The 71,556-nt window shown below is 42.3% G+C and overlaps 2 protein-coding genes across 3 annotated transcripts; both read left to right on the plus strand.

Moving 5' to 3' along the window:
• Positions 1 to 21,741: 21,741 nt before the first annotated feature.
• LOC103755045 (neuropeptide-like protein C4orf48 homolog) lies at positions 21,742 to 31,351 on the plus strand. 2 transcript variants are annotated; one of them, XM_008920942.2, is made up of 5 exons: positions 21,841 to 21,916; positions 22,127 to 22,180; positions 24,280 to 24,422; positions 26,213 to 26,301; positions 30,822 to 31,351. In XM_008920942.2, exons 3-5 carry the CDS (start codon positions 24,299 to 24,301, stop codon positions 30,891 to 30,893), a joined length of 285 nt encoding a protein of 94 aa, XP_008919190.1. In that variant the 5' UTR covers positions 21,841 to 21,916; positions 22,127 to 22,180; positions 24,280 to 24,298; the 3' UTR covers positions 30,894 to 31,351. The 2 variants fall into 2 exon arrangements, with proteins under 2 accessions (XP_017944150.1, XP_008919190.1); XM_018088661.1 differs by lacking the exon at positions 22,127 to 22,180 and having other exon boundaries at positions 21,742 to 21,916.
• Positions 31,352 to 41,028: 9,677 nt separating this feature from the next.
• On the plus strand, positions 41,029 to 54,587 carry LOC103755044 (neuropeptide-like protein C4orf48 homolog). The gene is made up of 4 exons (XM_025896209.2): positions 41,029 to 41,032; positions 41,209 to 41,357; positions 48,383 to 48,471; positions 52,300 to 54,587. The coding sequence occupies exons 2-4, from the start codon at positions 41,225 to 41,227 to the stop codon at positions 52,363 to 52,365; spliced, it is 288 nt and encodes a 95-aa protein (XP_025751994.1). The 5' UTR covers positions 41,029 to 41,032; positions 41,209 to 41,224; the 3' UTR covers positions 52,366 to 54,587.
• The last annotated feature ends 16,969 nt before the right edge of the window (positions 54,588 to 71,556 follow it).

Here is a 71,556-nt window from a genome sequence, read left to right on the forward strand (position 1 = left end):
ATGTTGAACATCAAATTGTTGAGAAGAGTTGGAGCTACAAAATAGATGAGGGGGAGACACCTTAGATTCACTTACTCAGTTGTAGCAGTATTCGAATAAAAGCCAGACATAGGCAAGGATTCATTTCTTTGATTCCAATTTTATAATTGTTTTAAGAAAGGTGCAACTTTGTCTCACACCAAACCCAGTGCTCCATGAGTTTCCGGCCTGCAGTTTTACCTCATTACCTTTTGAAAGATGTACCTGTGTACGCTGGGGTGAATTAGTCCTGTCACCTCTCAGATTCAGGATAATCGTGTGTAGTCAGGAGGACATTCCAGGGGTAGAGCCTGGAGCTGTCTTGGTTTGGGGGAAAGCAGGATGGCATCTCAGCTGGGCACCCACAGCGAGGAGTAGGACACTGAGAGGCAGAGGTCTCAGATTTGTGTTGGCATTGTGCTCTCAGTGAACAAGAAGCTGCTCTACTGAATTTTGGGAAGCACTGAGGCCTGTGCAATGAACACAACGTTGGCATTAGCAGTGACACTGAGTTCCCACTGGTGTCTCATCCTGCAATGGAAACTGTGGCAGTGCCTGAGCCAGCAAGGCTTTAGGCTGTGATTCATGCCACGATGGCAGGGGCCAGCCCAGGAAGGCAGACAAAGCAGTAGATTGTGTATTTCTGTATAATGTACCCTCCTGCCCCCCCAGCATTGCCATCAAGATTGAATAACTGAGCTTTTCTGCAATTTTGTTTTTACTTTCATGTTTGTAGCTGGTGTTCTAAACACCACCTCTCCTTAATACATTCAACATGATATTAAAGTGTAGTTTCCTAGGTTTTCAAAGTGTAATAAGAGGATAAATTTTATCCTGTGGTATCAAGTTGGCACATAAGTTGTCTGTGGGGTTAAACCTTCAGAGCTGTCAGGGGCACTGATGGAATAACTGGTAGTAGTAACAGGCTAATATCCTTTGTGTTAACTGATAACAGAGGTTTGTCACTGGGTCTAAGGTACACTATTAGTAATCATTAAGCAGTAGTTGGTTTTATAAAATGGTATTTACTGTCAGTGTTAACATCTGTCAATACATTGTACATTTTTATACTAATTCAATTCCTAAAACGCTGCTTATTATGAGTTCATGAATTTGTGTGGGTGTATCATTTTGTGTGGGAGTTTATTTGACCCATTTTAAAACTTTGGTGTAGGAATGTGATCTGAAAGGAGACAATGGCTGAGAATTTACTCAAACTAAACCAGATTATCCCACTTCCTCCTGTCAAATGGAAAGCTTGTTTGTGGCAACCTCTTGTGTCGGCTGTGGTGTGTATTTATCCATGCATGGTGCTTTGAATTGTCTCTGCTTATGATAATATGGCCAAATGTTAGAAAGACCTTGCTTTGTAGGTAAGGGATTCAAGGGAATTAACTCAGGATCATCTGTTACTTGACATCTCATGCATGTACTGTATAAAACATCATATTGTTGTTTTGAGAGAAGCATAATGCTTTCAGCAGCCATCACAATGAAATTGTGCTGTGAAATGAGGGGTATTAAAGGTTAAGACATCAGGTCGTGTTGAGACAATGTTGGGATCTCTGACAAGGAAGTCACCAAGTTTTCAAGGAAGATTCCTTCCCTCTTCATTACCTCCAGGGACTTTGTTTGCAGCACTCACATGTTTCTTTCCTCTTTTCTCTCCCTCTTTATTATGTTTCAGAAACCGTTCTTTTATTTTCCTACATTTTTTATCACTCTACATGCATGTGGAATTCAGGAATGTTGGATTGGATGAGATGTCCTACATGACCAGTTGCTGTCACGTGCCACGTTATTACATCAGTCTTTCTATAAGCAATTAAGCTCCATGTTGCAACTGGCTTGATTGTTTTATCCTGCTTCTGAAGGTAGAAAAGTATTCCAGAAGCTCATTGCTCTGGAATTGCTACCTTCTAATTTCCCAGCTAGACTACACCCCTTTTTATGAAAAGGTTCTCCTTTCTGTGCAAACTGGATGAACACTTAGAGTAGAATTTGTTGGCCTCTTTGAAAATTCTTTGCTCCTAATTTCTCTGTTTTGATGACTGTGGGATAATACCTTCCCTGGTGCCCCTCTCTCGATGGAGTCCAGGTACAGTTGGCTTTATTTGCAGTGAGAATGCACTGTTGGCCTAAATGGGCTTGTGCGTGGCCTGGCATGACCATGACTCCTTGGTCCTTCTCCTGGGCTGATGCTCAGCCAGTTCCCACTTGTCTTGATGCCTGGAGTTCTTGAGACTGAGGTATTTGTTGGCCTAATCCTCAAATTTTCAAACCATCTGACAGACTGGCAGCCCAGCCCATGCTTTCTCAAAAAAGACCATTTTTTTGTGTCACTGTATAAATTAAAATAGAAGATAACTGAATTTTTTTTGGCATAAATCCCGCACTGAGCACTTGAGAAGATTTAAAAGCCCAGGGGACACAGAAAGGACAGTAAAATATCTGGATGGGAATTGTGGTATCCAAGTCTTACCATATAGTTGTATTATGTGTTATAATATTATGTGTTATATGCCTTATTCCACTGTTTGAGATACTCCATGTGTGATACAGCTGGATGTTCTAGGTGTGATTTAGGAGCTGTAGGTATCTGGGCATGAAACTCCATATTTATGAATCAGCGGAGAACCTGAATTTCACGGCCCATCTCTGCTTGCTCTGTATCCTGGTTATTGTCAACATAGGTAGCAACACAAGATAAAAGTACTTGAATTTAGAAGTTAGTAACTCTCACAGGCAAAATTTCCTGCTTTTAGTGGTAGCTCTTGATGCAGTGAGCTTTCCAGAGTTACTGCTGATATATTTCTTATTCTCATAATTAAAAGGGAGATTGTTTATGGCAGTATTTGCCTAAGTTCTGAACATAAATACAGAGAATTCACACAATATCATTTGATGGAAATCATTAATCAAAAAATTATAGAATTTCACCCACAATAAATTCCAAATGCCCATATGCTGCCAAATGGCCAAATTAAGTGTGAATGTCAGTTAGTGCCTGGAAGTTGAGATCTCTGGTATTAGTTCAGACACGGCTTTAAGGACTGGAGTATTTTTTGAAAATCACAGTTTACAGCAGGAAAAAAATTACTGAGACCTCTAAAGACCATGACAAGATTTACATAACTGAGGAGTCTGGCTGAAATCAAAACATTTCTCTTAGTTTAAGGGATACTGTGAACTTGAACTATAGTCTCTTAAAGATAAAATTAACTGGAAGCCTTTCAAGTTTTTTTAATGCCAGTGAATTCTCTCAACCCGTTTTTATGTTCTTACAATGACACTTCAAAATTTATTTTTGCTATTTTAATTGCTGTGAGAAAAATCCAAATAAGCAGGGGAAAATTACTGGTTCACTACACAGTTTTAGAGCTATGTAGAGAGCGGTGTAGATTAGTATAAATCTTCTAATTTTTTTCACTTGTAAATTATCTTAGGCTTTATTGACTTTGCTGTACAAGTGTTTCTTGTAAATGCTTTACTTTTAAAGTAATACTTCTGTAATCTATAAGAAAGGTTGGGCTTGTAGAAAAACAATTATATTTTATCAGATATAATTGAAAAAATAAACAAGCTTTCAGGATTACAGTCCTTGTATTTGGTCTGATTTCATCTAATAAAACATATTACCTCTCCTTCCAAACTTTCTTTTCTCAGCATGGCTAGATTTCCTCCAGAACTGTAGTAAGAACTTACAAAGTTGCAGGTTTTGCAGGCAAACTTACAGTATTTGTATGTGATTGTTTATGAATTATTGAGGTGTTGCTACTCTCTGTGCAAACTGATATTGCATATCCATTGGAGACCCAGCAAATTAACTCATTAAAAAATTTTTCTTTTTCACTAATTTTGGATTACTATGATCTGCTGAGTATTTGCTTTATTTAAAAAAAAAATTATTATAACTTTAGCAAGACTTTTACTGTCTTCTAGTAACTGAGGTGATGTCCTGATGGACAGATTTTCAGGGAGCTTCAAAAGGCATAAATCTGGTTTACATGTGCTACTTGTATCAGTTGGTGTGGTTCTAATCGCCATTGGATTGTATGGACCCAATCCCTGATAAAAAGGATTCTCACCATTTTGTGAGATTCATACATATGTTACCCTGTTTAACAAAGAGGCAGCTAAGGACTAGGATAGATGGAATTCTATGCTTAGGGCCAGGTAAGAAAACTAGACAAGGCAGGTCTTTAACTCGATTCTCCAGCATCTCACTGGTGATTTTTACTCTATATTTTTCCCTCTTCAAAGAATCACAGAATCATAGAATGGTTTGGGTTGGAAGGGACATTCAAAATCATGTAGTTCCACCCCCCTGCCATGGGTAGGGACACCTTCCAGTAGACCAGGTTGTTCAGAGCCCTGTCCAACTTTGCCTTGAACACTTCCAGGGATAGGGCATCCACAATTTCTCTGGGCAACCTGTTCCAATTCCACCCTCTGGAATTTAACTGAACTCTTCTGAAATTTAACTGGGCTAAACCAAGGAGGAGAAACCTGGAGATAAAAATAATGTTGCACTCTTCCCAATTTACAGTTGCATTAATGAAGGGGATGTTTAAATCAGCTTAGTCTGTTAATCCCTTTCTTGCTGTTGGGCGATGTAAATTAGGTTGAAGGAAGATGTTCTGAAATGGGTTGTATTGACACTTTCATAGAGGAGTTTTTGATCTACAGCTCTCAAAGCCCTTTTTAAAGGCAACATTATGGACTTAGGTTTTCAAATTGATGGAGAAGGGCAGTGAGAAGAGTAAAAAGAGGAAAGACAGAACAAGGAGAAAAATGAAAACAAAATCCCCAGAACACAAAAGAATAATTTCAGTAAATGTTTTGGAAAAAGTAATTATGGCAATTTTTCACATTATTTCTTAAAATGTCTTCAAAGCCTACTTAGGAGACCATCATTGAATTTAATGGGAAGGAGATCAGGCATAGTAGGGAGACACTGAACATGGAGCAGTCTGACCATCAGGGATAACAGACTCATTGATTCTGTGCTGTTTCATAAGGTAACGATGAGTGTGTCGTTTACTGTGACTAAATGGAGTACATTGTACCCCAACATGTGAAGAGCTTGGTAGTGCAATTGTACCTTAATTACTTATCAAGTGCTACAGAGCAAGGAAAGCAACTCCAGCACTGAACTGGGTACCCAGCTTCTTTGGGAACTGCCAATGCAAAGCTGCCAGGTACCATGCAAAGATCTGTTTAATCCTAGCACTTAAAACGCAAGCCTTGAAAATTAAATAGAAACATCCCAGTCCTAACCCTCCTAACCTTCAGGCTACACAGAATCTTTCCACAGTAATTGGGGGAATAACATTTTAAAATGCTGATGCTGGTGGGGCAGAGATAAAACAGTTCATTGAACATTTGACAACATGGTGGGAAAATGCAGAACAGGAAATGAGCAAGCAAAGGGAAAGCTGATCCCAGCCAAGAATGGGGTGGTGCTGAACCCGAAAACTGGTGGATTTAAGTTTTTCTTGTTTTACTAACATTTGCTATTTGTCTTTCCACTGTTAAAGTGTTCACAGATGAAATTATAAAGGTCCTGATCATTCACATACAAACCTTTACAAAATTGATTCCAGAACCAGCTTTTCAGAAGTGCTTGCAGGAATCCAGGGAGGGCAATTCAGTCACATGTGCAGAGATGACAGGATTATTGCATCAAGTGAATTCACTTAAAGTTCTTTGGAAAGCCTGTATCTGGCAGCTGTGTGAGGTATGAAGATGGATGAACAAGGACATAGGGAAGGATCTGCTGTGTAAAACCATAAACTTGAAAATTCCTACTGTTCTGATAGCTGATTTACAGGTGTGATCCTCTCAGCTGATGTATTGGGATTGTGTTTTACCCCCTACAGCTTGAATTGAAGAGGCAGGATCTGTTACTGACAGCTCAAAAACCCGTGTTCTGATGAAAATGGAGCAGAAGCTGCAAGACCAACCTACTGCAGCGTCACAGACCCAGGGCCAAGTCAGCTTTATATGCAGAAGTGTGGGACACAGTCAAACCTGTTAGCTACAGGTGTGATTTCATCAGTGTAGTGTCCTAGAGGGAATAATTAGCTAAAATAGCAAAAAACCCTATATTAATTCATACTTTATCTCTTTAAATGTCTCTCACATTGTTACCTTAAGTCTGTTTGTACAGAGTTGCACTTCCTTGCTACAGTTTGACTGTAGTGTAGTTGCACTTCCTTGCTACAGCTTGGTTCAACTAGTTCAAAATTCTGTAAACCTTTTTAGAATTCCAGTATTATGATGTAGCTTGCATAGATTTAAACTAATCCACAATAATCAGGGTCTTAATGCACTTTTAATCTACAAGGATTCCTCTTACATTCTTAGTGCTTTGTTTTGCATAACCTATCTTTAAATTCCACACAAAAAAATCATATAAAAGTCAAGCATTCTGAAGTTAGAAAATGCCAGAATTTGTGTTGTTTGCAGAACTTTGCCTCCCCTTGTATTTGATTGCAAGGTAGTAATTAAGGACAGAAGCCCATTCAGTGGACAGAAAGGATGGTAGTCACTTAATGAGCTATTCAATATTTTGTTCTTTTTTGATCCTTGGTGTGGACTCCATGCCTTGCTACTTACTGTTCAAATCCTGCTGTGAAGGCAGACTTACCAATTTTGTTATGCACTCTTCAGCAGTACAAAACAGTGTAGGAGCTGAGAGTTTCACAAACAGAATTCAATGTATTTTGATAACATTGTCATTATGTAAGCAGAAAATAGCATTACAGCTAATTGCATTATATTGAAGCTACATTTTTAGCCATAAAAGCACAAGATTAGAATTTAGGCTTTCAGCAAAACCCTGCACCCAGTTCATGGTCAGCCGTGAAAAATGGGTTTTTAAGTGGCTAATTTAGTAGTCTGTGAGAAAGACAAAAATAGAATCCAGTCCTTCTGAGCCGCATACAAATGCCTTCGTCTGCAACCACTTTTTTCCTCCTGCAGTCATTGTGTTCACTTTCTGCAACAAAAGAGCCAGGATTCTCTGGACAAGATCTGATTCATCACACAATCCTGACTCATCTCCATACCACGGTCCGTTCTGTGCACTGTGAGCTACATACAGCTCTATATGAACAAACTGGATACACTTCCCTAAAAATGATGGAAAAGTGGCAGCAGAAGAGAAAAGCAAAGAAAAAAAAAAAAGGCTGTCCCTGCAAGTATTTCTGGCAGGCCCAGTGGTCCTGGTATGCCTCTGTGTCTAAACTGATGTGGCTTCAGTAACTGCTTTGTACAGCTGTGTGTCTGTGCTGGTGCTGAGCCTGTAGGGTAAAGGGATAAAAAAAACTTCCTTTGAAAGATGGGTTAAAAACAGTTTATGAGGTGTGTGGACTATGAGTGCTGAGATGGAGGGAAGGAATTCTGGTTGCCAAGGGGCTTAGGGAAATTTACGGGCAGGAAAAGGCGGCCTCATTTAGCTCTGGAAGGATGTGTCTTGCTGTTTCCCACCACTGGTGCAGATTGTTACCTGTGAAAGGTAACAGGATGCCCCTCACTTTGAGAGGCTAAGCACTGTAAATCAATGCACCACTTCCCTCCTTAAAAAGAGAAAGATAAAATCAGTTCCTCTCTTCCTTTTCCTGATGGGTCATGAAGCTAAACTCCTTGAAGAAGTGATAACACATAGGGGAGGGGTTGTTTTGCTTCCAAATCTCTACCAACAGCCTTCTTGCAGGTCTCCTTCAGCTTCTTGATTTTTATATGGCCGTGTCTGTGGAGCTGTTGAGTGCCTCTGCTGGGACTGTCAGTGAGTTATGAGTGCATTAGCAAGATATTTCCTAGGGTTTTTTTCGTGTCTGTGGTCATCTGGATACTTTTCCAACTGGCAGGAGAGCCTAGAACTCCTGAAGGTGCAGTGGAGTGTGGTGCAGCACACAGTGTAGGGTGACACCATTGATATATTGCAGGTCTGTGAGTCTTTCCTGAGACAGGGACATTTTGCATAAGCACCCATGTGTGAAGTGTCACAATGGTGTGGTGTGGCAGGTGTGGCACCAGGGCCAGGTTCAGGTCTGCTGCACAGCTTTGCTCATGGCTGGGTGACTGTGGCCACTGCAGGTGGGAGCTGCACCCAAGTGCTGCATGAGCAGTGTCCTGTAAGGTGATCTCACCTGCAGACACCCTTAGATTATATTGTCCTGGTGTTCCACTCCAGGGATCCTCAGCACCCTCAGCTCCCAAAGCAAGATCTTGCTGACTATCAAGGGCTTCGGGTCTCAAGAACCCATGTGTCGCTGGAATAGGGTATTACAGGCCTACCAACACAGCTTTGATGGTGGTTAGAGAATTCCTGTCCCTTCTGCAGTATAGGCAGACAGGAGCCCCATTTACATTACCCTTATGTCAGGAGAACTGACTGAGAACTCAGTGCCAACACTGAGAAACAGGAAATCAAGTGTTTGATGGATTTTTGTGCATGAGCATGGGGAACACTCAGTGAATCTGTATGTGCAGTAAATGTAAAGATCCTCTGGCTCATGGGATCAGAGAGTTACAGAACATTCATGAACCTGAGCTCAAAAGCTCCCATAAGTCTTTACAGAACATATTTAAACTGGGATTTTCAAAGGCTTATCACTTGGCCCAAATTTGTGCTGTGACTCACAGGAGCAGTGAGAAGCACGTCTGATACAGATAGTTCCTCTGTTAGAGTTTGAGGCTCTGCATCAAACTAGAAGATTCACAAACTTTTTAACAGAGAAATCTTGCATTCCTTTTATTAAGTAAGGCATTCTTCCATCTTTAATTCTCATAGGCAGCTGAACCAATATTTTATTAAACAAGCAAACATAATACCTTTCAGGTCTTCAGCAGTCAGCAAGCACAGAAAATCTTATTCAAACAGTTAAGGCTAGAATTGTAAAGTAATGATAACAAACCTAGTAATGAAAAGTGTCAGGCTGCTTTAATTACCTGTGTCCATATAAACAGCCCAACAGGAGATACAACACGCAGTCACTTACCTTTACAAGCTACTAATATATGAGATTTTGTACCTTTTATTTCTGCAGCTCTGTTCCTCAAACCAGTTTAGTGATGCAAAGCAGTAGTTTTAGGAGAGAAAACTCAACCCTGTATGTTTTAAATGAGATAAATTATTAATTATTGATTGATAATTATTAATTAGCTCGAACAAGACTGAACAAATGTGAAATATGTGAGCTAAGCTCATAGCAACAGCTCAGAACATGAAGGGACGCATCTTGCACCATATGGACTTTCAGGTGGTTTTATTGCAGAAAACAAGCATAGATGTCTTAATTTCCACTAGATAGATCTGTCCAGATAATAACTGTTCTCATTTCTTTAACCAAAAGGTGGCAGCATATTGTCTGCTTTCCCTTTCCATCCATCCCAGCTCTAAGCTCCTAAATAACCTTATTTGCTCAGTTTGTCTGAACGCCAGGAAGTCCAGAACAATCATGCTGACTAAGGAACGCTGATGGGATCTTATGTAAAATCAACTCTTTATCACCTTTAAATAGAAACAGGAATAGTTCAAGGTCTGGTGATTTTATTCCATTGTTTCAATAACAGCCTGACTGACTTTTGGAAATGTGAAGAAGGGTTAAATTTCACCTCAGTGGTGTAAATTCAGAAGGGACACATACCTATAGAGCACAACATTTTTATTAACAGTAATGACTGTTAAAAAGCCAAAGCCAATAGTATCTGCCAGATACTTTTGCTGTGTCAGACTTGAACTCAGTTTTGTTCCTACTTAGGTACTTCCTGCATTGGTAAATAGACAAAAGGCCAGGGGCATCCAAAGGATCAGCGAAGGTGAGGCAAATACTTAATGCAGTGCAAATACCAAGGTGAAAAGGACATGAATATACCCACTGAGTTTTGCTGCATGAAGGTGTCAGCTCAGAGGCTTCTGGGAAGATGCCCAGAGATACCCATTTCCCTTTTGGCTGGTAAAGAGATCTGGAGATGGAGGAAAGCATTCTGAAACACAACCTGCTCTCAGATCTACAGGGGTATTGTATACTTGGCACAATGCCCCAGGTCCTCAGGAAACACAGCGGCTACAGAGCACTGCAGTGCGTGTCCTTAACCACTCAAAACACCCACGTGCATGTCAAACTGATTCTTGCTCTCAGCACTGGCTTCCCATACTCAAACTCCAGGCCTCAGTCATGATTTCCCAGCTGCTCCCTGTCCTGGCCTGGGAGCTGTAAGTGCCACTGCTCTGGGGTGTTGGCTGGAGTTAACAGTACTGTTCCTGAGGCACTGTGGAGCTTTTTACCACAAGGGTAAACAAAGTCTTTCAGCTCGAGAGAGTTGAGAACTTACTTCTCTTAGCCCCAGATGGACAACAGGTGTGCAGAAAGGATAAAAACAAGTCTGATAATTAGAGAAAACTTAGGGTCACTTTCAATCTCCAACTCATTAGATGGCTATAACAAAGTGTGCTAAGTACAGGCCTCAGCAGACATCCAGTGTGAGTCCAGAAGTTATATGATATACTTGGTACATCAGAGTACTGCAGCTCACGAATATGGACAGTGGTGAGCAGCAATCCCACGTGGCACTGCACCTCCTGTCTTTCTGTCCATAACTAGAGATCAGACTTAATGGAGAAAGACAACTTGTAGACAGGGCTGGATGGAAGATTAAGGAGAACGATGTGGAAGCTGGTGCTGACGAGCAAGATGCAGATGCAGGGAAGGTTGCTTAGGTGGCTTAGAGCCAACTGGAAGGTCGGTTTTGGCCTGATTTCTCTGACACAGAAACATCATTCATTTAGCTAAAAAGGCTCCCCAAACATCACATTCCCCCTCTTAAGAGTAGAGGAGGAATAAAAATGCTTATATGAAAATTTTACGTGATGTTAGCCCAGCATGTGAATGCAAGGTACTAAAATACACTTAGCAATGAGGACATGTAAAAGCACATATGGAGGAGGATTTCCAGGCAGTGGTCTGAGTCTGTCGTAAGTACAGGTGCCTTTGAGGGAGGCTGTCGGATTGTGATGTGGTGACTTTAAAGTCACTTCCAACCTAGACTATTCTCTGATTCTCTGGTGAGCCCCAGCCACTGGAAGTCTGTTACTCAGAGATCAAAGATGCCCCTCACTAATCACACTTGGGTTTATGTCTATCAATCATCAGAGAGACAGAAAAAATATACTGTAATTAATATTCTTTTATGTACTTAAAAATGCACAGGTGGGAAAGCCCTGTGTGAATTGTCTTATATTTTAAATGCTTTCAGCCATGTGATGAGTTAATGCAATTCAGCCATGCCAATATGAGCAGATTTCAAAGCTGCTTGTCTGTTGCTTCCTCCATTTCCCACCTCTTGTTGAACAGCTGGTCTCTAGAAACAGAGGAAACACTTCTGTTTTGGAGGTTTCAAAACCATCTTGAAAGATAAAGGACAGAGAGCACCTCAGTATTCTCCCTCTCCTTCAGTGTTAGCACAGCTGGAAAATTGTATGACTAGCAAATCTCAGTGCTTTTCAGACCTGGAATAGCCACTCAGCACAGGTTCTATTTTGAATGGGAATCTACTTTCCTCTATACCGTATTTTAAAAGCATCTGTAGTTCACAGCTACGCTCAAAGCTGACAAGTCTGCGTGTCAAATGGAAATGCCAACATAGTATGGTGTGACATGAACAGCGTCCAAACATTTCCTTACGGCTTTTTCTTTTTTGCTGGTGCAATAAAGGTATTTTTTTAACATTTGTCTGTCTCAGATGAACATGGGGTCTAAAGACAATATTTTCTTTATTCTGAAGAGTTAAGATTTCTGCTACCTTTATACCCTCCTCTTTTTCTCCAGTGACATTTGCAATTTAACACTGGTTAGAAGACAGAAGAGCCGTAATTCACTGATTCAGAAATACCCCCTACACAATATCCAGTCTCTTTTCCACCTAGATAAAAAATGCTAGCAAAAAAAGTGCAACCTGCACGAAATTTAAATAGCTGATCTCAAGATAAAATGTGACTCATGGCATAATCAATCTTCCAAGCCCATTTTTATGCAAAAGGTGACAATTTAATCCTCTGTTAATTTCAGTGTTTGGAAAGAGGCAATTTTCAACTCCAGCTTGGAAGAATTAACAGCCAAGTAGGGAATTCTATAGCATGAATGTGAGATCTCTAAGTATAGTATGAGCCTTTGCTTTCCAAGATAGTTTTACACTTAGATCTAGGTCTGGTCTATAAAAAAAACCCCTCTTTGTTTTGGTAGTTCCTATTAGTTAATGGGAAGTAGCAGACTTTTTGAATAATCTAATAACTCCTGACTCTGCTTAATTACAGCCTTTAAAAAGCATACATTTGACACTTCCTCCAATAAATAAAATAGTTGACTATTTTAGCAAAAATTTTCTTCTCTTTCAGAATTTTTAGATTTCAGAATATGCACATGCTTTTATTTATTTGTTTGTTTGTTTGCTTTTCAGCAAGCCTGAAGCAGAAAAGCAGCTTTGCAGGTCTAAGTGATAATGATGAGGAGAGGCATTCCTGAAGTTCAAGATAAAGAGGGTTACACCACTGGTCTGGAAGTGCTTCATTTTTCTGTCCTCAACAAGAGGGTATGTATTCCTGCACAAACCTGGCTTGGAACCTGTCTCTCAAGGAAACAAGGTGCTGCTCCTGGTTGGCTAATGGGTGGTACTTTGCCTCTCTGGAAGGCAGGAGCTCTTGCTGAGCTCAGAACTCGATTTGAACTGGGAGCCGACAGCCACTGCCTCCCCCAAATGCTTCTGTAAGGGAGCTGTGGCTCCTGGCCCTGGCCCAGCCCAACATCATTTTGTCTGCCACTGGCCATCCTGGGTGTCCTGCATCACCGATCTGGCTTCTAAATCATGCATAAAGCCCCTCCAGTAACATCCACACAGCAGGGCAGTGAATCAAATTGTGCACATCAAGAGAAAAATGTTAAATACTTCTAGCTTTAAAACAGCCAAACAGATGTTCTTTGCTTTTGACTCAAAACCATTCAAATTTAAAGACAAAAACAGCTGAGCCAAGTGGGAGCATTTCAGGCTCAAAAAAACCCACTGGAGCCAATGGGGAATGGTAGGCTTGTTTTGTTCTCACACCAGTTCATAAATTCTGTTTCAAGTGCTTTGCCTAAATTAACTTCTGTTCTGGAACAGTGTAGGAAAAAATTAGCAATTGGAGAGGTTAAGTGAGGATCACAATAAAAGTTGTAATTCAGCTTTAACAACCCAGGACGCTGCAGCCACGTTTATCTGCTGTGCATAGTGCAGGCTTTTTCAAACACTCTAGAAAACCCTGGTACCTCTTTGTCAAAAGGATACTTCATCTAATGTTACTAGAAAACCTTTACTTGCCTCAACTATATTTCAAAGTTGATACAAATCCACTAGAATTTTTTTAAATCTTGAAAAATATTTATTTCAAATTGCTTACTAAAAAATCTCTTCATATAACAGCCACATGTCCTAGATGTGAACCCACTGCCCCATAGTGATTCAGGGTCATATTAGGTTAAACAGTAACTCTTGAGAGGTTGTTCATGTTAACAACATCAGCTTATCACAGGTGCACCATTAGCATAGAAATTGCAGGAGTTTATGCTTTGCAAAATTGGATCTTTCAACTCTCACATAATCTCCTTTTTCTCCCTCCTGATACAAGTTCCAGAATGTAGTGGGAAACATACCTGTTTTCTGAAGAGAGGATGCTGCTTTCCTGGATAAAAATGCAGGATGCTTGCCCAGAGAAGATTCCTTGGCAAGAGAAAAATATTTATGCAACTGAGAGCTCTGCCTTGCTCTTTGCTTTTTTTGGGATGTGGAGATGAGAAGTAGTTAGTTCATTATCACAGATTCAAACAAAGCAGTTAAAATAATGCAGGCTGGTACTGTGGACTGCCCACGTTCCTGGGGATAGGGTGGTTGTCCCAGGTGCAGACTGCTCACCCAGAAGCAATGAAGAGAAATAACTAGGTGGTTACTGCCTTGTCTTTCCTGTATTCCTAAAATTATGTAGAAAGTTCTAGAAAAGGCAATATGGGCTTCAGAGTGAAAAAGGTGGAAAGCCTTTAGTCAGGCCTTCACAGCACTTGTACAGTCTCCTGCTGATGGCTGAGGGCTCAACTTGAAGCCAGCTGTTATTTTTTGGGAGATGGATTGGGCAGCTTTTTCTCTCAGCCCTCACCTTGCCTGTAACATTCCTCTTCTAAAAAGTGTATGTCTGTCCCCAAATAGCTGTTAAACACTGACTCATCACAGTCCCAGTACCCATACTGATTTATTGACTATCTCAGGGAACCTGTTATACCCTTTATCTCTACAATATTTTGAAAGACTTCCATGCACGTCTGAAGCTCTCAGGGTGGTTACATGACTTTTAAAAACAGGAGTCTCTCTTTGTTTTATATTCATTCAATCTTTGTTTACAGTCTGCACTAGCTGTGTTTGGAGCAGCAAGCCAGCTGAGCTGATGCTAATTCTGGCAGATGGGACAAGTGCAGTCATTCAGTGACACTCCACAGTGCCCTTTACAACACACCCTGTGATCCACTGTGGCATAGGATGCCAGACTATCAACTGCAAGGGGATGAGAAGCCAATGTGTTTGTTCCAGCCATCTTCCTACAGAACAGTAGCATCCTGGCAGAGGGATAAGGGAGTGGAGAGGTGCACAAGGAACTATTTCTTTGGAGAGTTGTTAAACAGCACTCAGAGAGCTGAGTGCCCACACCAGGGTCAGCATTCACACACTGCAGCTGAGCATTGGATTGCAGGGGAATATCAGGGGCTGAGAGAACAAAAAATGTCAAATGGGGACAAAGAACTAAAAGCGAGAATGAGTAATTACTGCAGAGGTTGTATAAGAGAAAAGAGCAGCATAAGAAAGGACCAGAGGCAAAGTAAGAAAAGGAAGACCTTGGCTGACAGATATCTCTTTATCTCAACTGCCACACTGTCCTATGTGCATCTCTAAGCACCTAGTAAAATATCTTCTGTGAGTTCTCTTCCTCTTCACCTTGAAAATTTGGCTGCACTGCAAATAACCTGCTCCTGCTTTTAAGCATAAGCACTGTTTCAAACTATTAAAATTGTATAAGCACCTGTCCAACTCCCACTCAGGCCGTGCTGAATTTTGGAAGAAGTGTTCATCTGTTTTGGCAGGCAGATTCACCTCTCAGACAGGCTTATGACTTCCTGACAGTTCTGGGTTCCAACGTAACAGTGAAAATCCTGTTTTTCTTGGTTTGCTGAGGTTTAAATTTCTTAAACCAGTAATCCACAGAAGTCATGGCAGTGGGACATGACAAAGTGAGCAACACTTCGTAGTTCATGGAGTCATAGCATCAAAGTGTTGGAAGGGACATTTAAAGGCCATCTATCCCAACCTCCCTGCAATAAGCAGGGACATCCTCCACTAGATCAATTTGCTCAGAGGCCTGTCCAACCTGACCTCGAATGTTTCCAGGGATGAGGCATCTACCACCTCTCTGGACAACTTCTGCCAGTGTTTCACCATCCTCATAAAAAAAATTTCTTCCTTATATTTAATCAAAATCTACCCTCTTTTAGTTTAAAATCATAACCCCTTTTTTCTGCCTCAGGAGGTCCTGCTAAGAAGTACCTTTAGGTACTGAAAGGCCATCTGTTTTAGAGTTTTTTAATACACCTGTCACCGTGGCATATTTGTTTTCCTTCTATATCCTCACCCCCTTAGAATACACTTTTTTTTCCTCCCATGGTAGGGATTTTTGTTGCTTTTTAAGTGGGTGGATATGAAGATCAGAAATTCAGGAGAAAAAGAAGCATTTCAGTGGAACATTTCAGCGGAACATTTCGGCATCTCAACCTCCTGGGAGGTTTCTCATTATTGAAAGGAATTGAGAGGAAGATTTTGCAGCATTTTCTAATTCTGGCCAGACTCTGCATTCACCATATTTCTTCTGAAGCTCCTTGTGCAGAAAAATGTCCTCAACAGGATTGGTCTGTTCTCTGCTCTCTTAAAGTGCATTCTGCATAATCTTAGAGCTGCAGAACTTCCATTGTGCTTTATAGGATGAGTTTGATATTGCTGGGGCATGAGATACTCAACTGCCTTGTGTATTCTAGCAGTTGTTGGAAGTGGACAGGGAATGAACAGCATTAAAGCAGAGCTACCCTGCATTTGTCTGCCTAAAACCAGGTGGGTATCTCGACCCTGGACACTATCTTTCTGCACACATGTGATTTACAACAGTGTGCAGTGAAACACAATAGCATAACCAGGAGGATGAGTGTGGAAGAAAGCCAAGATATTTCCCTGGGTGATAGAAATGAGAGGACACATTGCTTAGAAACTGAGACTGGATGTCAGAGCATAGGAAGGCAATCACCTCCTGTGTGGGACATGTCCTACAAGGCATTTGGACAGCATTAGGGGTGCTAACACAGGTTGACAGTAGTTACTACTACTAACTGTAACTTAGTAAATAAGAAGACTAACATAGGATTCTTCATAATCTGAACCTGATCTGTTGGTTTGAGTGTTGTAGATTTACACTTTTTTGGTCACAGTTAAAAAAAGTTCTCCAAGGAACAGGTAACCCATTCTACCCTGTGTATCCCTCTAGAAAGCCAGATGAGCTTGAGGACTTGGGGATTCTAATCTGTTCATGAGTGTGTGTTAGAATTGATCCCTGCCTAGATCAAGTTATAGACCTCCTAAGGGTGGGAGTCTGACCCAGCTCTGATCACTGATTTTTGACTCGGTTACTCCTACTCTAGTCATGATTTTAACAGTGGTGGTTCTGGTCTGTGTTCCAGGATTTCAGCCAAGACTATGGCCACTATAATGATACTTAAGGAATATTAATTGCTTATTTGTCTTTGGCCTCAGTCTAAAAACATCCCTTGATCACAAATGAGGAATTAATTTACAAGATATTTTGAAGGCAGACATGAGTAAGCTTTTAGCTGGAAACTGTGCAGTCACAGCTAGTGCAGCATCAGGGTAGTACTGCACTAATCAGTTTGCAATTTGTAGCACTGTCACTGTAGAAAGGAGAAAAAAATTGCAAAAAGGAGAAGTCATATCTGTCAGCTTGCAAATCTCTCATAAACATGATCCCAGGTTAGAGAGGCAGTTTTCAAACATAAATATATGAAGGTGGATCCAACTTTACAGCATTAAATCATAGAGATTATAATGTCAGAATATTGATTATCAATGAGATCCAAGTATCAGTGTCATAAAAGTCATCCTGGATCAGTCTCCTAGCTGTGGAGGAGTTGATTCCTAGAGCAGAGAATGGATCTGGAGCCCTCTGAATGTGGGTCTTCTGATTTCTGAAGTTTGGGAGCCCTTATACAGACTTTGGATAATAAACATCTTTTGGTGAAAAAAAAGGGTCAACAATAAACTTCCAATGTTAGCAATCTCACTTCCTTTATTTTCCAAGCAGCCTTTGCCAGGAACCTGGCTAACAGTGCATTGCTTCTCAGCTGAGAGATCTTCTCTTTACCTTCCTAGGCCACTTGTGTTAGAAGAGACCCCTGGACTCTAAAGTCTGTTCTAGACTGGGAAGCTTGGGAAGGTAGTGGTTTGTTCCCCTCCAGTTCAAAGCCCATTCGTGTGCCTATATATTTGTCTGGTTGCTGCAGAGTACTCAAGACATCCCTGTGGACTTCCCAAACTAGTTAAAGTTGCAACTCTTATGTACCCTGAAATAGCTCAAGCACAGCTTGGAACGCAGCTTTTTTCCCCAAAGCTGTGTGTGCAGGAGGATGGATAGGGACAGTGCAAGCCAAGGATAGCTCAGCTAACACTAACCCTTCCTGAATATCGCCATGGGATTTTTAAATGCTACTCAGCTCCTGCAGAGATGCGGAAAGATATGACCCCGGTTCAACATCTCATCCAAAAAGCAGTAAGTAGTTCTGACAGTGCAGATCTCCCTGAGAGCTGTATGGAAAAGTCAGACTTGGATGTGAGCCGAGCCTTAGTGTTGTGCTGAAATGCAAGATTTTTGGGTTCTAAAATGACTTCAGGCAATCCATACCCTGACAGATGGGAACCGCAGGATTTGGAGTTCCCGACAAGGAAATTATTCCTAAAATTACTGGTGGGGAAAATGGAAGAAGGAACAATTGTGATTATTTGCTGCTACCAAAGTAGGTGAGACCTGTTCAGGGAACAAATGCAGACTTCATTTCTTAATCTGGTTACTCTGACACGTCCCAAGAGCTTTACATTGTGAGGAAAAGAATAAGAGGCTTGCTCTATGAATAGCTCATATATCAGAGTGGGGGGAGAATGAGATCAGCTTTAGGTAGTTTGTCTTTATTAATTCATCACATCTGCCCGGAGGCCTCCATCAACACTCCAGCCTTGTGGTGCTGTGCCAACAAGTGCAAACACAGCCCCTGCCCTCGAGCTATCTCAGCTTGGGATTACTGCAGGCTCAGGAGCGGGGGACTCATCCGGAGGTGTGAGGCAGGGAGATACTGGTGTGACAAACACATTTGCATGCCACCCGAAGCCCCAGCCAGATTCCTCCCCAGGCTCTGCCGGCCAGCGGCACTTCCTGGGATTCGTGGCAGAGGTAAAGCATAAAAGAGGATTTGATGGAAGACAAGATGGCACCTTGCGGGGAGATTTTTACCATGATTTAGAGGGCAGGCTGTGAGAAAACATAAAAGTGTCTCCAGGAGAAATGACAGGATCTGTTATCTTTAGTGAGGGAAGAAAGTTTTCTGCTGTGACAGAGTATTAGATTTAAGAACCAAGGAGATACCAAGCAGTGAAGAGGCTTAGAGGTAAAGGCTTGAGCTTTTCTCCCAATCCCACAGAAATATTTATAGTATCAAAACGTGTGCTATCAAGATGAAAAAATGAAATCTCAGTAACAGCGCTTTGATGTTTTTTAGCTGGTGGGAATCTTGAAAAAAAATCCATTGTGTTCAGCTTTATTATAGAAAAGAAGCTATAAATTCTTTCTGCTTTCCTCATGAATGGTCCCCCAGGGCAGCCGGGGAGCCAGCATGTTCCAGTTTTCACCCAAATGTCACTTTTCATGCTCATCCCATGGATTCCTCATACCCACCACTGCAACTTGGGGCACACCAGTGAAATCACCACTGAAGGCTGTTGTGCAGGTGCTGTGTAGTCCCAGTCCTGGTCTGTACTTCCAGTTTTCAGGTGCCCTTGGGCTAGCATCTGTATGACCCATGCTTTGTGCTTGAGGGAAATAAGAGAAGCAAAGATTTTTTTGGGGTTGTAATGTTCTGTTGGAGATGTACCTAAATATCTTTAACACAAGAGCTGCTCCCACTCTGCAGTCCCATGAACAGACTATGTAATATATTTTACTCTGTTAAGCTTAGTTTAAAAAGGAAATAATTCTCAAGCAGAAAGCCAGAAATTATCAATCTGAAAATTGTCCAGATAATATTTTTCAAATAATTTTTCAAATAAAAATTTAAAAATTTTCAAAATTTCAAAATTTTCAAAATAAAATTTTCAGTGTACCCTGGCAGCCAGGAGGGCCAACCATGTCCTAGGGGACATCAGGCACAGCATCACGAGCCAGTTGAGGGAGGGGATTGTCCTACTCTGCTCTGCACTGGGGCGGCCTCACCTTGAATATTGTGAGCAGTTTTGGGAACCACATATAAGAAGGATATGAAACTGTTAGAGATTGTCCAAAGGAGGGCCACGAGGATGGTGAAGGGCCTGGAGGGAAAACCGTGTGAGGAGCAGCTGAGGTCACTTGGCTTGTTCAGCCTGGAGAAGAGGAAGCTGAAGGGAGACTTCACTGTGATCTTCGACAGCCTGACAAGGGGAAGTGGAGGGGCAGGCACTGATCTCTTCTCTGTGGCGACCAGTGACAGGACCTGAGGGAATGGCCCAAAGTTGTGTCAGGGGAGGTTTAGTTTGAGTATCGGGAGAAGGTTCTTCACCCAGAAGGTGGCTGGGCACTGGAACAGGCTCCCCAGGGAAGTGGTCAGAGCACCAAACCTGACGGAGTTCAAGGAGTGTTTGGACAATGCTCTCAGGCACGTGATGGGATTCTCAGGGTTGTCCTGTGTAGATCCAGGAGATGGACTTAGATGATCCTTGTGGGTCTCTTCCAACTCAGGACATTCTATGATTGTATGAAAAATATCCCAAAATGGGATCTCTAACTCTTCTGTGGAAGACCTCCTCCTTGGTGAACTGATATTTTCCAGCTAAGAAAATTTTAACTTCAGTGAAGAGAAAAAAACCAGTGCTTAACATAGTGCAGAGTGGAGAAAAGTGAATGAAAAGGAAATGTCTTTAAAACACTAAAATAGAAGTTGTTCCATGCAGGATTTAAGACAAGGCTAAAGAAAGGACATTCTGGTACCTTATATGAGATGCTTAGAGCAAGCAATTTGACATCTGAGAATGGCAGAAATGGATTTTTATAATTTTAACTAATGGAGTCAGAAGCCCATTGCACATTTCTAGAAGAATGAATCCATGATAACACCCGAGGTACCAGAGTTGACTGCTTGGTGTTACTGTTGTGATAGAAAAAGGACAGGATTCAGGAGAACAGAGTAAGATTTACTGGGAATGATCACATTACAAAAAGACATATATATAGAGAGAGAGGGGTGTGCATGTCTGAGGGGGGGTGTCTATATGAATATCTATGTTATTTATCAGGAAGAGAGGCCAAGGTGTGAGATTAGAGGGCAGAGAATGATCATGAATAAAGTTCTGCACTTGTAATTTGTGTATAGGCAGATACTAAATCAGACCAAATCCTTTATGGTTATCTCTGCTAGAGCAATGCTAAATTTTGTTTTCCCAAAAGAACAGTCTCTAAAAATTATTTTACCCTGCCTTCTGTTTTTTGTGATGTATAAGGATACCAGTACTATAATTAATTCCCTCTTGACTCTGCTCATGGATGCTGTAACTTCATATAGCAGCATAGTTACACACTGAACAACCTGACATTTTAGCTTCTTACTTACTTGAGTTAATGGGAGCAAACCATTCCTCTAGGGCTGTACAGGAGAGACAGGTTATAGAGCATGTTGAAAAGAAGAATGTTAGCCAGCAATTTAGTCATAATTCTGCGAAAGACTTTCTGATCATGAAAGAAAAAAGGTTGTGTGCCTGACCTTCCTGGACATGGAGTGCCCTCAACTTTCACTGTGATGGCATTGAAGATTTGAGTCCCCACTGAACCTGCTAAAGCAAACACAGTGCACAGTCCCTTTGAAGTCCTGTGCATGCTCCTCAGTGCTGTGCCTGCCCTCAGCTGGGTTCATTCTCTCTGTAACAAGAACTGCTAGTGTTTAATTTGTGATGGGAAATGTGGGTTTTTTTTTTTTTGGGGGGGGGGTGATGCAACTCCTGAACTTAGCTTTGCTTAGACAAAAGCACTTTTATAATCTGCACTTCATTATATTTTTGCATTCAGCTCAAGTGCTGTCAGTGTTGTCCTGGAGCACAGCTCATGGGGCATTGAAAGGGGAACAGAGGTGCAGGCTGGAAAATAGGGGTGAAGTTTACTCTGAGTTCAGACTCAAGTTCCCATTTAGAGTTTAAGTGCCTGCACTCCTGCATGTGCTCCTAACAACCCTGGGACTGGAATCACAGAAATTCCCAGGAAAGCAGGCAGGAGTGCTTAAGACCCCTGTAACTCAGAACCATTCAAACGACAGACAGTGCACCGAACAATTCCTGAGTGCAATCCCATGGTTTGTCCTCATTTCACATAAAGCAGGTGTAGTTTGTCATGGTTATTTTCAGGCTCTAGGGAAGCAAGTTGCTTGAATCAGACACGACATCCAGCTGCGCAGACTTCAGGAAAGCCATTCAGCAGACTTCAGCAGAGATGGATCAAATGGCTTGGCTCTAAAAACCTTCCCCAGAGCAGGTAGGTCGCTACTGGATCTTGCATGTCAAACCAGAAACATCCTTCCCCAGACCTGGGAGACACAGCCTGTGGCTCTTTAAATCTGCACTGTGTGCTGCAGTGCTCTGCATTGTTGCCATGGCAGAAATCTCCCCGTAGTAATAACCTCTTTGAGGGAAGGTTAAAAAGAGACAGTGCACATGCTCAGAAATGCTGCACTTGTTCTCTTAGCAGTTTGCAGCGGCCATTTCAAAGAAACCATCACAAAGACAAGAGAAAGATCAGGTACTGATATTTTTTCCTTTGTTAGAGGGGATGACTTTTCTCTTTCACAGTAGTCCATGCACAGATCTATCTCCGTTCCCAGTTGCACTGCAGAGAGAGACCACCCTTGAAGCCTGTCATGATTATTCCTTGCAATTTTTTCGTGGAATAACTAAGAGGCAGGAGTTAGATGTGATTTAAGGTGATTGCTGCACTAGGGGAGCAATTGTTTTGCTGTGGGGCTCACATACAAAGCTGAGCTGACTCTGGGGTGGGTGATGTGTAAAGGTACCCTAAAAAGTTTACCAGCATGCCTGCTTTGTTTTGATGAACCTTTGTAGTACTCAGTCAACTATGAGAATAGCCTCCGCTCCTACTGATCAGGAGGCTTCTTCATCAGGTACTTTCAAAAGAGGCTGGTATTATCCTAGTTTACTGTTACTTGGAGACACTCTGCTGCATCCTGTTGCAAAGACTTTGGTTCTACTGGTTTTGATTGCAGATCACCATTAATTAAAACAGAAAACCCAAGCCACTTGTTATAATTTCAATCCCTTTATTTTAATGATTGTAGAAATAAGAAAAAGGATCATATCAGATTTAAATAGTGAGTGGGGTAGGAAACCCAGTTATGAGGTTATAGAAATTACATTACCAGATCTTTTTCTTTCTGTGTGCTCAAATACATCTGTGACTCTACGCATACATGTTTGTCTCTTGCCTCTGAACCACTCCCTGTCTTATGTTTAGGTTGAGGTGCACAGGAAGGAGATGTGTATAAGGCTGCTCCTTTCCTGGATGAATTGCTGGTTTGCACATGCTGCAAGTATTTGTGCAGAATTTACAGTTTCAGAGTAGCTGCATCTGAAAAGGTGGATCGCATAGATCGAAGAGCAAGCTTTTTCTGTTCTGTGTTTGTGGCAAGATGGGAAAACCCTTTCCTTTCCTGCCTCCCTCTATTGCCTTTCTAAATGTGAAATACAATCTGTTCTAGGGAGTGCTGTACTCTCACATTCAGTACATGCAGATTTGGTGCACTTACGCAACATCTTTTGCTTAGTGTGCACCAGCTTAAAAATCAGAAAGAGGCAGAACGTTGTCCTGCTTTCTGACGTTTAGCTGAAGATATTTTTCATGTGACTTTTATTGTATTGCCATAACTTAAGTCTTATTTGATTCTTTCTTTCTTCCATTTGAATGTACAGGAATGAAAGGTACCTAAGGACCTCTTTAGCAGTTTGCCAGAATCCTTGAGGCGTGGATTGAAATCTCTAATAGACTGTTGCAGCTTGAGCCAGGCCCTCTTGATCTGAACGGTTTACCTGTCAGGTCAAGAAACTACTTAATTTGAAACCTGTGTACTTTTAAAAAAAGTTACCTCTGTGTGAAGGGGAGCTGTTGCTGAGACAGATTCTGCCAGCTTCAGGGCATGGTGTGGCCTGGCTGTGGTGTCCAGGAACAAATGGATGGCTGCAAATAACAGTCTGAAGCCCAGATTAGGAGGGGAAACAGAAGGTCAAAGAGTTTTGATGTGTTTGCTGTTAGAAGTTCTACCTGTGAATTTGTGGAGGTTTAACAAAAGGCTTTTCTTTATCTACTTTTATAAAGGAGTAAGTTTTTATAGTCAGTGTGGTGTGTAATGCTAATGGTTACCTTTAGTTATACTTGTGAAAAAAATGGTGCATCAGTAAAGCAAGCCAGAGGGTAAAGAGCTCAGTTCCAGGTTTTGGTCTGCTTCAGCCAGCTCTGTAATCCCTGCAGTTTTGGTCTCCAAGCCCACCTAGTCTAGCTCTCCAGACCAGCTAGTCTAGGACCGTGTAGTTAGAAAAAAGTCACAGAGCAGGCAAAGTTGTTGGCATCCCGGCTTGCAAATGAAACCAAAAACTGTCTAGGGACTTCTGATCTTGTCCTTCATGTCTAGGGATGTTCTTTCCCAGTTGGGATTTATTTGCACTGCTGGAAAAGTACAGAAAAGTACTTTTGGTCTAGATCTGCTATTTTGTTTTCTTTCAGATGATGACTGCCAATGCTTTAACCATCAGGAACATTAATTTCTGTGTAACAAAACCCTTGTATCCACAGTGTTCCTCACTAACTTGTTTATGTCTCTTGATAAACAGAGGAGCACCCACTCCCAAGATGCTGCCACCCTGCCTTCTGAGAAGAGCCATCCTTACAGTTCCTTTAGTTTTTGTGGTTGTACTACTCTTCATGGAGCCTGTTAGAGCTGATCAAGAAGCAGGAACAGCCATACCAGCTGAAAGTATGTACCACCCTGCAGCCCTCCCCTACAGCCCCTACTGTAGTTTCCATGTTGCAGAACTTCACATCACTGAAACTTGTCCACATAATTCAAACTATTTTGGACATGTCTTGTGTATATTGTTTTAAAACCACAGCTTGATAGCATACCAGTGCTGTTTTGCTCTTGCATCCAAGGCTCTCCACTGTCTTATCCTTGTCTTTTGCCTGTTGCTGTCTTGCTTCTACCTGAAATCTGCCACTGTTCTTCACTTTTTCTTTTGTATATCCCTTTCAATGTGTTAGCCCTTTCTATGCCAGGAAACACCTTGTTTGCTTTTCAGAGACATTATTGAGAACTTGCTCTTTTCCAACCAACATTGGTTGTTCATTATATTTCATTCTTGAGAATGTTTACTATATTAAAGTAATTATTTTTATTTAAAAAATCCACAATGAAGATGCCAAGAAAACATTTTTTAAACACCTTTCCTTGTGGCCTTCAACACCTAATTCTCCTTTGTTGATTTGTATTGAGTTTATTTTACATCATAAACATAATGACAAGTCTTTGCATCAAGTTGTTGATGTGAAAGCTGCTGAAATTGTCGATGTGAAAACTTCTTTCCTTTTGTCCAGTACGAATATAGTAACACTAAAGTTGGGTGATGGTACAGCAATGAGAGAGTAGGTCTGTAATACTGCTCTGTGTTTTTTTCTATCTCTTTTTCTCTTTTTTCATAGCTGGTTAAAGAATTTGGCAGGCTCCTTTCCTCCAGCAGGCAAAATTTCTGTTTGCTGGTTAGCACATAGATCATGAGCTGGAAGCTCATACTCCAGCTTGTTAGAGGCATGTAGTAATCAGTCCAACATCAAGTGTTTGCAAAATGGGCTGACACTGCAGGATTTTCCAGCATCAGTCTAGGTTTCATCCCTTCTTCCTTACCAGACCTCAGAGAGCAAACTAAACCCGCGCTCAGAATTTCTCACTTGCACAGTATTTCCAGTGAAGTTGTCAGCAAGGCTCAGCCACTGAGAGGGAAATAAGAACATATGTACAGCCTGATGATTCAAAGACGTTTCATCATGTCTATATTTGTTCTGTCTTGGTACTGCTATCTGTTGGGGCACAGTTTTGTGTTACATGATGATCCACATGATGATGTGGCCTTCAGTCTGGGTGTCTGGATCTGGGAATGCTCTCTTAAACAGTGCAGTGAGTCCAGATTGCAGCAGTTCTGCTTATCAGCAATGCCCACTAATGACAGGGCATTTGTTTAGACTAAGCTGTATCATATTCAAAGTTAGAGGCTAAGTGGTCTGTCTGTGATATTGCAGACAGTTTTATTCCATTAGCTTTCTATTTAGAACTCAAGTTTGTGAGATTAGGAGATAAGATTTTCCAGGGAACAGGTTCATGGCTTCAGAGGTCTTTTCTGAAAAATCTGAAGATAAGGTTGAAAATGTGTTTGAGGTTAGTGAAGCAAAATGAAAAACTCAAGTTATGGGGTTAGTGTTTTCATACTATGAACTGTGACAAGGAAGAGTGGCACAGCAATAAAGGAGAAAGAAAAATTTTAGTGCAAATTTGTTGAAGTAATTATTTTGTTATTGAGAGACTTGGTGGACCATCCTGATGGACCATTTACAATAACCCAGATTGTTCAAGGGTACCTACACCAGTATAGACTCTGTGGATTTTTTCCTGTAGCTCTTTCAGATACTCAAAATCACTGTTTAATCCTTCTAGTTAACTTTTCATGCCATATAGTCATGATTCTCTACTAAATGGTCTACCAAATGCTCTCCTAGGCCGTCCCTGTGTTGATTGCCATGCATTTGAGTTCATGCAGAGGGCTCTGCAGGATTTAAAGAAGACAGCATATAACCTAGACACACGGGTAAGGAAACATTAAATTTCTTTCTTTTTACTTCTTTTTTTATATAGAAGAATATGCTGTGCATAAAAGTAGATAAGGTGGATGGATTTTGCACAAGCACTCAGTGAACTGTACTGTCCTGTCTTCTAAGGTGAGGATGGTTAATTACATTTCCATTTCACCTCTCTATGAAATAATCTGTGGAATTCTTCTGCTTGGGGGTTCCAGGACACCAAGAAATACAGGAAGGAGTGAACTGACCATCCTCAGCCCTCTATCCTTCACATGCAAAGTTACAGCCATTAGTGCTGCTCTTCTCATTCCAAATGCTGAGCACACACCTTTGTTTTTATGTTAGGGGGCATAAGGTGAAAGTATCATTTATATTTATTACCCAAAAGGAGGGAGCCAAACAAAAAGTCTACTAAAATAAAATACTCCCCTGCACATGCTTTTACCCCTGGGGAGAGGCTAAGGAAGGAAACATCATCCGTAGATAGTTTTTACATTTCTCCGATTTCATAATGATGAAAAACGCCACAAAGTAGAAGAGCATAGGGAATGAAACTTGTTTGGCTTGCAGTCAGTGTGCAGAATTTGCCAAAGTTGGTATCTTCCTTCTGTGAGAGAAGTGGAATCTTTTCTCTTGCTGCTGCAACCTGCAATCTGTGCGTGGCTGTGTCCCAGCTGCTGTCAGATGGAGGTGTCCCAGGAGGGTGGCTTTGTCCCCACCTCCTGTGTACCCTTTAGCTGAAGTGCTATATCTACACTCTTGCACAGATTTTTCAACAGAAGGCACTCAAACTTTTTTGTTTTTCTAATCTATGGTCAAGGTTGTTCACAGTTCAAAGCCTGTGAACTGCATCTTTGAAGAACAGTTTGAAGTAACTTCGAGCAGGGTCCCTGACATTTAGGTGAAAATGTAAGGGCAGGAATGAAGATGCCTTGAATTGTGACATACTACAAAAAGATAAACAAACATTCCAGCAGAACCAGATTGGTATGTAACACATTTACAGTTAAACAAAATCTGTTCAATAATTACAGGTCAAATATATTTTGGGTTTCATGAAGAAATCTTGCTAATGAATAGATCTTCTGAACACTGTATACAGCCCAAACAAGATGTTCAGATTGTGCTGTAAAGTGGGTCTAGTACATCTTTTCCTTCCTTTACAAACCTTTGAACTTTTCACCAGGATTTCTTCAACTTGATTCAAAAATATCTCAACTCCTAAAATCTTCTCTGGCTCTCTGGCTATGGCAGTGACCTTTATAAAACCTTCAGATTGTAGATAAGAAAGAAACTTCATGAAACACAGATATCCAAAGTAGGAGTAGCCATAAGAACCCCAAAGATAGCAACTCTATTTTAATACTTTTCAAAAAATAGAAGTAAAAGAAGGCAAAAGAGATAAAATGAGGATAGAAAAAAAGTCAGTTGAGATGAATGTCCTATTAACTTTCACAGTTGTAGATTTGACAGCAAGCCTGAAAATGTGGCTCTATTATATATTCTCACCAAAACAAACCTCTCACTTTCTTATAACTTTAAAATCTAAGGAGTTGAATCCATATTGAGCTCCTTCAGTTCCCCTGGACTAGGACAGGCCTATTCCAGTCATTAAGCTAGGAGTTCTGCCTACATCTTCAAAAGATATGGAAACATTTAATAGTTGAGGACTTCTTGGAACAGCCTTCTAGGGTATTTTAATTCTTACTTTTATTATTCAGCTGTGGCCCAATTTGATGCAAACTGAGAGTTTTAAGACTGTTCCTTTCAGCTACATAGATATTTCACATTTGACTATTTTAGTCTGTTTTGTTGCTTTGTGGGGCAAATATTTCTGTCCCTGAAAATACAATTCTCTTTGTTAATATTCCCACTGGATACACTAATTTTCTGAAAAACCCTCTTTTGTTTGCAGGCAAGATTGTTAGAAGATGACTAAGCAGCTTCTAACTGTGTTGGAGGAACAAGGATTGCCAAAAGAGAGGAATTTCTCATTTAATTCCTCCTGCACATCTCATTCTGCAGTTCTGTACATATAGTTTTATTGCACAGCTCAAGAGCTTTCACACTTAATTTGGCCCTGTGTTGATCTACATGGTGTCTCACAAAGCAAACTGTGTCACACACCCACACACCCCTTTAGGGAGGCCATAGGCTTTATCTCCTTCCTTTTACAAAACTAGATGTGTTTGTAACCTAAACTGATGTGAAGATCCCTTACTGATTGTCAGGCTGGCTGGATTTTACTCTCTCAGCAAGAGAAGGGTCACAGACCACCTTTGAGAGTCTGGCTTCTACCCATACATATACCAGACCTGTTTACCCCTCTGTGTAACTGTTCTCCACCCTTTCGTTGCTGCTGGCCCCTTGGAGCAGGCTGCAGGCTGGATTAGTTGTTTTGGCAACATTTTTTGGGGATATCTGTGATTCACCACTTGGCCAAAGTGCCGTATGTGGCAGGTGCAGCTCTGATGAGGAACTGGGGAGAGGGGTCTCATACTGCTGGGAGGAAGCTGCTGCCATCACAACCATTCAGCCAGTTCACAACCAGCTCCCCACAGCAACTAAAAGCTGCTCAAGACAGAGCCCAGCAGGGAGACGGCCATAAAACAAATCCTGGAAAACAAATCCAGCCCATGGGCTGCACAGTTCACTCTAAGTCTGCCCTGTAGACAGTTATTTTCAGAACTCCAGCTCATTTTTCGGAGTTAACCAGTGGACATGGCATTACAACTTTGAAAAGCTCAGGAACTGCATTTTTAGCTGCAACTTAACAGATTTTTTGTAGGTTTAGAATCTGGAACCTGTTTGACTTTTTTGGTGGGTTTGGTTTGGTTTTTTTCTTGTTTGTTTGTTTGGTTGTTTTTTTTATTTTGGTTCAGTTTTATTTTTTTTAAACATGCCTTAACCTACCAGGGAATAACAACAAAACTCTGTGAAAACAGTTTTGTGATCATTCTTTCAGAGGAGTCAGCAAAGCTGTATTCAGTGCCATTCCTTTTGTTCTTTATTGCTTTCTAAATTGTCAATGGTTATTGGAATGTTTAAAGCACATTAAGCTAGATGTGTCCCTGAAAATAAAAATAAAGGCTTGAAAATGTTATTAAAGGTATATAAGATGGTAAGCAGCCTTGGGCCTCAGCTCCAAAGATGTTGGCATGCTGTCAACCTCCCTTATTCAAACCATTGCAAATGATGTCAAAGAGGTGGTTAGAAGGTGGTGATTGAGTGTCTTTTCAATGATGAGCAAAGCCTGATCAGATCTTTCCAGCTTTGCAGGGTAGCTGAAATGATAAAAAATTAGTCCTGATTTAATATAGAACCACAGGGCTGTGTCTAGTGATTTATCATCTGAGGAAAACCCCTGAGCAGCAGATACCTTTTTCTGCACTAAGAAGGAAAGTGGAAAGCAGGATGCTTCAGCCCATCTCTGCTCTAAGTGCCTTTAGCTGATGTGGGTCAATGGATAACACAGGATTTAAAATACAGTCTTTTATCACATGACAATTCCATCTCATACAAAAATCACAAGTCAGGAAGATTAAGGATGGATTTGATTGGCATTTAGAGCTGGTAGTCTCCATAATACCCTTTTTTTTTGCGTAGCTGGTTGCACCAGTAGGAAATAATTTGGGGAGTGGACTTCCCACAGCTACTGTGTCTCATGACAATAAGGAGAAAGTCCTCTCTTGGATCAGACTGGTTCTCAGACACATCCCATGTGTGAGCTGTGATGGCTGCAGGCCAGCTCAGCACCTCTCTACTGTTTTGGGCACATCAACAGTAACAATGGGGAAGGAGGAGAAGTTAAAGCAGAAGTAAATCTCTTCACTGAGAGGGTGGTCAGTCACTGGAACAGGGTCCCAAGGGAAGTGGTCATGGCACCGAGCCTGACAGAGTTCAGGCTGGATGATGGGCAATGCTCTTAGTCATACAGTTTAGTTTTAGGTAGTCCTGTGAGGAGCAGGGAGTTGGACTTTATGATCCTTATGGGTCCCTTCAACCTGAGATATTCTATAATTAAAGTATGCCTTACTTTTTTTATATAACTTTCAACAGTGAGTCCAGCCTGTAATATTCTAAATTTAATGTTTGAGTCTGTTTCTAAGTAAAAGAAAATTTCTGACAGGTTTTTGGGATCTTTTTAAGCCTCTAATGAACATCTGAGCTTATGCTTCAGTTTGTGCTGTTGAAGTAAGATTGTAAGAAAGAAAAATAACTTTAAGCAAAAATAACAGCACCCAGACACATACTGAATGGACTGATGTGAAAAACATGAATGTGTATTGCCCTGAATTTTTCCATGTCACAGAAGTATTGCCATGTTGGTATGCCAATTAATCCCACAAAAGCTAAATTATTTTGCAGAGCAGTAAACAACAACTCTGATTTTTACCCCAAGCCTCATCTTATACAACCAGTTTCAAATCTTAGAATGAAAGTAAAATGGACTTTTCTTTGGGACCTAATTAGTTTTATAGTGCTGAGACTTGTTTTTTGATGTTGCTTTTTTCCCCCTCTCTTATAGACAGAAACTCTGCTTCTTCAGGTGGAAAAGAGAAATCTGTGTGACTGTGTAGCTGCCAATCTACTGAACTGAATCTTGGAGGCCACCAAGGAGAGTCACCTGTTCAGCAGTTTTTAAAATGCAGCTGTATAAAATACAGCTTTATGGAATTCATGTTGCAAGCATGTATGCCCCAATGTACTGATGAAACTGGGGGCCTGTGTCTTATGTATTTGTCTTCTATGTATTTTTTTAAAAGAGTACCCTCTTTTTTTCACACTTGCTGGATTGCCAGTAATGTCTCAATTCAATAAATCTATTACTTAATATTAGAGTGGGGGGGAAATGTACCTGCTTTGATTTTTAAATCAGAGTTTACCAAGTGTAACCCACAAGATAAATTTGGCCAACAGTGCTGTAGAGACACTTGCAGCTGTTTTTTGTCTCCAATATGAACATATCTCTGTGGTAACTTACCCAGTTATATTGAGACAGGACACTGTGGTCTCTGTAGGCTTTGCTTGTGTATTAAAGATGATAGAAGTCCTTTCTGTTTGTTGTTTGCACTCTGACCACCTTGAGGCATGTTGTAGTTCTGTCAGCTATAATGAGGTGTGTGTCATGAGGAATTACATGTGTGTTGTGCTTGCACCAAACCAGTTTATATCTCATTGCTGAGTTTTCTGTTATCCTGCATAAGAGTATTGTTTTCTTCAATTAAAGTGTTTAGTTTCTTCCCCTCCTTCCCTGGACACTCCATTCTTAACCTATTGTATCTCTAAATAGCTTTATCTTGGCAAGTCAAATGGATAGTGCACAAAAAGGAGAAGAAGGGTATGACTAGGCAGCCTTGCCAGTTCCAGCTGTACCAAATGCTGCCACCAGCAACTGCTCAGCATCACTATGAAGGAAAGCTCCATGCAGTGCCAAGAAGTTCCTTCCTGAGAGTGTGCCTTATTTTACTTAAAGTGAAGCGCAGTGATTAGGACACACGTATTTGGTCCATTCTGTGACGTACTGAACTCTGACTGTTTTGGTTTTTCCTTGTAGTTGCCTTTGAAAACTGCTCTTTTTGTTTCAGGCATGAAGACAGACTTGTGTACCTGAAAGCTGAGATGGTTTTTATCCTCAACTCTACCCCTTTATTGTAAGACAGTGTCTACTCACAAGTCTCAGTTAGGTTGTAGATGATTGGAGTTTGTCTAACATGAATTATTAACTGTCTCAAACCACTCCAGCATTGAGCTATGGGGTGCTAACTTGTCTTGGGAAGGGAATGGGACATCTGAAGACAAAAATCTCTTCAGCTGAATTTGGAAGAAAGTGCCTGCCTGTCACCTCGCTTCTCTAACTAAACTGGCGTGGCTTTGCTGGAAGTGGATGAGAGAAGAAATTAAACTACTGCTCTGCCAGTGCAGTTCTGGGTATGGTAACAAACAGTGGGGAAGTAGAGGAACACCATAGAGAGCCTGAGTGGCTTCCCAAACCTGTCCAGGGCTTGGAAAGTGTGCAACTGCTGCACACTGAGAAGTGCATCATGCTCTTTTGCGTGGGACCAGGACACAGGCCAGCACAGAAGCTCAATGTGAACTGGAGAGGGGATTCTGATGTTATTTTTCCAAATTCCCTCAGAGAGCACCTGTGCTGTATGTTTTTCCCTAAGTCTGTTCACACAGCCTGGGAGCACTGGCACTGCTGATATCGGGCTGCTTGGCAAAACCAGAGTCACTGTAAGCTTCACCTGCAGCTCCCCTCCCAGAGAGTGGGAAAGGGCAGCAGTCCTTACCCATGCATGGCAGAGCACTCTCAGGACTTCTGGAGCAAAGCCTCCTTTGGAGGGCTTCAGCTGATCCTGGCTGCAGCAGAGTGGCTTCTCAGAGCTTCTTGGCTTCTGTTGCACTTGGCTCGTCCCCGTCTTGTTATAGCTTGGCTTTGTTCCCCTGCTTTGCTCTGGACCTGTCTTGTCTGTCCTCTCTAGTCTGGCATTGCCCTCCCTCTAGTCCTGGGGATTTCTCAGTGAACCCCTGGCTGCCCATCCTGGTGAATCTGTGTGTAGGCACTGCAGGTGTGAGTGGTGGGGCTTATTGTCCTCAGGTCAGCTGAGTCCAGCTGGAGCACTGCCAGAGCAAGAAGTGGCACTCCAATTTACCATGGAGTGAGTGAACATGGCGCTGAGGGATGCAACATCCTACGCAATGCACAGTTTGGTCTTGCATTGAAGCCAGAATTGAACAATATTTAAATGCCTTTTGACAGCTGGTATATTGCACATTGAAAGTATTGTTTGTTTTATATACAATGTAAAATCAAATTTCGGTTTTACCCACGGAGGCTTGAACCATGCCTTTGAAGTCAATAGCTTTTCTGAAATAAAATGTGTTCTCCCCACCTGCCCTTTCCGTATGCACAGACAGGCTGTGCAGAGAACTGCCTGTGCCTTTTGTTACTCTGGTTTTGATAGCCACAGAATAATGTGTCCAAATCCCAGAACTTAAAATAACAACCAACATATCCACAGAATCATAGAATCATACAATCTACTGAGTTGGAAGGTACCCATCAGGATCATCGAGTCCAACTCCTGGCCCTGCACAGGACACCCCAAGAGTCACACCATGTACCCAAGAGCATTGTCCAAACACTTCTTGAACTTTGTCAGGCTTTGTGCTGTGATCACTGCCCTGGGGAGCCTGTTCCAGTGCCCTCCCACCCTCTGAGTGAAAAACCTTTTCCTGATATCTAACCTAAACCTCTCTGACACAGCTTCATGATGTTTCCTCGAGCCCTGTCCCTAGTCACCACAGAGAAGAGATCAATGCCTGCCCCTCCACTTCCTCCTCATGAGGATGTTGAAGACCACAGTGAGGTCTCCCCTCAGTCTCCTCTTCTCCAGGCTGAACAAGCCACTCTTCATAAAGCTTCCCCTCCAGATCCTTCACCATCCTCATTGCCCTCCTTTGGACACTCTCTAATACCTTAATATCTTTCTTACATTGTGGTGCCCAAAACTGCCACAATACTCAAGGTGAGGCTGCCCCAGTGCAGAGCAGAGCAGGACAATCCCCTCCCTGGCCCAGCTGGCGATGCTTTGCCTGATGCCCCCCAGGACACGGTTGGCCCTCCTGGCTGCCAGGGCACTGCTGACTCACATTCAACTTGCCATCATAACACATGAATTCAGAAAGGATTTTTACACACAACTGGCTAGCAAGTAAATAACAGCATGCTTATATCTTCCTAGACATGGATGAGATTGGCAGTAGCAAGGCAAATAGCTCACTTTCATCCTCAGTGGCATTCAGACAGAGTACACAAACAGCACACAACCCCTGCCTATGATGTAAATTGACCCCATGTCCAGCACAGTGATGAGTTGCTGGATTTCCAGCAGTCCAGTGCAAACCTCATATGTAAACTAGGAAAACTGGTATTTTGCCAATGGTTCGTACTTTTTCTTTTGGTTCAAAAAGCCTGAACTGACCTTCATTTCACAATAGCTTGACAGCAGTCCCTCCTGTGTAGCTGAAAGCATTCTAGGCTTTCAAAAGTATTTAAAGATGCTTGTCACCCTTGGCTTCAGTTGATTTCTGGGGAACTGATCAAGCCTTCACAGAATCACAGAATCAACCAGGTTGGAAAAGACCTCTGAGATCATCGAGTCCAACCCATGACCCAACAGCACCCTGTCAACTAGACCATGGCACTAAGTGCCACATCCAGTCTCTTCTTAAACACCTCCAGGGACAGTGAATCCATCACTTCCCTGGGCAGCCCATTCCAATGTCTGATCACTCTCTCTGTAAAGAATTTCTTTCTAATGTCTAACCTAAACCTCCCTTGGCATAGCTTAAGACCCTGCCTTCTTGTCCTACTGCTGGTTACCTGGGAGAAGAGACCAATCCCCACCTGGCTCCAACCTCCTGTCAGGGAGTTATAGAGAGTGATGAGGTCTCCCCTGAGCCTCCTCTTCTCCAGGGTAAACAACCCCAGCTCCCTCAGCCTCTCCTCAAAGGACTTGTGCTTGAGTCCCTTCACCAGCCTTGTTGCATTTCTCTGAACCTGCTCCAGCCCCTCCATGTCCTTCCTGAACTGAGGGGCCCAGAACTGGACACAGCACTTGAGGTGTGGCCTCACCAGTGCTGAGTACAAGGGAAGAATCACATCCTTGGATCTGTTGGCCACACTGTTCCTGATCCAGGCCAGGATGCCATTGGCCTTCTTGGCCACCTGGGCACACTGCTGGCTCATGTTCAGCTTCCTGTCAATCCAAACTCCCAGGTCCTCTCTGTCTGGCTGCTCTCCAGCCACTCTGTCCCCAGCCTGTAGCACTGCAGGGGGTTGTTGTGGTCAAAATGCAGGACCTGGCACTTGGCCTTGTTGAACATCATACCACTGGATTCAGCCCATTTATCCAGCCTGTCCAGGTCCCTCTGCAAAAAGCCTTGGTGCTCTTCCATATCTTATACTGTGGTGAAAGAGACCTCTTAGAGTTGACTAGTTTGTACATTAAAGGATCTTAGTACTAAATTTTTGTCATATTCCCTCTTTGCAGCCACATCCCTGTTTTACAATGGCACATGGACTTTGTTGGGACAGCTGCAGTGTCTTGAGGCCTTGCAGTCTGACCAAGGTTCAGTTTGTGGTTGGATTCTTGAAGGGTTTTCCAGGAAGCTCTAAGATAGGGAACTTGTCAAGCAATGATTCCAAAAACAAACTGGTCATTTCACGAGGGGGACTTTTTCCCCCCACCAAACTTCTGGCAGTTCTTAAAGAAGATACTGAGCCATCAAGCAAAGGTGAATTATCTCATGGCATGAAGGACAAGGTAAGCATAGGGTGATTTAATTTTTAGTCCTTCTCAAGGCCTGAGGTGGCTGTCAGAAAAAAAAGACAATACAATTTATTCTGTTTATAGGCTGGAACATCTAACAGTGCATCTCTCAATTCATCAACAAGACTGTGATATACTTCTTTAAAGGGGTATCATGAAGCTGTGGGCCCTGGCAGCTGCCCTGTAGCCAAATGTCTTTGAATGCCTTTATCAGTAACCCATCCCAAAATGGGGATGTTCTCTAGCCATCATACCTGCTTAGACCAGAAAAACATTTCCTTTGCCTTGATAACTGAGGCAGGAGAAATAATTAGTCTGAATTTCAGATGCTGCACAAGGGCAATGCATTTCTCCCAGGGGTGTCTGTGTTCATGCTGGAATTACAACACAGAGGGCTGGGAAGTGACTGCCTGGGGAGCAAAATTATTCTGAATTATAGAATCAGGAAAAAAGGAAGGGAAAAGTATCCATAAGAAATCACTCAGTCCATCTCTTGTTTTTATGCAAGGCCAGCTATCCCAATGCCATTCCCAGATGATATCTAATTTATACCTGCAGTCTTAAATATTCCCCTGTCTTTCACAGGTAATCCCTCCTAGTGCCATCTTCATTATTAGGAAGTTTTCCAGGGGCTTAAATGGTGCCTTCGTGATGCCATTTAAACTTTTGGTTATTTCTGCTGCTCTGGGTGTCTCTGACAGTTCCTAGTATTGCAGTGACCAAATTAGATGTAGCACTGAAGCTCAAACCTTCTGCTGAAGGCAGCTTGAGCTCTTGCACTTTTTCTTTTGGAAGTCTCACTATAATTGCATTTTTTTTGGCAATTGCAGAATATTGTAAACTGATTTCAGCTTGTGACTCCCTAGCTTTACCATAGAGGTGCCACTTAAACCTCTTGTTCCCCATTCCAAATATGAGCTGTTGATTATTCTTGATGAAGTGTAGCACCTTGTTCTCATTTTGATAAAATTTTATTTTGTTTTTAGACTTTTTTTTCCCAACTTGTCTTTCTGATTTAGAATTCTAGTCCTCTCCCCCAGCACTGCTTATAACCTCCAGACTGGTGTTACATCTTAAATAACCACTTTGCTTGTTCATTATCCAGCTTACTAATGAAATGTTGAATAACCCTTGAACTAAGTGAGTCTTTGCAGACCTGATGTGATATATCTTTCCATGGTGACAGTGACCCATTGCTAACTCTCAGCAGTGACACAGATGGTTTTGCTGGTCATGGAGCAGTTTCCTGAGTTTGCTTCTGACAATGCTGTGTGACATAGCAGTAGAGATCTCCCCAAGTTGATTAAATTTGGCTTTCTCTATCTGTAAGGCCTGTTACCCTGTCACAGAAGGATACCAAACCAGTTTGATTTGATTCTTGACAAACACATCTTGTTTGCAATTCCAGTTCTTGTTTTTCACATACTTACAAATTGTTGGTGGGATTATTACTTCTAAAACATTCTCCAGGATGGACAGGTTTGTGTGTTATCTTCCAGTTTCTCTTCCTCATTTTAAAGACAGTCACTGCACTTACCCTTTTGCATGGCTGGTATAACTCACATCTTCCCTAAGTTCTCAGCAATAATTGCTCATGGTGGTTGTTTTACATTCTTCTTTAAATATCCTGAGGTAGGTCTAGTGATAGCCTAGAGTAAAAAGAGAGGTCCAGATAGATCAAAACCCAGATAAGAAGGGACCTGTCACAAATCTACAAACATCTGTAGCAAAGTAAATTTCTGCTAATTGTTCTTACCTAGAACATCTCACTGGTGTTGCGTTAGCCTCCTGCTTGCTAATTCACTTTATTTTGGTTGGTAGATAAAGCAAATGCTTAGCCCTGTATCACTTTCTAGGCATCAACTTGATTAACTTTCCCCTTCTGCTGAACAGAGAACAAACTCTTTCCTTGGGTTTTGTCTTCCTTAATTTACTCCCCTTGTGTTTAAAGGACGCTTTCTTGCTGTTCTTCCTGTTTCACACTATTTGTATCTTGTTTTGTGTCTTGGCTTTCCTGGGGTTATGCCTTGTATTCTCTTGCCACTCTGTTTTTCAGGTAATAGTGACCAGACACAGATTCTTCTGACCCTGTGCTTTCTTCTTCTCAGTCCAACAAAGGGCTTATGGCCATGTCAGCAGGCAATGATTTAGCACTTCATATTAGACTGGAATTAATCACCCTATTTTCCATGTGTACCCATGACTATAATAATGGAGTTAGTTCTAAAATGAGAACCTTTGCCAGCATCTTGCTTTTGTGCACACATGTTCAACTCAGGCCTCTAATGTTAGTGATTTAAACTCGATACATACATTTTCTTCTACTACTTCAAAGGTGTAACTTTCAATACCTGTAGCACTTAGGCATCAACAAGAGATTTTCCAAGGAAGCTACCAGATATGTATCCTCACTAATCATTTTCCCTTTAAATGTCTGATGTTTTTGATTATTTTGAAGGAAACTCTTTTTTTGTTAGTAAACAACTATTAGGTGTGTATTCTCTGCAAAAAATGAAAACTAAGTATAAATATTTCTGACAGCCCTCTGGGATTCACTGTGATATTCTTCAGACACTAAATGGACTTCTGTGAATCTCTTGGAATTTTCTTATCCTCCAAAGTAAATTTAGTTCTGGTATCCCTTAGTCATGGTGGTTGGCAATAGTGAATGTAATAGCAAAGCAAGTCATTCAAGTGCTTTCATGCTTCTTTCTTCTACAGCTTTGCTGGAGGTGAAAAAATAACACAGATTTCTGGAACTTTTCCGTGCAGACTGGCTCCCGTTCCCTGTGAATTGAGAACCACACCTTGGACCACACGGTTCTGTTAGCAGGAGGAGTTGGGAATTTTTTTTCACATTTCTTAAAGACCATGGCACAAAAACTGGCCAGAATCTGTAAGTGCAATGTCTGACTGTTTTACATCAGCACTGAAAAATTTTTTAAAAAGGACATTATTTTAAGCTTAATAGTGTGTGTGACACCAAAATAACACCTTGCATCCCATTAGGTGGTGGATACAGAATGTCCTACTGCAGATCCCTCTCACTGTCACAGGTGGGAGCAGGTTCAGTGGTGCTGTACAGTCTGGATGGCAGCAGTCCAGCTCAGCAAGGACTCCTTCTGTGGTGCTATTACAGGATTAAGTCTGGATGGTGGGGCGTTGAGCAGTCAGAAACCAAGAAATACACAGTCCAACCTCTCACAGAGGAGCTCTGTTGAATGCATGGACAACTATGCAAAACTTTGCTGTGATATATAGACCATAATGACAAGATATCACCAAACCACATGTAGAAATTCTTGTGCAGTCCTGGTCATCCTGGGAATGATATATTGCAGGACCTTCATCTTCTCTTTAGCCCAAATTTTCCCAGGTTCTTCTCTGTGATCCCCTTTTATATTTTCTGCAGTTGTTTAAGTGGGTGACTCCTCTGCTCACTTCTGTGGTTGCCCTTCCTCCCTGAGATGTCCAATTCCTTTCCTTACCTTACTGTGGGTTCTTCTGCTTGTTCTACCTACGTACTGAAAAGACCAAGCAATTAAAACAACTGCAAAAAATAGTTACAATTTTAGAAAATACTATATTGATACCTTTAAAAAACGGTGTTATTGCACCTGTAGGCAATTCCTTTCTGTCCTTTTCTTGAAGCTCATGTATGAAAAATATGTTATAGCCATGGGACCATAAATAAGGGTATGGGCAAGAAACACTTATGCCAGGGTGAATGGAAGTGTAAAGTTTGGATTTTGTGCCAGAATTTCCATTTGGTGTTATTTAAAACTGCAGATCAGGGATAGACTGTGTGACCAGCCCTAGATGGGTGTACAGACAAGCTGTACAATGTTGTTTCTTTGTATCCCGGCTCTTATGGAGCTGCTCCTTTAATGGGCATCTGAGGCCTGTGAAGAGACAAACAATGTAAAGCTGGGCCATCTCACACAACCTCACCTCAGGCATCCAGCTTCAGAGCTTGGATTGGGAGTGTCAGCTTCTTATAAAGCCAGTGGAGACATTTGGGTGCTCATGTGTGCCCTGACTCACCTTATGAAGACCCCATTGACTGAGACCTTCATTTGGACCTTCCACACAAGGGAATTTGAGTTTCAGTTGCACTGTGGGCTGAAAATTTGGCAGCGTGTCATTTTCTGTAGGGAGTGCTTCCACAAATCTTGGCTGCCCCCTGTGAAGTCCTCTCTTGCATACACAAGGCAATTCCACTTTGCCAGAAAGTCCTTTGAGATGACTTTTAAACTAACCCGGTCCAAAAGCACAAGCACTGAAGGGAGGGCCGTAGGAAGTAATTCTGAAGAAGCTACAGGAACAAGTAAAATAGAAGCAGAGTACATTGCTGGTGACAGTCCCCAGAGCTGAAGAAAGCCAGGGATAAACTCTGTCTCAGTCTGGGAAGGCTGATACCTCCACAACCTGGCAGGTTGGTTATTCTGTACAGACCAAGAAGGCTGGACCCTATTCCCCAGAGAAAGGAGATGGAGTGTCCTCCCATTAGAGAATGACAAAGCCATAAACTGAACAGATATGTTGCAAAATGAGTCTTTAACCACCCTCTGGGGAAAGCAGATAGAGCATCTTTTTCTATTTTCTGAAAGGTATCACCTCCTCTTTCTGAATGCTTGGTTTCAGCCAGGTCCTTACACGGATCCCCTGTCTAGGAGGGCTCATGCTTTAGCTTCATCAGGCTTATTAGCAGAATCCCAGGTCAAGAGTTGAGTTTGAAGCAAACATTCCTAAATTTTTGCAGTGCATAGGTTTTGGCTGGACTGTTATCATGATTACCTATGATTCTGTGCAGGATCCATATTCATTATTGGTCCAGGTGCCAGGGCTGCTGTTGTCCACAAGGCTTCCTTTTCAGTGTAGTTTTAAAGTCCACAGTGGATTCTTCCCCACCATGCAGGGCACCATCAGCTAGCATTGAAACTTCATTTTTCCAAGAAAACTTCTGAATTTTTGTCTCATTTGAAACCTCCCAGAATGAAATCTCACTTTAAGTGAGTTACAGCTAAAGCAAGGGATGGGAGCTGCATATTTCAGCACAGTCCCTTAGGGAATAAAAGCAACAAACACAAAAATTGCCCAAGACCCTTTTACGTGGGTGGCAGCAGCCAGTTTGCATCAAGGAGAGGGCATGGCCTTTGAAGAGCAGAGGCAGAGCAGGAGTACAGCAGTGACCATCCACCACATTGTGGTCCCTTTAAATCTTCTCCTCCCCTTGGCAGCTCCAATTTTTCAGTGTTGCTATAGCAAATCTCCATGGCAATGACCCTAATCAGGGAAGGGGGGATGCTGAGGGGACGCATGCTCAGAGTGGCTGCTGGAGCCTCGCCTGCCCGCTACAGCTGCTCCCAGGCTCTGGCACACGGGCGAAGGGAAGGATCAGGTACCGGGCAAGCTGGTCCTTGGGGTGCATCGCAAGCCCGTGGGGTGTCACTGCAGTGATGTGTGTGCGTGTGTTTGTGCGTGCACGGGGTCTGTCCTTGTCGTGTCTCATCCGCTTCTTTGTGAGGAGCGTGCTGGGAGCAAACTGCCGCTTTTCACTGTTTCTCCTTGTTTCAGGCAGCCTGAATTATTGATGGGAGCAATGGCGTTGCCGTCTGCTTGGAGTGCGGTGCGTGTGGCGATCCTGTCCCTCTCGGTGGTCGGCCTGCTGAGCGTGAGGCTTGTGGGGGCTGGCCAGGACTCCGGGAGTGTCATTCCTGCAGAAAGTAGGTACCCGCCGTGCACACTCCTGCCCTCCCGCCGCACCCTGTCCTGCTTTCCTTCCTTCACTCCACCCTCAGCAGCCACACAGACACTGAGCTCCGGGGGAACTTTACGTTTCCTAAATAAGGAGGGAGTAACAAGGAGTTCGTGCCATGTCAGCAAAGCACATGGAAACAAGGCTTATAGAAACAGCAAGCAAGCAAGCAAAGGACTAGTAGTTATTTAGGAAAAAATACAAACTGCATACTATAATTTTTACTGGGACTTGTGTTAGAACTCTTTGTTTGCGGGTCTTTTAGATTTGCTTCTTGAGAGTTTTGTTTCCAGATTTGCCACGATACATATGACGTCCTTGCTAGTCTGGATATTGTTAGAAGAATATATTTGTGTTTATTTCTGCTAGGGCATTGCATTTTGCTTACTGTAGTATTTGGTTGGAACAATAGGTCAACTTTCTTGTACTGCAGATTGACACAAGGGACATTTACCCAAACAGTGCATTTGTAAAGAATGGTTTCATGATTTCTGAATACTGCAAACCTAAAAAGTAAATAAATATGACAGACTGGCTGGAGCACACCATGGAGCTGGGAGCTCTTGAATTTGGATCACAGCTCTATATTAGCTGCCTCTGCAATTTTGAGTAAGTCTCTATTTAAACTTTGTCAGCTCCAAAATGAGGCAATAGTTCAAAGTTAGTAGGGGATGGAGTCAATGTTCTCAGGGTGTTTTTGGTGACAGCAGGTGGGAAGTAGACACTCATTAGAAACTTAAAATATCTTCTGGGGAAAAAAAGCAAAGGAAGATAATTGCATACAAACCAACCTCTAGTTCTTAGTCATGCTTACATTGTATCACAGCTATCTTTTTTACATGACTACCAAATATTTAATACAAGACCTGATTTAGTCACTGCATTTTATTCTCCATTAATTCTGTTACTAGTTTTTGGATACACCTATATGTATTTGTATCCACAGGGCTTACATGTTGAATTCCCTTCTTTTTCCACTTTCTTCTTTTTTTTTTTGTTAGCGCCAGTTTTCGGTCTTTTCTAAACCATACCTCATCTTTATTTTGTGTGTCTGTTTTCTAGGCATTCGTTATTTTTTATAAGTTTAGTGATGAGTAGTACAATTTTTCTCCTCAAATTCCTGAAAAATAAATTGTATGTACCCTTTGTGTGCCTGTGTTAGCAGAGGCAAGTCAACGCATTTGGGAAAAAGTGTATAGTGGTTCCTTGTTCTACTTGTGTAGTGACAACTCCCATTTTATCCACAGAAAAACACTCTTGGCCAGAGTTTCTGACCCAAGTCTCATGGAACCATAGAATTATAGAACAGTTTGGGTGGGAGGGGACCTTTAAAGGTCATCTAGTCCAAGCCCCCTGCCACGGGCAGGGACACCTTCAACTGGATCAGATTGCTCAGAGTCCTGTTGAACCTGACCTTGAATGTTTCCTGAGATGGGGCATCTACCACCTCTCTGGGCAACCTGTGACAGTGCCTCACCACTCTCCTAGTAAAAAACTTCTTCCTTATAACGAATTTACATTGACTCTCTTTTAGTTTAAAACCATTACCTCTTGTCCTATCGCAAGAGGCCCTGTGAAAAAGTGTGTCCCTACCATTCTTATAATCTCAATGAGTTATCTTTTTACCATCCTCCAGACAGGCTACAGAGTTTCTTGAACAGCCCTTGAGGAAGATTCCTTGTCTTATCTTGTCATTACATCTGCATGTGAGAGTGAGGAATGAAGGGCAGGTCAGAGTGTTTCTGTGGTCAGTATTTCTGCAGAGACACTCTGCCCTGTCCTGAGTAATAGAGGCTGTCAGCATTGCTACAAAAGCATAACAGTATTTGTGTTTGAGGCCAGGCCAGGAGGAAGACTCTCAGATGATCATGAACTGTGAACTGTATATTGCTTTGGGCTGCTGTGGGGACAGAGTTTTAAAACAACAAGGAACTCTTGATGCTCCTAATCAGACATTTGTTGAGACAGTGCTGCATGGCTGCTAAGTGCTCCAGGTCCTTTCCTTTGCCAGTCAGGGCTCTTCCTGATAGTTTACCCGTGGAACTCTTCCCTTAGGATGCTGTGGATGCTAAAAGTTTGCATGAGATTGCAGAACTGATTGGTTAAATTCGAGAAAACAACAATCTGATAAAGGGCTGTTAGATACAGCAGCAGTTCTTCTGGTTCAGGAGCTGCCTTAGCATATTCCTGAGATCTGGCAGGGTGTTTGGGAACACATCCCTCAAACTTGCCCTGTTCTTACGCTCTTTCATGGGCACCCATTTCTGGCCATGAAGGTTGCATCTATAACCAGTGCCCATGGATGTCTCCTGGCATGGGGATATGACTGCACCAGTAACCTGCTAGGATGGACCTTGGCACACTTGTGTCCATGACAGGAGGCCGATTGTCTATCTGGAAGACAGAGCTTACTCAGAGATGAGCTGTCCCACGCCAACTGCTCCCAAAGCTTGGGAATGCTCCTATTCATAGTTAATGTACTACAAGAGACATACATCATGGGAGACTGGACACTGGGCCAGGCAGACCTTTGATGTCATGTAACACAGACATTTCTGGATCTTTTCCTGCTTGATGTCAGCTCCACTGGCTACTTCTCGTGAAGGAGTTGATCCTCCTAAGCACTGACAAATTTAGGGGCACTGCCTCTGCTGCACATGCATACACCTTCCCTGTTGCTGGCACTGAAGTCCATACTGTCAGCCCAGATAACCTGGTGGCTGTGGGACCCTGAGTGACCCAGGAGAGGAAGGGGGGCTCTAGTACATGTTCTTGACAGGGATATATGATGTACATGGACCATACTAAGTGTCCTTCTGCAGGGCAGGGCAGGGCAGTGCTCGATGCTTTTTCTGTTCCCAGGTGTGTGACATGGGACTAAGAATGTGCCTTTAGCAGGAATGATTCCACATGGATCACACAGCCTCTCTCTCCCACTTGGTGGGAGGAGTGTGTCCCTCCTGCAGCACCACGAGCAGGAGAGGGACAGCAATGCTCCCGTGCAAGTGTGGGAGGTGCAGGAGTCACAGGAGAGAAGCATGAGAGTGAGTCAGAATTGTTCTTAGCACTGCAGAGCGATCCTGTCCTGTGTGTGGCACCAAGATCTGGCTCAGGGTACCCTCCCCTGCTCTCTGCTTGGCATACTTTCTGCCAGCCACAGAGCCAGGCACAGCTTTTTATGAATAATTCTAATTAGCAGTGTTTAATTGTGTCCTTATACTTTATACACAACACTCTGCATATGCAGAAGACTGTTCAAGTATGAAGTGGGGTTACTAATACTTGTGGATTATTTTCTTTAAAGTTCACTGCAATCCACTTTAAAAAAAAATGAAATAATTTCCCCAACCTTCCACTGCATTTATAGCCCAGATCACCCACTGTGAAAACTAAAATATGGAATTTGAAGACCAGAAACTGGTCAGTCTGTTTTCATTAGCCAAGGTGCATGAAATATAAAGAGTAAATGCCATGTGCATGCAAGGGAAAATAAATTAGACTTACACAGTGCTTTCAGTTCCAGTTTTTCACCAAGGAGAAGCCAAGAGAACATATTTTAAGCTCCCCTCCCCCTCTTCTCCCTGAACACACAAAGACACATACAGTCTTCATGCTGACAGGACCCATTTAAAGAATTATAGCTGACTCTTGATAATTCTCATTATGTTAATCCACAAACCTGTTAAGTCTCCCTATGAATGATAGTCTGTTCCCAGCTGTCAGCAAGGAATTAATAGCACTTTGCTGTACTTTGCTATGATGTGACTTAAGGTTTGGTTTCATGATTGCTTTAAGTTGATGGAAGCCTGTGCTGCTTTTGCCCTTCTCCTCCCCATAACCTGGATGCCTCTCCTTGCACCATTTCTTGTGGTGGCCCCAGAACTTGGACATTCAGGATCTGATCTGGAGAAAAAAAACATCAGCAATCCAGCTGACTGAGGAGCTGCTTTGTCACTCGTGCTGCCAGCAAGTGGAACTGTGGGACCACCTAACCAAGGACAGAAAGCAGAGTGGGATTGCTCCTATTGGCAACAACACATATTTAGATTTGTTTGTGAAAACGGATGCTTAGACATATTTGTGTTGGGGAAACGTCCATGGGCACCTTGCTGAAAATATTGTGGGCATGAAGAGAGGTCAAGTCCAGCTAGACAGGCCAGCATAGCAGCCCAGCTCTTCAGTCTGGAAAGCAGAGCAAGGCAGGGAGCAATGGAGAGCAGCAAAGTCGTAAGTGGGACAACAGTGAATATTTAATAACCATCTCTTCCACTGCAAAAATCAGAGGCAGGAAATGAAATCAGCAGATGTCAAGTTTAGAGCAGACAGGAATGGTATTTTGTACACTCACTGAACAGCTCAGCTGTGAACTCATTGCCACAGGATGCTGCAGATGACAAAAGTTTACGTGGATTCAGGAAGCAACAGTGCAAATTAATGTGAGAGAAATTCATGGAGGGCTTATCAGATGTAGAAACACCAGCCAGACACAGGATATCCTCTGACACCTTGGTAGGCTAGAAGAACATTGCTAGACACTTATTCTAAGCATCTGCTGTTGGCTACTGTGATCATCTGGCTCGTACAATAGTATAAAAGCCCAGTTAGTCCGGACTTTCAGAGTCAGGACTTGGCAGCTCTGCTGCTAGAAGTCTGACTGTAGCTGTAGGATTTCCAGGTAGTGGGGTATTGACTGTGTTTGATTTGGGAACTGCATTTAAGTTGCTCTGTGCTAGTGGAAGCTGCTTGATGGAGAGATGAACACTGCCCTATTCAGTCCCCAAGCATTGAATGGATGGTGCTCTGCAGGGCTCACCAGTGGAGGAGTTCACAGCCACCCACCTTCCCTGCTGCATGTCCCCCACTCCCAGGTACAGCTGTCCTCTCATCTGCCAGCAGTGCTGCTTCAGTGAATCCTCTCTGCAACTCTGGAATTCAGAATGATGTGTCCCACCCTGGGATATCACTGATTGGAGGAATCACACGGGCTCTGAAGGGCTGCTGGCTCCCAACTGGCAGGGATCCTGACCTGATCCAGAGACAGCAGTGCCTGGAGAGGGACCTCCACCACCGAGAACAGCCCAGGAAACTACATTAAAGAGTGAATATCTTGTTATGTGGTGAAACTGGCTGCAGCTGCACTGTGACTTCAGAGAGCAGTGTCGTGTTAGGAGCTTTGCAGGTGCTGGTTCAGGATGCCCAGAGCTGCAAGGCAGGTGTCCTCACTGCCACCACCCTTCTGCACAAGCTGCTTTGATGCCAGGGCAGTTGCTTTCACAGGGCTGGCAGAAGTAAAATAACAACTTGGCAGAGTTGTGCCATTCCACTAGTACCTCCCTGTCTACATGGGAGCACTTGGCTGTCATAAATACCAGTGAATGATCCCACACAGCCATGGCTCTCACAAGGGCCTGGGTGACAGGCAGTGACTGATTATGGAATTCATGGCTCTCCTCAAAAATGATTTCTCCACACTGCAGAAGCAGGAGACATTCATTTATGACGAGAAGTTTGTTTTTTCTCTACCAGGTTCTGATTCTGAGAACGCTTTAGTGACAAGCACTTCAGGGTGTGCAGCACCTTCCCGAGGTGGAGCCAGGGCAGGGTGTTTCTGACAAGACCACAACGAGGGGAGGGAGCAGGTCATGACATCGATCCAATAATGATGGATTTGCAAACAGCAGTCTGAGGATGTAGATTCTTTCTAAGGGCTCTGGTCCATGATCTGAAGTGAAAACAATTAAATTACTGAAATACTGAAAACAGGAGGAGGTTGAGTATCTCTAAAATGTGCTCAAAGCCAGCTTGTTGCTACTCCTCTCAAGCCTGAAGAGAGAGAGTCTTTTTGAATGATGCTGTTCTTATAGAGCTGGGGACTTTGCATTTCCTCACACCCCTGGAATTAAATCTCTACCTTGATTTCCAGGTTTTCCTGAGATGTCAAGGGAGATGGAGGAGAGAAACACCTCCTGAATAGATCAAAGCTTTTAAGAGCTTTGCTGAGGACTGAGAAGCACTTTGGCTGCTCCCTTCCATCAGGTACAATGAAGGAGTCGGTGCTGGCAGCAGGGTGCCAGGCACAGGTGGGGTGCTACAGTGCTGCACAGCAGGTCCCTGGCTCCAGGCAGCTCCCCAGCTACCTCAGCAGCAGCTTTGCACCCTCTTCGCTTTGGTGGAGCAGCACGAGTGGCTGCATGTGGACAAGGATTTCAGCACTCCCCCCAGCTTGGGGGCTCTGTGATCAGGGTAAAATGTCCTCTTTCCCCATTCTCCTTGCATCTACTCCAGTATCAGCAATTTCTTCTTCTGAAAATGCACACTTCATTAACTCTGTGACCAAACAATCAGAGATCAGTGCAGGGTGAATCCTGGCAGAGTAGAAATGCCCAGGTTCAAAAGTGAGCCATTTTATTTGCTGTCAGGTCCCCTCCTCCTCTTCTCTGCCTTTTCTCTGCCCTGCCCCTCTGTGCACACACACACTGGCACCAGCTGCAGAGCCAGTGGGATGCTTTGCATTCCTGGCAGAGAAAAAAATACAGCAGCAGGTGAAAGGAAGCAAATACAGATCTGGCACTGTCCCTTGCCAAGCTGCTCTGTAAGAGCTCCTGTAAAAACAGACCTGCCTGTCTGGTTCCTGAACCATTGCAAACTGCTATTTTCAGTGTATCAGTTGAGAATTAACCCATGTCTGGAGAAGGGTTAAGGATTTCAGTTTTAAGGGGAGAGGGTGGAGGCTGAAGCAGCAGGCAGAGTCAAGTCTGGGCTATGTCCAGAGAAGCACAAACAGCAAAGAACTCTTTGTGGGTTTTGCTGATCCTTCCACATTTGCACAGGGAGAGATACAGCCCTGTCCAGAGGCAGCCCTAACTTGGCACACATGCAGGTGTAGCTGCCTGGTAAAATGGGGTTTCTCCTGGCATTACAATTCACCTCTGTACTGCTACACTCCAGATTTCGTGCTGTGGCAGTGATGTCTTCTTCTGTCTCCTTTCCCAGGCCGTCCCTGTGTTGATTGCCATGCGTTCGAGTTCATGCAGAGGGCGTTGCAGGATCTAAAGAAGACGGCGTATAACCTAGACACACGGGTATGTGTTCCTGCAGAAGTGCTTTCACTTAGCCTTTATCTCCCAGCAGCCAGGTTTGCCTGTCTGTGTACAGCAGACATGACATCTCTGCTGACTCACTCCCATCTCAGCAAATAGGTTTATACCAAGCACAGATTATTTTTCACAGTCTGCAGCGGTTCATTAACAATGATCTAGTCTGAGTCTGACTTCTTGCATAACAGGCTAAAGAATTACCTCAGACAGTCCCTGCACCAAATAGAGAAGGAAAGAGGATGTATGAAGGAGAGAAGAACAAGAATTTACTCTTTGCCTCACAACATTGCTTCTGAGCTGTGGACTGACTATTCACTGGGCAGGAGCAGAAAGTGAACAGGAGAGCGAGAAGGTGGCAGGCAGGGCTGGCAGAGGAAAGGGAAGCACATGTACTCCTTGCTCATGGATCGATACTCCATGAAAAAGGGGGAAGCACATTTTCTCAAGTGTTTGTGACAGCACACAGGGCATTCTGCCACTTCACATGTCAGTCTTGTGTGCAGGTCTCAATGAACAAAATGAGGGTGTGTTAAAAGCCCTGATTTTAGCAATTCATACATATGTGGGTTCATAAATATGCACAAAATGACTGGCTAGGAGTTACTACAGTGGCTCCCGTGCTATCTGAAGCTTGCAAGAGGCAGGAGGTCTCTCACCTCTAATAAAGTCCCTTCATGCATGTCTTGTCCTACCCCTCCTCCCCTAACAGCTCTGTGCCCACAAGGCAACTTGTGGTGAGTGAAACCAGTTCACAGCTACATCTCCCAGTTCCTTTAGGAGCCTGCCCAGTGCCTTTGAGCAAGGCCATCTCTGTTGAGAACTGAGAAGGGCCCCTTGCTCCTCTAAAATCACACTCAGCTCCAATTGTCATTCACAGCAGAGCAAATCAAAGAGATATAAATCAATTAACTGTCTCAAACCATAACACAGAAGGGCAATTATGTTGCTTTGCCTCTGGTTTCCTGTGACCTTGGGCAATCATGTTGGGCCCTACACAGTAAGGTTGGAGTGACTGTAGCTTTCTTGGGCTATGGATAGCCAACTGATTAGGACAGTTCCGAGTGTGGGTTACATTAGAAAAGTTTCCCATGCACTAATGTAATAAATAACCCTTAAGTGGTAAAGTGTCAGTAGAGGGCCTTTACCTCCAGCAGCTGTGCTGGGCTGTTCTGGTGCATAGCAGAGTTCCACCTGTTTGGATTAGGTTCAGCTGAAATGTTTTGTACCTACACTTGACATGTCAAGACCAGGTGCAGTTGCAGCTGTGCTGGTTCTTATACAGTCAATAGACTTTACGTGGGAAGTTAAAGATGTTTTTGAATTTAATAGAGGCAGCACAGTTCCTTAATCCTACTTACAGAGAAATTCAGATGTGTCTATGAGGTCTGTTCTTTCTGGAGAGTGGAGTAAGAATACAGTCCATCAGAGAGCAGCACTGTCTTGTAAGAAGTGAAGCAGAATATAAAGGGAGAAGCTGATCCCAGAGCACCACAAGATAAGCTTCTGTTTCTGTGAGGAGCTGGACAGGCCTGACATGACAAGGCACTAATTCAGGCAGCTCCCAGTATTACAGAACCAGGGACATAAGAACAGTGCATCACAAAACAAACTTAACCAGTAGTTTGTAATATCACCCACCCTTTGACAACTGTCAGAGTTTAGTACTACTAGTAAAGAGAGGGTATATTACTGTACACCTTTCCTAGCCTTTGGATTGAGACTCTGGAGGGCTTTCTGGAAGAGATGCTTTAGTTAAATACAAATTATTGAATGATGCAGCTTTAAATGAAATAACAGCAGCCAAGGCCCTACAGATGGTACCCTGTGACCTTCTATTCTCTGAAAGGTAGATCCTCCATATCCTTACTCCAGCACCAGTGCTTGGCTCATGATGACCAACTACAATTTCTCAAGTTTTGCATACAAATGTCTTCATTCAATTACTCCTCACTCATGGAAATTGTTGTTACAAGGGCAAGCCCAATGCAGGACTGCTCCTGCATATGATTCCTCTGCCAGTGCCATCAAAGCCACAATTAATTTTTGTAACTGATACTTGTCTTTCACAGTTGTTTCAGTTGACAATTGTGTGCTTCCAGAGCTGCTCTTCCTGCCTCTAAATAGTCCTGAGTGACACCCAGGCAGGGTTTGTGGTAGCACTGACAGCTTGTAGGCATTACTGTGAAATCCAATAAGCCTGTTTGATGTTAAGATGATTCTATGATTTCTCCTGGGCTCCCAACAATGAGGGCATTCACTCATCCAAGATTCCACTGTAGGAGCAGGGAGCAGTGTTTAAAAAGGCCTGCCATGGCACTAAGCCGATAAGTGAAAGCAGACAAGGAACCTGAACAAGTCCTCTTTAATGCAAAGGTGGATGTCAAAAGTTTGAGTTGAAAAGGATAGAGGGCTGTGGAGGAAAAGGAAAGCAGTTCTGAAACAATCTCTCTCTGTACAGGTTTGCAGTCTGAGAACAAGAAATGAGTAGCAGAGAGGGGGAACTGCTGGCCAGGCAGGGCAAAGCTTGGTGGAGCAGGACCCTTGTAGGAGTGCTCAGCTACTCCTTTGGAAACTCTCTTTCTTAATTAACCCTTTGCTGTGTCTAATTTATCAGGAGGTATCTGGTCAGAGAAACAGGAGCAGGCTGAAAACCTTGTTGTTTCAAGAGCTTTGAGATAATTTGTTCACAAGTGGTTTTCAACCTTTAATGGGTTTTTGCAGTGCAGATGGGAAACCCATTCATGGTGAATTCAAGCCCACTGCATTTTTTTCTTTTCCCCTCAAGAAACTCTTCAAAGTCAGTCTGCAAACTGCTTAAGGGACCGCAGACCACACGGTGAAAACCACAAGATATGCTCAGGAGGAAGGTTCTCTTCAGTCACAGTTGCACTTGCTGGTGTGAGTTGCTTGCACCAACAATTTTGAGTCTCACAAGAAACTCAGCTTCTAAAATGATGGTGCCGTTTGAGAAATCCATTCTTTTTATCTCAAAAAAGTGAGACTAGGACCCACAAAGTACTTATTTGATCACAATTAAATAAATGATACTTAAATACCTTTGAAGATCTGAAATTAATTTTTTCCCCCGGATTCAGAGAAAAAAAGTTTGGAGATGCTTTTCCACTAAGGTGTTCCAATTACAGCAAGTAATTTTAAATTATGTACATAGAGAATAGTTTTCAAGCTTTTGATGGAGTTCTGGGGGCATGGGTCCAAATGGAGTTAGTAATAAGGCAATTGTCAGTAAATTAACTCAGGTTGAAATAGGAACCACATACCCAAGCCTAGATCTGCCCTGAAAGATTACGGGTTTCAGACAACAAGGTTAGACTGACAGCTGGATTGAACTCAGAGCTATTCTAGAGAAACAGCAGTGTAACTGAGAGCACAACTGGCACCTCAGCACATGCTATCTGGTGCAATTAAATTACACAGTACTGAAGGCATCGTCAACAGGAAGCCATCAATCACCACGACGGAATTAAGAGCAGTGCAGTCGAAAGTGGAATTTTTCTCAGCATTTATAAGGGACACTTTAATAATTTTGACAGCCTACTCCCTAGAAGTTAACTGTGAAAATGAAAACATTCAAACTATAAAAATACCTTCCCTGCATCTCAGTTCTGAATACACTTATTTCATCATTTTTTCTGGATGAAAACCAGCACTAATAACTATGATTTTTCACTCAGCAAAGCACCTTGGCTACAGCTGTGCGGAGGGATTAGATCTAATCAATTATATACTCTCTTAAAGTGATATATTCAGTTCTTTGATTTCATGGTTGTTTGTTGTTTTGTTTTTTTTTTTCAGACAGAAACCCTCCTCCTGAGAGCAGAAAAGAGAGGCCTGTGTGATTGCTTTCATGCAATACACTGAAATGAGCACTGGGATTTGGCCAGTGGACATTTATTCATTTTTAAAATGCTGTTCAATAAATTACAGGAAGATACAGAGTGCAAGTTGTGCCCCACCATAAGGAAAACCATTTTTATCAAAACAGTTTGTCAAATAATTTTTATCAAATCATAGGTATAGCTCAGTTAAATCAATTTTGCTTTGATGTGGTTTATCATTACTGTATGTGATATTGCATCTGCTGAAACATCAACAGAGGAAACAGTGCCAAAGTCTCGCTCATGGGTTTTATGCAAGGATAGCATCCTGCTTTTCTGGTATTTCAAGCCAAAAATTTTCCTTGGACTCTCAGGCCAACCCCTTGTCTCATGTGGATTGCCATAGACCTGTGAAAGTCGGTGGAGTCGAATTCTTTAATGTATTTATGGAAGAATAACATGAAAAGGAAGCTGCTTTGCCACGGTGCATAGCTAAACATTTACAAACAGTCAGACTTGGCTTTATATAGAAATTAATAGTTGTCAGTGACTGCTTGGCAGTCCAAGGAAGGGATGTGTTCCCGATCACATCAATAGTCCAGTGCATGGCAAACACAGTAATCTGTCTCACAATTTTAATTTCTTCAGAGCCACACAGTAGCTGTGATCTTTTTGGAGAGATTTATTAAGTATATAATGTGATCAGTAACATTTGTAATCACATGAATACTGCCTGGCAACTGAACTGATTATGTCTGCCAAAATCTTCTGGAGAAGTGTCTTTCATTAAGCAAATCACATGCTGGATTGAACCACTCAAACTGGCCTCTACAGAGAGTTTTGGCAGAGAGTGTACACAACGCCTGCCTGCCCAGGAGTCTCTTGCAAACTGTATTTTGGGAAATATTCAAATTCCACCAAAATGCTCTGTAGCTCTTGCATGGACTCTGCACTCCATCACGGTGGGTTCCAGTGCTGATGCTATTAATATTCCTGCTGGAGAGACAAGACAGAACAAAATAATTTAAGTAGTGTAGTAGTAGTAGTAGATGACAAGATTGCGCCTTGTTACTCTTTAAAAAAGAATAGCAATCCTTTCTCATTGTTTTCCTTTTTTCCTTTGTTTGTGGAGGAGAGCAGGAACTGGCCAAGCAGAAAGTTCTTGTTGACAATAATAGATTTTTGATAGGACTTAATATAACATACCCAAAGTAAAGATTTATGTATCTGCTTGAGCATCAGTGTACAGGCTAGACACTTTTATACGAACACAACAAGAATGGTTTTCAAAGTCATTTTACTAATTCTTATTAGTATGTCTGTCTTCTCATGAGTGGCTGATATTTTTGATTTTTTGCTCTCAGCCTGATCAGCAAGTTAGGATGGAAGCTATCTGCTGCATGTTTCCAAACTGCTTCTCTCCCTTTTTATCTACAACATTAGGCACAGGGAAATAGGGAACTGTGACCCACTGAAAACTTTATTATTTTGTATGCAGTCATACTTAATAACACAAGGGAGTGTATTACAATATAATTTGCCAAAGTTGTTTGAAAGGCATGTGGTTTTCAGCTTCCTTGCACCTACATTTCAAAGAGGAAATTTGCTTTGTCCTTTGTAGTATTCTAGCAAAGCCTGGACTGTGTACAAGAGAAGCAGCGTGACACAGCAACACATCTCTTCTGGTGGCATTGCACTCCACTGTGGCACTGGTCCCTGACTGATGGGAAGCAATAGAGGTTCGTGTCATAGACCATATTTTACTGTACAAATAAAACAATAGGTTTAACACTTTTTTTTTTTTTTTGCAAAATACCAACCTTACATTACTTTCTTCCCACTTAGATTTGAACTAAAGTAACATACAGCTTTTGAGTTGGCTTTTTGCAGGAGATGGAGTTCCAGCACTGAACCTGTGAATTTTCCATCGCAGCTCAACTTTTTTGGGGGCAGTGTGTCTGTGGTTTGGTATTGCTGTTCTGCATGTTTATTCTGCTGGTACCCTAAAGAATCTTGCAAAGTCCTCTTAACAAGCACTGGGTTTTTTGTCTGTGTTTTTATTTAGAAAAACAGTTGTTCACTGCTGAGATTTGATATATACAGCTTGTTACAATAAAAAGGTGGAAAGAATGTCAAGTGGATGTTCTCAGACTTCCAAAGGGATCAGAGTGATGCTGCAACTTTATGGTTGTGATGGCAGTAATTATTCTGTATGTATTCCTCTTTGTCTATAATACAATACAATAAAAGGGCAAGATGCATTATAGTATTTGGTGTGCTTTGTTACTGATTCGAAAATAAATAAATAAATATCTGGTCTTTAATTAGGTGGAAAATCCACAGTGAAAAAAATGCTATTTTGAATACAAAAATAAAGAGATCTTGTATTTGGGCTAAATTTAGTAATGTATTTTCCAAAGTATAAAATCAAACTCAGTCTTATTTGAAATAAAAAGTACTGCAAGGATTTTTGTGAGCTTTTTTAAGGACCCCATACTCTGTACTTGGTGATTGTGGTAAGGCTCCTTATAATTTCCAGATAGCATGAAGAAAAAAATGGAGCTAGATAGTTTCAATTTATTGTTGCTCATGAAGTTAATTTAAATTCACAAACTCCTTAAGTCTCCACTTACTAGAAGAAACTGTGTATTTTGCAAAAGGATTCAATTGCAGGAGGCCTTAAAGCAGAAATTCTCTTTTCCCACACATCAGTTCCAGCACTTTTCTGCTGTGGAGCCAAGGCAGTTCTCATGACCTTTTGAAACCAAGCTGTGTCTTCTTTTCTTTTGGTGCAGTGCTGCTGCTGATAGACCTGGGCAAGTGGCATCTGTACACAAGGTGGAGTGTAGGTGGTAACCTGTAAAATGCACAGCCAAGTCCTCCCTGTAAGAGAAATGGTATAATCACTATAACCATTAGCATGGTGCTATCCCTGGGTAGGTAAGGTGATGGAGAAATCCTGGTAATGATTTCCACATCTCCAGAGCTTCTCATACCTGAGCCAGTGCCTTCTTTGGGTGTAGTTCTGTGTGTATTCCAAGTTAGTAATTTTGAACTGAGTCTCAGGACAACTCTCTGAAGACATTGCTGGATTTTATTCTGAAAGACGGGGACACAGTTCATCTTGTTAGCAATGAAAAATCCTGATAGGTAACATCAAAGAACAATAATATTATTGTTAGCTGAATCTAGTTAGTGAATGAACTGTGTGGAATACTCTTAAATTCCCATGGAATACCCTTTCCAGATGGAAATCTCATATTTAAACGCCAGTTACGTCTTTGTACTCAGAACTAGTCTGTAGGTAACTCCTGGATGATTTGAACATCCAATATGCATTCCCTGTTTTCTGAGCAATAGTTACAAAGTGTGTAGGTAGTTCCTTTAAGAGTGACCATGTAGTTTCTGTGCCCTCTTCTTCACCTGCCCTAGGCTGGTACCCAGAGACAAAACCTTCTCCTGTAGCAATGGGTCTAGTGGAGGGGGCTCTTGGTGGCTGTTTGCTGCCAGCAGACAGACCTCACCCTGAGGAGAGGAAGCACTTGCTGAGCTGAAGGAGGCCGACAGGAATCCCAGTTTAGTTCAAAGGTAATTTAAGAGCAGGAAGGTTCTGAGGCTGTTGTGCCTTTTGTGAGGCAGAAAAGCATAAGGGACTTTGGAACCAGTACAAGTCAGAAATTTTACCTTTGCCTCTCCTGGCAGACAAAGACTCCCTTGCCTAAAACAATGTTCTTCTTAGTCCTTCCCTGGCCACAACTCAGTGAGTGAGAGAGAAGGGGAGCAAGTGTGGAAGGGAAAAGAGACACCTTCCTTCTGCAGCCTGGCTGAGTTCCTGGCAAATCAGTGCTCCTGACCGAGATTCCAGAGCTGCAGCCTAAGGATTTATGTGCTGTGTGTGATGAGCAGAGGCTGCAGTCACTCTGAATGAGGGCAGTGCTGCAGACAAAGCCAGCACAGCGGTACCAGAGACAGGATTTGAAAAGGGGAGCACAGAGATACTGTGTGCACTGGTGTAAAAGAACCTACTTTTGAGAGATGTACAATGAAATGCAGATGGAAGAGCTGGTTTTGAATAATCCCTGTGTTCCCCAGGTGAAGCTGTGCAGAGGCTGGAAAGTCTCAGGGAGGGCTTTGTGCTGCACTTATTCCCAAAGAAAATATGGAAGAACCGGAAGCATCTTCTGGTACTTGCTGATTTGAAAATTAAGGGGAAATTAATTTGTAGGTGCTTTTACTAGCTAAGGAGAAAGGCAGCCCTCACTTACAGAGTGTTCTTGGCAGCAAAAATTAAATAAAAGTGGAAAACTAATATAAATTGCAAATATATGTATGTATGTATAATATGCATATATGTATAAAATATTTAGCCTGATTTTTGCTTCATTAAACATTTTAAATAAATAATTTCAGACTACAATGGATGAAGGAGGATGGGCCTATCTGCTAAACTGCTGAAAAGTCACTATGATTTTCCAGGGTCTGATTCAGGTTCTGCCTTAAACAGGCCTTGGGGCTCTGTTCAGAACATGCACTCAGAGTCTCCACATGGGCAAAGGAAGGAATTTTCCCCAATATGCTCATGATAATTTGTTGACTGCTGGAGAAGGATCCCACAATGGAAGGGCCTTTGGTCCAATGGGGACAAGCTTATATGCTCATTTTATGTTTTTTTATGCATGTGGCTAGAAACAAGTTGAAGTTACTAACTTCCTGAACTCCACAGGGAAGGAGTGAAAAACACAAGGTGGCTGTTAGATAATCATTTAATCATTGTCATCATCCTTGAGGAGGCTGGAGCACATGGTAGACTTCACAGGAGCCCACTTACCTCAAACCTCTCTCACTTGCTCCATCCCTGAGCTGTCCCTAGCAGATAAAGAAGAATTAACATTGATATGTTCATAAATGCCCATTATTAAAGCTCTAGTTCACTACATCCATCATTATGTTTTCCATGCAGTAGCTCTTTGCAGAGAAGACTCCAGTAAATTATGGACCTTTTATTCAGCCTGGCTTGTCTCAATGCATACTTTGGACTCTGTATCATGTTTCTGTTCATGCTGAAATCATTATCAGAACTGTTTCAGCGACACTGGCCCAAATTCTACCCTTATATGCCCACATGGGAATCTTCATCACCTCACTGGAAACCACAAGAGGTGACCCAGGCCTGTTTCGCACTAACACAGCAGTGTTAAATCTGTGTTTAATCTGTGTGTCTAAAATAACTGCCTTTCAGATTGCCTGCAGTTCCCTTACCATGCTGTAGAAGGTTTTCCTGGAGACAGCAAAGTCCCCATGCCCTATCCCTAGAAATGTAGAACAGGGGACTGATTGCTAACAAATTTGATCCTATAAATTTTGCTTCTCAAGATGACCACGAGCTCAAGATTAAATATTATCCATAGCTTAAGTACTGACCATGTGAAATAGCAAACAGAAGCCTAGCCTTTTGATAGTGGTGCAGAAGGTATTTCATCATCTTAAAAGCATTAAGGTACTAAAGATAGATGGTGCCTGTAGTACTGATTACTGAATACATCTGGTTTTTCTAACAGTTGGTTTTACTGGTCTGTACATTATAGATGGGGACAGAATAACAAATCTCAGGAGGACAGATTGTCTTTACATCAGATTTCATTCCATATAAATCAATGAAAAAGGTGAGGTAAAAATGTGGATCTACACTTTTTTTTTTTTCCAGAGACATGATAATGATAACAAGTCCATTTTCCCTGATGTTTAATTCCTTTTCTTTTTAACTGCTTAAGAAACTGTGCCTCTATTTCTCTACTTAGGGTGTGCGTGGGAGTTGAATGTATAGCAGACTGTAAAGCATGTACAGCTCATCAGTAGCAGTTAAGTACAGTATAGCCTGAAGAGGAATTTGGAGACCAGAAATTCTCAAGCCTTGATACAGTTTTGCCACTCCTGTGCTTTGAGGTACAGGCCATGTTTCCTCTGCCATCTCTGTCGTCCAAGTTCATCAATGGGGAAATGCTCTTTTCATAAGAAAAATGCAGACCACTGTGTCTCACTTGGGGATGTATTAAAAGCAAACATGTAATTTAAGTATGAAAATAGAAAAATCCTCGAGTTACAATTGTTTTAAGGTGAACTCAGTAGAATCATAGCTCTGTGTACTCTGTAGTCTAGTGTGCCTTCTAATATCAAAGATAGAAAAAATTACTATCTGTCTAATTATTGCCTGTTTAGCTAACATTTGGATAATTATACAGGAAATAAAGAAGTGTTATATATTTATGCCATTTTATAAAATCACTTATTTTCCTACTTGGAAACTAATGAAAAACTTTATTTCAAATTCTAGTCCACATTTCTAATGCATCTGCCTGAACTATACTTCTTATATTTCCTTTCCCAAAGGAACACATTAGGAAGATTCAATACCAAGATGTGCAACAGCAAGGAAATACCAGGGTTATTCTGTGAATATTCACAAAGGAGGATGAAGGAGAGGGTTATAAATTTCTGTTCAAAGACCTTCTGTATCTAAACAGACTGTTGTGTATTACCTTCAACAGAAAAGTACTCCATGCCCAATAACACATCGAATAATTGTGATTTTGAATTTGTGAAATAATTCTGAAGAATTAGTTCTACGGACTGCAGAATACTTCACTGTTGTGCAAAAAACCCCCACAACAAAAGCCAAGGAGAAGTGGCAAAATTTAAAACCTTCTTCATTGCAAATAATTGACTATTTCCCATACATACAGCTATATAACTGAAAAAAACCCAATTTTATTGTGATGTAGTTTGGGTTAGTCTCATTTAAAAATTTCTTGAGATGATCAGGATCTGGATGTAAATGAATTCCCTCAATGGATTTAGTAAGTGTTGGACCTTGGCCAGCTCTCTCACAGCAAGTACAAACATGCAACAGTGGAGAAAAAAAGAAAAACTAAATGGGTAGCAAAAGGCTGGGAAGACAAATAAAGTAAACTTGGGGAAAAATGCATTTAGCTGTTTCCCATTTGACCTGAGGTCTGATTTACACCATGCCCATTTAAAATTTTCATTGCAGGTGGCATGTGAGCAAGTTTTCTGTATTGCCTCCTCAAGATCAGTGCTGAGAGCAGAATGGAAGCTTTGGACAAAGTTTATCAGAGAAACCCTCCTGTTGAGTCACGAGGTGCAGAAAGGACCCCCTTGCTTTCTAAACTCCTTCTCAGAGAGGAATCTAGATGTGACTGGATCCAATCTTAAACCCAGACCGAGCCAATGGTCTATGTTTAAAGGGTTATATAGATGCAACTGAACCTTTGTACCACTTTGTGCCATGGGATTAAGGGTGGCAAACCAAATATATTTATATGAATATAATAAATTATTTATTCTGTGGATGACTATAATGAAAATGGTTAGACCAAAAGACCCTAATCATAATTATTTACTACACAAGGTAGGTAGCTGCAGCTACTAGTATAGTACACTATCAGTCAGATGTTGCTAGGCCAGCTGTGCCAGCTCAGCAGCTGTTAGCTCAGCAGCTTTAGACAAATTATCATTTGTTGGTTCCTTTATCCGGACCTTTGTGTGCCACATCCTCACTGGTGCCAGTTTCTGTCAGGAAATATTGTTCTTCATATTCTCAGAATGTTTAACTTTGGGATTATTGGGTCAGGCTGGTCTCAGCATTCTTCAACACCAAAAGCAGTCCAACACCCCTTCGTTCTCCATACACTACTCATAAAGTTTGGAAATAGAGTAAAGTTTCAGCTGTTTTGCCCTCACTTAGAACATTCTCCTATAATCAATTGCCATTTAGACTTGTGGCTTATTCATTTAAGGTCACCTGATAGCTCATGTACATCATGCCAGGAATTTTATCATCAAATTCATAGTTTGGAATCAGCCAGTGTGAGGTTTTCAGGCTGAGACTGGCAAACAGTTGGATGCCCATATACTTCTCCCAGTCACTGCCAGCCTGGAGAAAGCATCCTACTGCCTGGGTGACTGACTGTTTCTGTGGAGAACAACCCTCTGACAAAGTGCTCTGGCACACGGAGGCTGGGAGGGTGAGCCTGATGCCATGAATGCCTGACATCCTTGACAGGGAGAGGTTTTGTAGGCTGATTGTGGTGGCTTGGCTGAGCACTGAGCATAGAGAGCAGAATGGTGAACACTGCAAGAAGTGCTGCAGCCTTTGTAGTGCACAAAAGAACGCCACAGTATATGTGAATTGGTTAAAAAAACCTCAGAACCCAAAATCTCTTTTTTGTGTTTGATACCAACTATATTCTGCACATCTTTGATACACGTAAACATGCCTGAGATGTGACAGGCCCCAGAAGTTTTCTAAAGCACAAGATTCCAAGGGGTACCCAGTGAGGAGAACCAGCCTTTCACAGGGCTGTACTTCGGTGTACAGAGCTGACAGCATGATTTCAGGCTGTTTGTACAACCTTGGACTGACACCTGTGAGAGGGGGGACAAGGGGACAACATGGACATCAGTGAGTGGGGTCTCTGGGCATGGAACAGCCCTGCTGTCATCACAGTGAGGACCTGGCCTTCTGCCCATGAGAATGAAGTTGCTGGCACTGGAGAGAGTCTTTCTCTGGGCATGAAAACGCTCACTCTGGAGCACTGACCAGTGAGGGGGGACAGGAGGTGGGGAAAATGGTGGGGTTTTGTCACCATTCATTTCCCTGGACATGTCACTTCCCCAGGTGTTCAGCAGGATGTGCCTGGGGACTAGAACTGTCCTTGGGCCCATCCTTCATAAAGAGAATGCAAAGCCCAAGCACAAGAGCAGAGCTGTACACACCTCAAGGTACAGAAACAACTCTACCTGTCTGCCATGCCCGTGAGCCAACACCAATGTGTTGATGGGAGAAAAGCTCGTATTCTGTGGGAATGGAGACCCCCAATTGTGTTTTGCTAGAGGCACTTGCTAGGGGCACTTGGGAAGGGTGTTCCCTTGCCCTGAGCTGGCTTCCAGCAGCCTTTGATAAACCCCAGTCTGGTATTATCTGACAGTCATTGCTCAAAGCCACTCCACCTTGAGACAGCCATACTGCAGGATTTGGGATGATCCCAGCATAACGCTGCTGTTTTGTCCATTTGCAAGGAAGGAGCAGATCTAAAATGCAGTTTGCTACTATGTCACCTCAATACCATGACTGTGATTAAATTACATCGGAACCTCCATGTGAACACTGACAATCACGGGATCTGCCAGGTTATTTACACTGACCAATCCAGCAGTCCAGAAGAAGAAATCATGGGATTTATAAAAAAAGCACAGGATTAAATTAATACATTTAAATAGGTTCTCTCAATTTTGTGCCACTTTTCATGTTTTAAGTCATGCTAGCTGGAAATTACAGCAGGAAATAGTGCAGAAATTGTATTAACTCTTAAAATCTGATAACTCCAGACAGCTGAGATTTTTAGTGAGTTACCTTTGGTTGCTACAGCACATAAAACATGAAGAGTCCTGTGCTACTGCAAAGGCCCCAGCAGCCTGCAGCCAAAGAATTCCACCAACTTCCTCAGAGTTCACATACTGATGAGTTTACTCTGGTGAATTAAAGGTTGCTTCATTCATTACATTTTGATGTAGACTTGGACTCAGTTTGTTGTGCCTCATAAACCAAAAGCAGATACTGGCTTTGCACAAACAGATGGTTTCTCAAATGCTTCCTGAGGTAGTGACTGTGGAGCTCAGGGGCCCTAGGTGTGATTCAATTTTCAGATGCTTTTCTAAGTTTTACTTGAAAAGCAAGGCAGGATAGTTGTGCATCAAATACTGATGAACAGAGGTAGAGAGATTGGATAGATGTACTGGCTGGAGAGATGAGCCAAGATACAAAGCTCCAGATCTAATGCTCTAGATGTACTTTCTGTAACAACTGTTTCAGCTCTGCACATCCCAGGAATCGATATGTGTTGTCAGAGTACAAACAATAAATTTTGCAAGGTGCTACAACAGCAGCTTGCTTAAAACAACGTACATCCATGCTTAACAGCTTTGCAAAATTGGACCTTGAGGGCTCAGCACTCTTTGGGATTCATCGCTTAGTGAGTTTTGCTCTCTGCTCAGTGGTGCCATTATTCAAGCCATGACAGTATTCTCCATTACATATCCGTGTGTTTGGAACTGCTGAAAAAAGATCTGCTCCAGATGGAAATGTAGTGTGTAAACTATCCAAATACTACTTTTGCAAAAAGCGTTTCCTGAACAATTGTTTGGGACTTTACTAACAGGGACAGGAGAGGCAATTTGAACGTGGCTCCTTGCAGCTTTTTCCCCACTTAAAGACAGTGTCATGGGATGCTTCATTTTACAATGTCACTGGGGTGTAGCAGTAGGACAGCTAAAGCCAGAGAGCAGTTCCAGTAGTTCCTCTTTCATGGGGTGTCCCACAGGACAAGATCCAGAAGAACACAAAAAGTAGCTCAGCCCTCCTGTGGAGTGAGCTGGGAACCCCAATGGGACTGTTTTAGGAGCCAGAGGGATTTGTATGGAGAAGCCCCTGTAGCTGTCCTCCAGGACCTGCTGAAAAAGGTGATGCTTTGGAAAGATTGAAGGAAACAGAAGGGCTCTAGCCCCTTCCTTGGGGACAATTATTTTAAAAAAAAATTTAGAAAAGCAAGGTTAGAGGTCTAACTTGGAGAACTTCGGAGGTGAAGCATTTAAAGATGAATTTTAATGAATGAAGAGATAAGCAGATGTTGCTTTAGTCATCAGCACAGATCTATCCATCAGGACTGTCTGAGGAAGTGTGGAGGGGCAGGGCTTTAGGCTGACTTCTGTCAAACTTGGCATAAAGTGCTGGAAACTGGGACTGAGAAAGTTGTGGAGAGGGGCTGAACAAGCCAACAGCTGCCTCAGCCTGCAGATTTCATAGATGGAAAAGGCATTCCTTAGCATGTCCTTAAAAGGATCTTCTTCTAGGACACTGAAAATATTGTGGATGAGGGAAAAAAGGGTCCAAGCAGATCACTGTGGGATTTAAGCTGTGATGAGTCAATACATTTTCTTGGAAAACAAATGTTCTTTATATTAGTGCAAGTTAAAATGATGGCATTTGCAGCTTTGCTAGAATTTAAACCACTTATTTTCTTTATTGTTTGGAAAAGCATGACTAAGCTATCACTGGTTTAGGCTCTGTATTAGGATGCTGGGAGTGGTCTTCTGGGATGGATTAAACTGTACTGTGAATCAATACCCTTACCAAGCTTTTAAGGTAATTGTAGGGGAATAAGCTCCTTAGTGGAACTAGGTAATTGAAATCTTTGTAGCATCCAGACAAAGCATAGATACCTGTGACTGCCCCAAACTGAAGCACGTGTAAGATCACTCAAGGATTTGAACTGTATGAGAGGGGCTTGAGGCTGTCAATGTATAAATTAGGCTGTCAGTCAAAGACTGGTCTCTTTCTGGTTTGAAATTATTTGTTTTCTCAATGTCTTGAGTACATATGGACCTCCAAGTCTTTCTGGTACCTGCTGGCTCTTAGCCTACCATATATATGTAGACAGCCAGGCTGAAATTTCCCATTTTCTGACACTTACTTTGTTTCTATGCATCTGTTAACTTTAGGCAGTTCTACATTTCCCTCTGAGTTTTCACAATGTTGAATTTGCCTCTCTCTTAGGAAGTCTGAAAAACCCCATTCTTACAAATTTCTAACAGAAAATAAGCAACCAAATTTTTTACCTGTCTTTCTTTCCTTTTCCAAGTTGTCTAACTTTATACAGAGGCTCTCACTGTGTGAAACCTGTGAATTGTTGTCTTTCACTGATTTCAGCTTCTTGATCAGTTCTCTTCACCAGATTTCAACAGAAATATAGGCACTGAAGCTGGAAGTCTGTCACAGTTGTTTAAGGCTAGTTAGATTCTCCCTTTGGGTATTTTCTAGAATATCTTCTTATACATAATGTATTTCTTTCTCTACAGGCTTCTGTTTCATAGTTCTCCAAAGCCTTGATGCTTTCTTGTCAATAAAGCTTGGCACACTTTCAATCACAGTGCTTTGAAGCTTTATTCTTTTGTGGCTGAAAGAATCACTGCTAGAAAATGCCTGAGGAAAGCACAGCTATATATGATAAGGAAGGTTTATGTCATTAGAAAGGGGAGCTTATCTTAAACAGTGTTCTAATAATTAGGTTTCATTAGGTTTGGTGTTTCTTCCCAAGAAGAGTCCAACAGTGGTGATGAGGACTGAGCTGGAGAAACAAATGGAAGTGCAGCAAGGAAATGCCATGGGTCTGTTCAGCTTACTGGCAGATGTATCAAGAACATGAAAAAGAAAACCTTGTTAGTGTTTTCAGCTTTAGCAATAACTTATGTTTTCATCTAGGAACATGAACCTTCAAGTAAGCAATGTTCTATTGAGTTTCTGCAAAAATAATAGTTAATGATCCAAGTAACAGACTCATTAATGATCCAATGTGGTTGAGGGAGAATGGAAGAGTCAGTGGAGGAATGTGCTGCAAACAACTGTGTCCAGGTAACCCAGATGCCTGCCAGCTCCTGGGATAGATGGGGGGAACTCAGTATTCAGGGGACAAAATACCAGGAGGAGTGAAAGTGATAGAAATTATGGAGAACCTGTGTGGTTGTTGGGGAACAGAACAGCAGCAGTGGGGCCAGTGGAGTCAAGTCCTGCAAGGCATTAAGTGGGCATGATTCATCAACAATATTGTTTGTATATGAACTGTGTTATCTTAGAGGCTTCAGCCAAACTAGGATACTCGCTGCTCAGGGACCAATGCCAGCCTGGAACATATAAAAATCCAAGGGCATGGAGGTACAAAAGAAAGGATACAGAGATCACCAGTGCATTGTCCCCATGCTGCCAGTGATCCTAGCACTGGTAGTTTGGGCAGGCAGAGGGACACCCCAGAATCCATCAGGCCTCTACCAGGGTACAGCAGCCAGCCAGTACTACTCTGGACTCTCCATCCTGCCTCGCCAATGGCCAGGACTGTCTGAATAAAAGATGAAGAAAGGAAAAGGAAGAGCTCAGCAATCCAGAGCATCTCTGCCCCTGAGCTGTTGCTTTGCAGCATCTTGAAAAAGAAAAGGAAGCAGCCTCTACAGTTTTAAGAGAGGGAGTTTTCCCTGTTGCTGCTGGGGAGGGACAGAATCTATGTGCAAGTAGGTTGGGTTGTTACAGTGCCTCCCTATTGCTTATTACCATTGCAGGAAATGCACCTCAGTTATGAATTGCTCTATCTATTGCTGTCTGAGAATTGAACTACTTCTATGACACTGGCATCCAAAAATATGAGCCATTACAAACTCATAAGACACAAGTACAGAGCTCAGTTCAGATCCCAGTATCTCAGTTCCTCTGATGCAAGGATGATCAACAACAGGCTCAGCCTCTCAAAGAAGAATAAGGGGTAGGAAAAGAAAAAACTGGATCCCTTTGGCCAACAGTGACTTCTATGGACATTTGGAAAGACAAGTGCATTGGTTTGTGTCTGTGTTCAGCCTTAGAGAGCCAGCAAGACCAAACTGATGGAAAGGAGGTGACAGTAAGTACACATCCGTGTGCTTTTGGATTTGGAAAGCATCTTCATATAAGTGAAGTCACTCAGTGATATGAGTGATATCACTCAGCTGGTGAAGGCTTGCAGGGAACTATTTTTAATCCTATTACCTCCTTTGCTTTTAGTATCTGTTTATGTTTTCCCACAGAAGACATGGGGGCTGTCTCATGCACTTAGTCTCTGCTTCAGAGCCATCAGCATGCTTGGTACAGTTCTAAATGCACTGAGACACAACTCAGACTTTATCTATATTAAGCATGTTGGGTTTTTTTTCACTCTAGGGACATTTCAGAGATGGAAGTGTAATATTCGGCCCCACATCTGAACTACTGAAGTGATCATTTTTTTCCTAGCTGGAATGACACTTCCAGCAGGCTTTCTGTCTTTTTGAGCAAAACAAACAAATTAGTGGCTCAGCAGCTCTTAAATTTACAAATCCTGAACTTTTTCATTTGTTTTAAGGAAGAGAACTGCAGAAGCATGTATCTCAGCCAACTGCTCACATCCCACTGCACTGGTATAGAATGCTATCTCTAAGCAATCAGTTGTAATTAGGTTTTGGCTTATAGGAAAATATCTGATTTGGTCTTTGCATTTCTACTTCTGGCTCACCAGTATTTGAAGCCTTTGGGGTTTTTTCACCCCTGAAGTGGAAAAATGGATGGTCAGGGTCAGGTTTGTCTTGGATACAGTTCTGTTTGTTTACAAAACCTGTATTTAATGTCCTTTCTCACTGAGCACTGCAGCACTGTTATTATTCAAGGCCTCTTCTCTATTGCCATCTTTGAGCACCAGCTCCAAGAACCTGCCTGTTCCCTGGATAAGGAGTTCTGCTCATCTATGAAGTCAGTGAGCAGAAGGAGCCATTCAGTGAGTTGCTGAACCTGTAGCAAAAACTCCACTTCAAATCTGCTGTTTACATAAGTTTAATTCTAGGAGGGGTACAGGAAGACTGCAGCAGAAGGCAGGAATGGGAAGGATAACACAGCTGATGATTCAGAAGCAAAATTCACCACTACAAAAGATCTATATACATTATTTATAGGGCAGGCTGGCACCACTGCTTTGAAATCACTCTGCCCTCATGTTTTGGCTGCTCTTCTATGAGTCTGCATGAGAAGTGGGAGACAAGATGATGCAGCAGAGGGGATGTGTGAGAGACTCGGCAGAAGGCCATTTAGATGGGTTATGTAAATCCAAAGGGATAAACCTTGGATGTTTCTTGTGAGTTTCACAGAGTGGCACTTCTCAAGGTTTAGCTGAGGTTAGTTAAAAACCTGGTCCCTGCAAATGGAAATAGAGCAGAGCTGGTGGTGTGCATTCCTCTTTGAGCAGGGAGGAGCTGTGCCTGGCCTCACAGGCCTAGGTGTATCCATAAATTCTTTACACAAGAAGGCAAAGGCTTCTCACTTCTTAACCCTATCTGTTTAGTGACTCGCTCTCTGTGCCAGGAGTTCAAAACCTGCCAAACTCCCTGTTCATCAGTATTTTCAGGGAACTCAATCCATTTCCTGCTGGAGGTTATGTGCATGTGTTAGGGGCTTGCTTTATAGTTCCCTTGCTGTGAGATGCACAGCCTTTGGCTCTCCTGCTGGCAATGTGTACCTGCTATGTACAGTCATCTAATTTGCCCCCCTGTTTGATTTCTGGGTTGAACTCTCAGTGTTGTTGACTTATAGCAATTATGGAGTTTTCTGCCAATTAGGCAGTGGAGATGAGCAGCACTGGGCTCCCAAACTGCCATTCTGATGCTTAGTGCACTGCTGAGCTGCCACAGGCTATCACAGAGCTGTTGGCACTAGCATTTTTCTTCTGCTTGCTGAGGGCTTTCGAGTCAGCCTGCAGCCTCACAAAATCTATTCAAGGAAAAATTAGAGTTGAAGTGAACTCTTGCATAAAAGCAACAGAGAGAAAAAGGCCAAAAAACCCATTCTTCTGTAGCAATGAATTTTCTCTCTACATTACAGGCACCATCATAGTTCACTGGGGAATACCACCTGGTGTTCTTCACTAAGACAAGGCTCACACACAGCTTCTAGGGTCATCAGAACTCAGCCTCCAGAGTGGTTTTGGGAACACTTATAATCCCTGTGTGTCCCACTTTCCAACAGGTGAATGAAATTAACGTTCCCTTTTTCTAATGCCTGCCCTGTTTCACTTGGAAGCACTTTGGGTTAATAGCTGCCCTACCAATTTGCAGTGACCTGCAGGAGGAGGACACTAGATTTCAGGTGATAGCCAAGACTTTTTTTTCCAGTAATAATACAAAAATTGGTCTGGTGCAAAACCCCAGTAAAGACCAGTTGTCTCCATTTTAAATGCCTGCAGCAGCATTCACACACATTCAGAACAGAGTACAAGGACTAACAGCAGCTCTCACAGTTACCAGCAGTGTTATGTGCAGAGCCCAGAAGTGAATGTTAATGTTCTATATTTATGCTGCCTTATTGTGATTTTTAGTTCTGTAGAGTCATCTCTCTTTCACCTGACTTCTTGGCCGTGGTTTTTGGTTTTTGCCTTTCTTACGTCCTCTTCCTTTTGGCTGCTCTTGGAAGTTCTGGTGGAGTAAAACATATGTTGCACCATTCTTCATATTGTTTTGCCATGTCCTGCAGGATGTATCTCTTCTAATTATTAACTGAGTTTTGTGTTACAAAATACCCACTTTACCCATACTTGGCTATCTGCAATTAGATCTGTAGATAAGCCTTCTTTTATCTACTGATAACTTCTGTCTTGAGACCTCCCTGTAGGAACCTTTGAACTATAAGCACAAATGAAGGCTGAATTTACTGAGAAATGTTGCCTCTCATGCAGCTGGCCTTATACTGCAGAACAGTTATGGCCATAATGTCTTTTATTAATACATAATGAATAAATTGACGTGTCAGTCACCACATACCAAAACTGCCAGCTTCCTAGCAATGCAGATAAAACAGAAATTCTCCCCAGTATCAGGATGGGGAGAGAGGAAGAGAAGCTACAGAGCAAAAGAAAGTACAATGACCATTGCAAACCTTGTGATGCACAGCCAAAGCTGACAAATGTTGACAAGACAGCAGCTAAACTCTTTCTGGAGAGGTTAGGCATGGACTAGATAGCCCTGTGGTATCTAATCTCACCAAGCACATCCTTCACTCAGAGCAGGGGCTCAGACTTTCTGCTGGAACCATCTGGGCTGCAGAGCTCTGCCCTCAGTTAGCAAACTGCGTCGGCGAAAGGCTGAGCTCAAAAATCAAGCCAAGCACCTCTTCTGGATGCTTTCCCCAGCCAGTCAACATCACTCCAGTCTTATCAAGTGCCATCTCAGCCACCTTGCCCTCACTGATCAGGCTCTGCAGTCCTGAATAACCCAATGAGCCAATCCAGGGAGGCCAGAGAAAATGGAGTTGTAAAACTGTGTGAGGGCACTGTGACAAAGGCCTGCTCACAAATACCTCAGGTGTGTGCCTAGCACAGTGAGACTTTTAGAACCACTTCTAACACTTTTAGAGCCACTTCTAACACTTTTAGAACCACTAATGCAAGGGCTTAAAGAAAAATAACATGCAGCCAGCATCGTCCTCCTTGAGACCAGTGATGTCAAAATCATAAGAAATAAAAATAATGTCTCTGTCACTTCATGGCCTCCTCTAGTTTGATTCGAGACTGGGAAAGGTAAAGACTCTCCTTAAACTCCCCTTCATCCTATAGACCATCTGCTGATTGATCATGAAAAAGAAGTAAATGTAAAGACTTTCTTAATTTCAGTGCTCCCTTGTGGATTTTTATCACTGACATGAATTTCAGCGCCGTTACACCTTCTGAGGACATGTGCTTTTCCAGGACCCATGATGCAGTTTGGATCTGCTGGATCGTCTCCTGAAGACCTGCTCTGATGGAGGCCAACCCACACTAGTTAAGGCCAAAGTCAGGAAAGTGAATCCAGATGATCCCCGTCTAATGACACTTTTCTAGTTCAGTTGGCACTTTTCTGATCTGTGCCAAAGCCTGCCAAAGAGTCAGTACACTCTACAGGAAGCTTTCCTCATGGTCACATGCTTCAATCCAGCACAAGTTTCTTTGCTAGAAGAGTTTATTAATCATTCCATGCTTAAATAATGGCTGAGCTCTCCTGGACCCAAACAGGGTAAATTATCAAGAATGAAGCGCATTTGTTAGATGTAAACACTCCATGCAAATAAATGTTCCTGTTTACAAGAGCTCTTGGCTTTCTCCCCTACATAGGTAGTTTAATTTCACTCCTTAGGAGACAACAATGAAATATGATACTGGATTTTTAAGCTTTTATTCATTTTAATTTTCCACAAATGGTTTTCACTGTAACAACCTCAACAGGAACCAATAACACACATAATCACAGTGCCCTTGATAATGATGAAACTAGATCTGCTGCCAGCAGCTATTATGCTCATTTCGAGACTGTAAAAAACACTATACATGCTTTTGTTTGGGTGAGATAAAGGGCAGTTTTACCCCGAAAAAGGGATGTCAGGATGGCAGTTTCTTATTCAGCATCTTTGCTCCCTGCTCGTGTCAGATCTACTGATGTTAGGGGAGACAAATAAAACTGTGCTACCTCAGGGTTTTAACTGCTCTCTACCTGTGTCAGATATGCTCCATGGTTCATTATCATCCAGATTGATTCATTACCACTCTCTGCACGGCTCCTCAGACCAGCACCTCAGCCCCCAGGAGAACTGCAGTGGATCAGAGAGGCCGTGAAGCAGGTTGTTATCCAGTCAGGCAGCTTCCCCCTGCAACCAGCAGCCTGCAGGACTCACACAGCCCACAAGGGTTAACTGGGTCATCCCTTCTCTGCACTGCCACCAGAATGAGTGACTGTCCCCATGCCTGTGAGAGGTGAAGAGGTGGTAGCCAGGACAAGGAAGGGGGGTACCATTCCCCTGACAAGTGGGAAATGTGACCCTCTCCACCCTCACGTGCCAATTGGACTAAGTAACTCCTCAGAGGTAGATTAAGTTGATCAATTGCTGGTTCTTGCAAACTTTTCCTCCTAAAACATGGACAGTAGGGGAAGTACTGGTACTTGGGTGAGAAGAATCAGCAAAAGTTGTTGGTTGACAGAACTGAGAAGTGATCATAGTCCCAGCTTTCTGTCTTCTTCAAGTCCTTCCTTGTAGGCCTTTAAAATTAATCTGGAATGTCAATGTAACCATACCATATTTGCTTGTCTGAATTGCTCATGGGGCAAAAACATTTTAGGAATAAGGTGTAAACAGAATGTCAAAACATTAGAAATCTCAAGGAAACACATCTTTCAAGTAAGCTTTTCGTATCTTCATTAATACATCAAAAAATCATTGATTTTATCATCAGCCACAAGCAAATTTATTTATTAGCCACGAACTCATCTGTAGTCACTCATGATCTGTTTTTTTACACTTTCAATTCCCAATGATTTCACTGGGAGTTTAGAAAACTCAGAGCTTTAGAAAGCTCATAATATCAAATTGTAGACATGTTCACATGTATTTATTTTCTTCTGGCTTTCATTATATAAGGAACTGAGCCTATTAATTCAAAGTCCTTTGAGTACTGAAACATCAGATGTACAATAAGGACAAAGTTACATCTAAACTCATGTCATTTTAAGAACCAGCTTATTTGAAAACTAAAACCTAAGTAAATATACTGTTCTTAACATCATATAATTTCAACCTCTGTAATTTTGATGTGAC

This window comes from Manacus vitellinus, unplaced genomic scaffold (assembly GCF_001715985.3).
Source record: "Manacus vitellinus isolate BGI_N305 unplaced genomic scaffold, ASM171598v3 scaffold_0_pilon, whole genome shotgun sequence".
Taxonomy (NCBI): Eukaryota; Metazoa; Chordata; class Aves; order Passeriformes; family Pipridae; genus Manacus; species Manacus vitellinus.

Bases quoted from the DNA above. Each gene is read 5' to 3' on its own strand.
- LOC103755045 (XM_018088661.1), top strand. From the start codon at position 24,299: ATGCTGCCACCCTGCCTTCTGAGAAGAGCCATCCTTACAGTTCCTTTA. The intron at 24,423-26,212 runs GTATGTACCACC...ATGCTCTCCTAG, and splicing joins AACAGCCATACCAGCTGAAA to GCCGTCCCTGTGTTGATTGC. The intron at 26,302-30,821 runs GTAAGGAAACAT...CCTCTCTTATAG, and splicing joins CATATAACCTAGACACACGG to ACAGAAACTCTGCTTCTTCA.
- LOC103755044 (XM_025896209.2), top strand. From the start codon at position 41,225: ATGGGAGCAATGGCGTTGCCGTCTGCTTGGAGTGCGGTGCGTGTGGCG. The intron at 41,358-48,382 runs GTAGGTACCCGC...CTCCTTTCCCAG, and splicing joins GAGTGTCATTCCTGCAGAAA to GCCGTCCCTGTGTTGATTGC. The intron at 48,472-52,299 runs GTATGTGTTCCT...TTTTTTTTTCAG, and splicing joins CGTATAACCTAGACACACGG to ACAGAAACCCTCCTCCTGAG.